This window comes from Camellia sinensis, chromosome 1 (genome assembly GCF_055761805.1).
Source record: "Camellia sinensis isolate YWXY chromosome 1, ASM5576180v1, whole genome shotgun sequence".
Classification (NCBI taxonomy): domain Eukaryota; kingdom Viridiplantae; phylum Streptophyta; class Magnoliopsida; order Ericales; family Theaceae; genus Camellia; species Camellia sinensis.
In genome coordinates, this window is record NC_138961.1 from 171,190,002 (window position 1) to 171,262,090 (window position 72,089).

Here is a 72,089-nt window from a genome sequence, read left to right on the forward strand (position 1 = left end):
GCAGCAGCAAACAGGTAAATTTTTTTTTATTTATTTTTTTTCTATTCAATTAATTAAATATTTATCTTGTCTTTTGCACAATTAATTGCTATTATAATATTGATATTTACATCATTAAGAAGAATTTATTTAAGTTTAATAGCTCACATCACATAATTTAAAAATTTTATGTTTGTTAAGTGGTAGTGCTCTTGCTTTGAATTTTTGAATTTGGATTTAAAAAAATATTTTGATCTTAGCACAACAAGCACATGTAAATTTTTTTTTTCTATTCAATTAATTAAAAAAAAAATTCTAAGTATTTTTTGTGATTTTAATACAAATATTTTGTCCTTTACCTTAATTTTTTTTTTCATTCAATAAAAAAAAATGTGAAGGGCCCTAGAAATTTAGTAGTTGATTATCGGCTTTGGGTTCCAAAAATCTCAAGACTGGGCCTGAGAGGAGGAAGAAGAAAGAAGAGAGAAGAGAGAAGAAAGAAGGAGAAGGAGAATAGAAAAGAGGGGAACAGAGAGAGAGAGAGAGATATACACAGATCTATGTGTATAGCATAGATTTGTGTATACACACAGAGGAGGGTCGCAATGGGTTCGTGACGGTGATTGCAGCACCGGTGGGTGGAGGGATGTGTGACTGTAATGGCGGCACCGGTGGGTGGAGGGAATTCCGGCTCGCTCTCTTCCCCCTCCCTCTTCTCTCATTCTTTTCTCTTCTTCTCTCGCTTCTCTATTTCAGAGAGAAAAGAGAAGGGGGGAAAAAATGGCCAAAACGACGTCATTTTGGAATTCAAGCCAGTCGGGCCAACTCAATTTCGAGCTTCCCAGCAGTGTTGTTTATTTTAGGTTGTGTTTGTTATGGTAGAAAATAAATTCAATTTTTTTATTTATAAAATATGGTTTTTTTTATATTAATTATGTTCTTAAAACTAATATATGAGGTCTCTTTTAGAAAATAATATATAAGTCAATTTATTAATTTTTTAAATTTATTTAAATCAGATCATCTCTCTATTTTTTGCATGTCTTTTTATAATAAGTAAAAAAATTAACTTATTTAGAATTTATTAAAACAACTCTTAATAATTGCATTAGTGGTGGTGGTCGTGCTAGAGTGGAGGTGGAGGTGGAGGTGGAAGTGGTGGCGGTAATGATGGTCAGGCCGTGTTGGTGGTGGTGGAAGTGATAATGTAATTGAATTAGTAAAACTTTAATTCAAAAAACATTTTTCGGCTTTTAAAAATAGCATATATTTTCAACTTAAATAAACTTATTTTCTGTGATTTTTATTTTTTATTGTATCAAATGTCATTTTTTTCGTTCAAACAAACGGAAAATTAGTAATTTGAGGGGGATTTTTTTTTCAATGTTAAAAATAGATATGCAGATAAGCTATTTTAAATATTTGTTAAAAAATATTATCTCTTAACACCTCACAATAATATTTAATCCCCACCAAATGAAGATTTGAACTCAAATATTTAGGCTTCGTTTGGCATGCCAATTTGAGATTAAAATAGTCACAAAAAGTTAAAATAAGTCAAAAAGTCAATAAGATAAAATGTCACATCCAAACTATAATTATTTCACTTTTTTATAATAAAAGTAAAAAAAATCACAACCAAATGAACTTTTTAGTTTCAAGTTAAAAATTAAAAAGTAAAAAAGCTAACACACTAGCACACTTCCCAAACAAAGGCTTAATAATGAAATTCAAATTCATACCACAAAATCAACAGGTGATATAAGTTATTTTGTTTATAAAAATTGTAGAAAAAATTAATTGTTTAAAAAATTAAATGGATCAAACATTCAAGTCGTATGATTGAAACAAGAGTCTTGAAAAAATTTACCATAAATATAACTATGACAAATGATAGAATTATCTATTTTTTAATAAACAAATGTTGATCTATGAATAATGATATCTAATTATGTTAGCTTTTTTTGACTTTTAAAGGTTAAAAAATGAAACTCAAGCATGCTTAATTCTTACATATTCAAATAAAATTAAATATTTATCGAACAATTGTATTGAAGTTTTTTTCGTTTCAATGAAAAGAAATCAAACTTTCAATTGTTAAGTAAGAATTAATTTATAAAGAGAGAGAGAGAGCAAGAGAGAGAGATTGATCAAATAAATAATTCAATTACTAATAAAGACAAGTACATTATCTTTAAACTTCTTTTGAAACAAAATTAGAAGTAATGAATACCTCGATTTTGGGTCCTTGGCTGAGCTTCTTACAAGTTGCCTTCCAGTCGAACTTGAAGAAGATGTCTTTAGTGGCCTTGACTTGCATTGTGTAGCTCTCATCGACCTTTTTGAAGCCGAGATTATTGGCTTTATCCACCGCTCTGTCCTTAGATTTCTTCACCTCCTCGAGCTCGACCTTCAAGGCATCTCTCTTTTACTCTGCTCTACCCTTTACTGAAGCGTTCATTGGGATGGGATTTCCTCGGCACTTCAACTTTAGCTCCCAGGCCAGAACTGGTTCGATCTTGGTTGCCGCGTGCTCGGTTTTGAGTTCAACCTCCAGCTCAATGGAAGGATCGGCCAAACGGGCCCTCTTGTCAGCCCGACGTGATTCGGTGTTCGGTGCTATGGTTGAAGCTAGCACTATCACGGTCCCAGAACTTTGATCGGCAAGCGATGGGTTGCTCGGCATCTCAATGGAGATGTGTGCTCTGTTAAGTTGGACCGGATTAGTCCTCAAAAGATCGGGTTTTACCGGGTAGAAGCTCGGTCGTGGCTGTAGAGCTCGGTTGAGCACGCAATCAAGAATTACCAATGAGACCGAACAAGTAACACAGTCATACGGTGATGGCATGGCACCGCACTAAGAATAGCTCGGTGGGCAATACTACGTGGCGTGACGGGACCGCAGGAAGGAGATCTCACTGTCCGTATGTGTTAATACCGTATAGCGGTTTCGTTATGTGGTGTTTAGCTGTATTAGCACTGACATGTGGGGGAACATGAGAGGAGAGCAGGTCTACACATCTAGAGGGGAATGGACGCAGAAGCACGCGCAGAAACTATATAAATGATGCTACGCCTCCATACACAGGTGTGGAACATCTGGTGATCAGAGCTCATCTACTACTTTGTCTCCTCTCTTTTTTCTCTCTCTAAGTGTGCTAACTTGATCATCGGAGGGGTTTTCCGACAGTAAACCGCCGGGTAGCTCACCATCTTTGTGTTCTCAGGTCAGTCGGAGGGAAGCACAGCTTGGACACAAGGAGTACGGGCGACGACGAATAGTTGCTTCCTGCACAATTGGTGCCGTTTATGGGAAACTTTGATAGACCAAACCTTGTCCTCCAAGCTTTTACGATCACCATTCATGGCTCACAACGATGAAACACCACTGTCTGTCGTCGACGACATCACCCCAGAGTCAGTCCGGAGGAGAGATGGCCCTCCTGCCATTCCGGCCATGGCAGGCTTAGAGACCTCCTCTAGAGGGCTCCCTAGAGATGCGCACAACAAGTGTGCAAGGAGTTTCGACCACTCTTAGAGCCCAGACGCGCACTGACGGCGAAGAGTCACACGCTCAGCATTTGGAGCACAAGCTGAGAGACGAAGACGCCATCACTCGGAGATTGGCGGTGGAGATGGAGGCGCTAAAGTGACAAGTCAAAGGGAAGGGTGTTACTGGAGTGGGTAAGCATAGTGAGCGCACCCAACCTCGTCACTCAGGCAGCCGGAACCAACGAAGGACACCTTCACTTTCCATCACTAGAAACTATGGGGTTGGCGACTCTAACCCGCCGATAGAGAAGTCATGTGCGAGAGATAGTAGTTACCGTCTCTCTCGTCCGTCAACAATGTCGAGATACTCTTACTCCGACCGTTCAAAAGACCTGAGGGACGTCCTAGAGGAAAGAGCACGTCGACATGAGATGCAAAGGGTGTCAGGGCTTCAGCGATTATCTCATGGAGGTCGCGCCAGCGAAGACGTTGTCATGACGCCGCCCTGCCTAGCTGCTCACGTACCATTGGACAGAGACTTGGTGAGGCTGAGCGCCACCCCTTTCTCCCTTGAGATAGAAACTACACCGCTTCCTGCAGGCTTTCACTAGCCCAAGTTCACGCTCTATGACGGAAAATGTAATGGCCCCAAAATGCATGTCACAATTATCCTTATTTAATTATTTGATAATATGAATTAATTGGAGAATATCTGTCTGAATTAGAAAAATATCTGTTGGAGCTACGACTTTGGAACCGAAATTGGTGACCTTCAAGGGTTCAGAAATAGAAATTGAGCACATGGATATGCTATTGGGAATTTTTAGAGTCATTTGGGAAGTTTAATTGAAAACTGATTTCGTCTGATTCGCTAAGTCATGTTTGGCTTCACTTATACACTAATATGTATATATGAGAGTTGAGCTCATCTTTATCAATTAAGGGCTCAAGACATTTGGAGAGGGAGAGAAATTCTGGACAAAGAGAGAAACAAGGGGAAAAAGAAGAACAAAAGGTGATTAAGCTAAATCTTCGCCAATTAAACCATCCAAGGTAAGATTTATCCTCTAATTTCATGCATCTAAGTTGTATTACCTTAAATATTTAGCAAGTTAAGAAGTTTCATGGTGTAAATTCTTGTTTAGAACTCTCATGAGTTCAAAGAGTAAATTGTAAGAAAGAGCTCAAGAGCTTGGCATATTTGGCATGAGTTCATGAAATTCTTGGAGCTCAAGAGCTTGGCATATTTGGCATGAGTTCATGAAATTCTTGTGCATACATATTTCCTTTTCACACGATTCTTTAATTTGAGGGGAAATCTCCATGGATTTTGAGTTTATGTGCATGTATTATGATTTTCCATATATATTCAAGGTTTGATCCTTTGCATGAAACATTGAGTTATGATTTATGTTTCAAGTGAAAGATGTTTAATTCAAGTTGTTTGAATGAGTTTTGGGCCTCGAAATGTATGAATTTGAAGTTGGTTTTGTCAAAGATTGAGTTCTAACACTTGAATAGATTTTTGGGCTGGAATTGTACCTAGACTGCTCGAGTGGCCAAACCCTTTTTGGCTAAAGTTGCATTCTGAAGTTCCACCACTCGTACGACCAGGGCACTGCACGTGCGGCAAGGACCACAGCACGTGCGGCCAAACAAGGCAGATTTTCCAATTTTGTTTTCTTTCTGTTTTCTGACTTCCAGGCCTTCATTTACATGATTTTCACATGTCATTTACATCCATTAGCATCTCATGAGTATGAAATAAATTAAAAAAGAAAAATAAAAATAACTGAATGAATGAATGACGGATAACCAAATAAAGTTAAGAATCAACTTAATGACTCGATGTCAATGTGTATTGAGAAATTGTGCTAAGAATGTTTGTATTTGTAGGTCAAGACTTGAAGACCATGCAACCGGTTTTGGAAGCCCACTGTGAGTAACATTTCTGTAAAGATATGTTAATATAAATTATGTTTTAATTGTTATCAATAAGCTATGGTTTCTTAAAATGCTATCCTGATTATGTGAACGAATATCCTATTTGCGAATCTATTATGGCATCCACGGATAGTCTCAAGTCATGGGGGACGGCACATTAGTGCGAGTCCATGACATACATGTGATACGAGATCTCGTTAGCCACTTCATTGTGGTGATATGTGTTTAATCGGTATCCGGAACTGATTACTCTAGTCGGAAGACGATCTATGGGTTATGTCCTGTGAGATGTACCATTATATTATGTTCTGATATGAGACTGATATGAATGATTGTGACATGATTTGTTTTATGGATATGTTATATGTGGAATGCGTTCACTAACTCCTTTACTTTAATGTTATTCACTGGGCTTTAACTCACTGTTTTTATGTATATTTATAGGTGAGTGTTCTGGAGGGCAAGGGTAGAAGGGTTTTTATCGAGCCACCGTTTTGAAGCCTACCAAGTGTTTTGGGTGCCTCCGAGTTAAGGCTAGGCCTGGAAAGCCGTTAGCAAGCTTTCGGTCATGTTGTACACTTTTGACCCGTGCATATGTTTTGTATAAGATATTATGTTATACGTTATGTAATGTAAGTGGGTAAATTAACATTTTTTTTGCATGTAAACATTTGTTCATATAAATGAACAACTCATTGAACTATTGGTGTTTTTGTCTATTGCTTCCACAAGCCCCGATTATTTTTATTTGTACATGAAGGCCTTTAGTAATCTAAGGATTACTGGCTGGTTACAATGCCAAACTTTTAGGGGTGGGTTTAGATCGTGACAGAAAAACTGACCCATAGATGCACATAAGCCATTTTTGGTAGGTCATGGCCAGCTACAGGCGAAACGACGCACTTATGTGCCTTATATTCCCATCAAGTCTGGGCGAGTTGGGCCTGAAGTTATTCGAGAGGTTTCCGGAGGAAAGTATCGAAAGGTGACAACAACTGGCGAAGGCGTTCGTGACCTGATTCAAAACAAACACCAAAACGCCCAAAGAAGTTGACCATCTTCTGAGCATCAAGATGGAACTGGGCAACTCACTCAAGGGGTACAACGCCAAGTATTAGGAAAATTTCAATGAAATCCTTGACTGCCCGACCAACTTGGCAATCACTCAATACAAGCGCGGTCTCCCAATTGAACATAGACTTCGAGACTCGCTCACCATGAACCAACCGGCGACCATGGAATTATTGATGCAACGCATCAATGAGCACATCTGAGTTGAGGATGATGCTACTGCGGCTACTACGAAGGTGAATCCGGTAGCAGCAGACAAAAGAGTGGCCGGAAAGGTCCACGCGGTCGGACATGAGGCAAACCGTCCGAGCAACAACGATAGAGATTCAGATTGCGGAGCAAACTGCAACAACAGAGGTAAGGGTCATCACAACGACCGAGCTGACTACCCCCGTGATGCCGTAGAAGACACAAGGAGAAAGTAAATGCCCGAACAGGTATCACCACGATTTTCAAGATATCAATTTACCGTATCCTTAGCGAAATTCGCGATGAGGCATACGTCCGGTTTCCAGCTAAGTTGGGTGATGCGCAGAGAGGCTTCAATCTGAGATACCACTGCACCTACCATGACGAGCGCGGCCACTACACAAAAGATTACGTCCCTTTGAAGCAGTATCTAAAGGAGTTAGTGGCTGCTGGCCACCTAGATCGCTATATTGATGGCGGCGCCAAGGCCATGCCACATGCTCAAGCTGAGCCTAACGGTTTGGCCACCTTAGAAGTACCCCCCCAAGGCGTGGCAATGTGATCTATGGTCTCGTAGAGCTAGCGCGGGTATGTGAGCTTTGAGGGATAATAAAAAAAACAGAGCATATGAGGGAAGTTATGTCGGTCCAACCAGCCGTAAAAAAAGGTAAAATCGAGATAACGGATGTACTCAGCTTTTCGAGCAGAGATCTCGAGCGCATTCAAACGATGCACAATGATGCGTTAGTAGTTACGCTCTACGTGAAGGACTTCGACAATAGGTGCATTTTGATCAACCAGGGTAGCTCGGTCGAAATAATGTATTACGACGCCTTCAAGCAACTAAAGCTAAACGACAAGGACTTGGCCCTAGTGACCTCACCACTGGTCGACTTTAACTCGCAGCCAGAGTGGCTTGTAGAAAAGATCATTCTACCAGCCAAAGCAGGGTCCGTCGTCAAGAAAGTGGAATTCTGGGTGCTGAAAGTGACCTCCACGCATAACTTGATTTTGGGCAGAAGATGGCTTCATGCCATGCAGGCGGTGGCATCGACTTACCACCAAGTCATGAGGTTCCCCTCTGCTGTCAAGAAGATAGAATAAGTGTCGGGCGATCAAGTCATGGCCAAGTAGTGTTTTGTGGCCGTGAACGGAAGCTGAGCTGCTAAAGGCTTCGTATAGATGACTGAGGGATCGGAAGATCAAGTGGGCACCAGGGCTGAGGAGAAAGCTGTTGAAGACTTGGTGGAAGTAAGGATTAACGAGAATGATCTTGAAAAGTCCTTTCTGTTAGGATCCAGCCTGACCGCTCAAGAACGGTTGAAGATGGTTAATTTCTTGGTGGCAAACATCAAACTGTTTGCATGGACGCCTTACGACATGCCTGGCGTCGATCCAAACTTCATTTGCCACCAACTCAATATTTTCCCTGACGCTCGACTGATCATTCAACGAATGCAAAGATCAACGCTTCATCACTCCAAAGTAGTGGCGGAAGAGGTAAAGAACCTGCTCGAAGCGAGGGCTATTTCGGAAGTACACTACCCACGATGGGTCTCCAACACGGTAGTAGTGCCAAAGAAAAATGGGAAATGGTGAGTTTGTCTTGACTACGAGACGGTCAACCGAACTTGCCCTAAGGATTATTTCCCCTTGCCCAGAATCGACCAACTGGTGGACCTAATGGCCGGTCACAACCGCCTCAGTTTCTTGGACACTTACGGCGACTACAATCAGATCGCCCTGCATGAGCTCGACCAAGAGATCACTTCTTTCATGACCCCGAGAGGATTGTTTTGTTACAAAGGTATGCCCTTCGGATTAAAGAACTGGAGCAACCTTTCAAAGGATGGTTACGAAGATGTTCGCTCCATTGCTCGGCCAAACGATGGAAGATACATCGACGACATGGTCGTGAAAAGCAAATGTGAGACCGACTACTTGGCTCCTTAGTAGAGATGTTCGCCATCCTCAAACAACACAAGTTGCATCTAAATGCATCGAAGTGTGCCTTCGGCATGGGGTTAGGAAAATTTTTGGGTTTTTAGGTCACCAACTGTGGGATTGAGGCGAATCCCTCTCAAATCAAAGTTATTCAAGAATTGAAGCAGCCTAACTCCGTAAAGGACGTGCAACACCTTGCCGGGATGACAGTTGCGCTTAATCAATTTATAAGCTGGTCCTCAGATCGTTGTCGCCCTTTTTTCCAAGCCTTGAAATCAAAGTTTTCGTGGGATGCAGAATGTGACAAGGCGTTAACCGAACTAAAGACGTACTTATCCTCTACCTCACTTCTCGTCACGCCAAAGTAGGGCGAAGAACTTTATCTCTACTTGGCCGTTTCCCAACATACGGTCAGCACGGTGTTAGTGAGAGCAGAAGGCATACAACACCTGCCGATCTTTTATGTTAGCAAAACCTTACTCCCGGCGGAGTCGAGATACTGCCGCTAGAGAAGCTTACCTTGGCACTAATGATTAGGGGTGTGCGCAGTGTAGGTCGGTGCGGTTTGAGAGAAAAATAGAAACCGTATGGCGAGTGGCGGATTGATAAAAGTGTCACTAGAATTTGCTATTTTCCTTATCAAAAACCGGTGGTTCGGTTAGTAAATAATGACGGATTTGCCTTGGCGGTTCGGGCGGATTGGCGGTTTATAAAAAATATAATTCAAATTACAAAATTTAAATCAAAGAGTAAAAAAAAAGACAAGAGATACCGTGATGTTAAGCATCTTGCGAAGCTTTCTTCTGATGCAGCAAGTGTAACAACAACATGATAATATCAACGACTATGCCATCAGTTCATTACAAGTATCTGTGGAAGCTACAATGATCAAATACAATACATAAAATTAATATCATTCAGGATTACAATATATTAAAAATGTTTACTGTTGAAAAGTATTTAGATTGAAAAGTGAGCTAATGCAAGTTTGCAACATGGCCAAAAAAAAAAAAAAAAGGATTGAAAAGTGAATTGGAAGCCAATTTTATTTTGGATTACTGACATCTTAAATTCCCCTCGAGCAGTAATGTAATACTATATTCTAAGGTATAGAACAACAAGCAAACTTAAGTAAAAAAGAATTTTTAGAATCTTATAAAATATAATTTAATAGCGGTGCGGGTCGGTGCGGTTTGGAAGAAAAATAGAAACCAGCGGATTGATAAAAGTGTCACTAGAATTTGCCATTTTTCTTACCAAAAACCGGCGGTTCGATTGGCAAATAATAACGAATTTGTCTTGGCAGTGTGGTTCGGTGCGGTTTTGGCAGTTTCGGCGGTATTATGCACACCCCTACTAATGATGGCCTCAATGAAATTGGCGCATTACTTTCATGCTCACATGATCGTGGTGTTGATCGAGTTCTCTCTAAAAGCCTTGTTTGAGCGGGCAGACTTCTCCGGCCAAATCCTAAAGTGGGCAGTCGAGTTGGGACAATTCGACGTCAAGTTTCAACCTCGAACCGCTATCAAAGCCCAAGCATTGGCCGACTTCGTTGCAGAATTCTCACATGGAAGTCACCCGGTCTGCTTAGTGGACCTTACCGAGGCAACTGGGCAGAAGGGGGTAGGCACGGCGAAAATTGCACAGCTTCCCATCAAACCGAACGTGGAAAGCGACGCGGAAGTTGCTCATCCGTCTACAAACCCATCACTTGAAAGCCTACTTCAACCTGGCAATGCGTCGTTGGATTTGGAAATAACAGGACAACCTGTTGGATCCAACGTCGCATCGCCAAGGGGGGATGAAGGCATGTTTGTTGTGATCGTTGACAGCGCGCTTGAAAAGGAAATAGCCGAGTAGCCGGGCAACTTAGAACACCTGAACCTTCAAAAATCCCAAGACCTTGTAGAATGTTGGAAGTTTTTTATTTGCAAAATGTGAAAACTTTTTGTCGATGGTGCTTCAAACAGACATGGAGCTGGACTGGGCGTAGTTTTGATCTCACCAGAAGTACTGACCATTGAACATTCCATCACGCTTGGGTTTCCAGCATCCAACAACGAAGTCGAATACGAAGCACTGCTAGCTGGATTGAAAAGCGCACTCCGACTGCAAGCATTCGAGCTAATGGTCTACAGCAACTCCTAACTCATTGTAAACCAAGTGTCTAGGGAATATGAAGTCAAAAATGACCGCATGGCCAAATATCAAACTCTAGTAAGAGAGCAGATCAAAAAATTCCAAGCCATACGCGTTCAACAAATCGGCCGAGAAAACAATGATCAAGCAAATGAATTAGCCGGTTTGGCTTCCATGGCCGACGAATCAACTCCCAGCCCTCTCCTAATTGAGGTCCTCCCAAGACCTAGCATCGAAGGCTCTGAGTAGACAGAAGTTCTCTGCACCGAGCTAGGTCCCTCTTGGATGGATCCCATCGTCCTTTTCTTGAAAGAAAGAATCCTGCTGACTGACAAGAAAGAGGTAAACAAAATTCGGGTGAAATCTAAGCAATTTTGGCTCTCTCTATCTGGAAACCTATATAAGAAGTCCTTCACTGGCCCATATCTAAAGTGCGTCCATCTGAGCAAAGTCGATGCCTTTCTGTTTGAAATCCATAAATGTATGTGTGACAGCCACATTAGGGGAAAATCCCTGGCCTACCGTGCTATTTCACAGAGATATTGATGGCCCTGCATGCAAGCCGACGCACAAAAGTATGTGCAAAAATGCGAGAAGTGCCAAAAGTTTGCCCACCAAATCCATCAGCCGGCCAGAGAACTTCTCCCCCTTACAAGCCCTTGGTCGTTCGCAATGTAGGGCCCAGATATAGTGGGACCATTCCCAACTACACCAAGCAACCGCAAATTCTTCATTACAGCAACCGATTGCTTCACCAAATGGGTCGATGTTGAGTCCCTGGCAACAATCAAAGAAAAGGATGTGAAGAAATTTGTCTAGCAGAATGTAGTAACGCGGTTTGGAGTCCCCAAGGCTTTGATCTCTGACAATGGCACCCAGTTTGATAGAAGACTGTTCAGAGGATTTTGCGAGGAGCTAAGGATAGAGTTCTACAACTCGTCGCTAGCCTATCCACAATCGAATGGCCAAGCGGAGGCATTAAATAAAACCATTCTGGATGGGTTGAAAAAAAGGCTGGAAAAGGCCAAAAGAAAGTGGATCGAGGAACTTCCAAATGTTCTCTGGGCCTACTGAACTACGTCAAGACGCTCAACCGGTGAGACACCATTCGCTTTGGCATATGGCATAGAGGCGGTCATTCCACTGGAGATCGGCATACCTACCATCTGCAATGAAAATTTTGAGCCAGACTTAAACGCCGAAGCCATCACTCTAGAATTGGACCTTGCAGAAGAGCGCCGAGAAAAAGTACTGATCTATGTCACAGCATACCAACAAGAACTGTCCAAAAAGTATAACAAAACAGTTCACTCTAGACAGTTCAAGGTCGGGGATTGGGTTCTGAGCAAGGTGATGGGCAAACACTCTTGTGCCAGGCAAAAGGAAGCTAAGGGCAAACTGGGAAGGGCCTTACAAGATAACCGATCTGGCGGGCAAAGGGGCATACCATCTAGAGGACTTAAACGGCAAAGCTATACCCCGGTTATGGAACGCGGCCAATCCGAAATTGTATTATTTTAAGTTTCAATCTTTTGATGTAATTTTTTGCAAGGGACAAGCATTTCCCCCAATTTACCAATGAGATTCTTTCAGTCACCATGTGAATTTATGAAAGCTATGTAATAGAAATGAATTACTATACATAGAAAATTTATCGTGGTTAATAGATTGCAATGAATAAGGGGCAACTGTCTCCCAGCCAAGGTGATATTACCCGGTTAACAGAGTTGATGAATTGTTCAACTCAAAGCTTTTAACTGAGGTGATCTTGCCCGGTCAAAAGAATTGATGAGTTCAACTCAAAGCTTTTACCGAGGTTATCTTGCCCGGTCAAAAGAGTTAATGAATTGTTCAACTCAAAGCTTTTAACCGAGGTGATCTTGCCTAGTCAAAGGAGTTGATAAATTGTTCAACTCGAAGCTTTTAACTGAGGTGATCTTGCCCAGTCAAACGAGTTGATGAATTATTCAACTCAAAGCTTTTAACCGAGGTGATTTTGCCCGGTCAAAGGAGTTAATGAATTGTTAAACTCAAAGCTTTTAACTAAGGTGATCTTGCCCGGTCAAACAAGTTGATGAATTGTTCAACTCAAAGCTTTTAACCGAGGTGATCTTGCTCAGCCAAAAGAGTTGATGAATTGTTCAACTCAAAGCTTTTAACCGAGGTGATTTTGCCTGGTCAAAAGAGTTGATGAGTTCAACTCAAAGTTTTTACAGAGGTGATCTTGCCAAATCCAATAAGTTGATGAATTGTTCAACTTTAAGCTTTTAACCGAGGTGATTTTGCCTGGGTTAAGAGAGTTGACGAATTATTGAACTCAATGCTTCGCCCGGCTACTAGAGTTGATGGCATGTTCAACTCCAAGTTTAGGCGAGATGTTTTGCACGATTACATGAATGGATGCTTTGTTCAAGTATATAACACAGTTGTAATGAAGAAACACAACACAATTGCAAGTAACAACGATTGTAAAAATTTCATTGATTATAATTCTAAGTACAAAAGTAAGGGGCTAATAGCCCAGTTACAAAAGACTTCTAAAAGAAAACAAGAAAGAGCACAAATCTAAACAATGGGAGAGGGGAAAGATCAACAAATTCGTCCTTGGCTTGTGTGACGGCTTCCTCCATGTCCACTACGGTGGTTGCATCGCTACGTTCCCCTTGGCCGGTCTGGTTTTGACCACCTTCTCCTACAACCTCTTCCTTGGACTCCTCTTGCAGAAAGTTGAAGACATCGTTGGCATAGGACACCATATAACCCGGTAAGAAGGCGGGGGGTAGAGAGGTGAACACCTCGATTTCGGGTCCTTGGCCGAGCTTCTCGCAAGCTGCCTTCCAGCCGGACTTGAAGAAGATGTCCTTAGTAGCCTCGACATACTTTGTGTAGCTCTCTTCGGCCTCTTTGAAGCCGAGATTATTGGCTTCATCCACCACTTTGTCCGTAGATTTTTTCACCTCCTCGAGCTCGGCCTTCAAGGTGTTTCTCTCTTGCTCTTCTCTACCGAGTTGGCCAAGGAGTTGCACATTATCAACATTCGAAATCTCAAGTGAAGCTTTAGCTCGGCCCAATTCAACCTAGACATTCTTCCTAGCAGCATTCAGCTCGGTCAACTTTTACCGCAAGTTGGTAATACGACCAATGACGAGATGTGTTTTTTGGATGGCTTGCAACAAAATAGAGAACGGTTAGCCCAGGCAAGAAATAAACCAAGCAAATACTTAGAAAATCTTTTTAAAACTCTTACCCTAGTCATTGACTTAACCGCGGACTTAACCATCCGGGTGTCTGACACGTGCTTGATCCCCACCATGTCTTCAGGGAGAAATAGGGACTTTGAAAGATCAAAGGCAATGAGGTGTTCTTTGTCTCCCTTCTCCGAAGCGTTCGTCGAGATAGGATTTCTCCTGCACTTCAACTTCAGTCTCCAGGCCGGAACTGGTTCGATCTTAGTTATCGCGTGCTCAGTGTTGAGTTCAACCTCCAACTCAATGGAAGGATTGGCTAAAAAGGCCCTCTTGCCAGCCCGGCGTGATTCAGTGTTCGGCGTTGCGGTTGAAGCCAACGCTATCACGGTCCCAGAACTTTGATCGGCAGTTTGTGCAGGCGGTGGGTTGCTCGGCATCTTGGTGGAGGTAGCGGTGATGAGGTTCTTGATATGGCTCTTTTTTGCCATCTCTTGCTCCTTAGTCAACCAAATTATGGGCATGTCGGGGAAAGTTGGGTCAGGTAAAGGGGAAGGAGCCTGGAGAAGGTCGGTAACTTTGCTCTTGCGGGGAGTCGAGCAATGGTAGCTCGGTACATACTCGAGAAGCTCGTGGCAATCTCGGTGCTTATACCTTAGCACGGCCCCGATCGCCTCTTCGTTTAGGTAATGATAATTGGCTTGTAACTCTTCGATAGCTACAAAAGGAAGACAATTAGCACGACACAATTTATAATGACAAAATAAGTAATCAAAAAGCTCGGCTTATATGAAGTCCTTGCTGATGTACCAGGTAGGCACATTAGCTGTTTCATAATTACCAGTCACCCAGAAAAAATCATCATCGTGCATGTCCTTATCCGGTGTGCCGGTCATTAATCGCTCTCTGCACGGTCTTATTTTTAAGTAATAATTGAAACCATCTTTTGTGCGGCCGAGCGTGTATTGACGCAAGATCTCGACCAGTCCTAACTACAACCCCAGTTGATTATTTAACTCGGCAACCCCATTTATGATTCTGTAAGTATTGGTTGATACTTGTGGGGGGGCCAGCCTCGTGTGCCTTAAGAATTCGCACATTAAAGGCTACACGGGAAATCGCAGCCCCCCTTCTATTATGATGAGCACGGTGAATGGGCAAGATTCCAATTTACCCCATGGGTTTATGTCCTCCTCGCCGAGCTCTAGATGTACATTGGTTGGGACGCCACACTCCTCGCAAAACTCGGCCAGTTCGCTCAGCATGTTAACAAGGAAGTGATAGCGCCCCATGGGAGACCAGTTTAGTTAGTCCGACAAAATTGATTTGGCAAAATGGTGCACGGTGGCTGCTCGGTCTTTGAGAGCCTTGGTGTTGGTGTGTCTGGTCCCTTAGGATTCTGTAGTTAAAAATCAAGTGTAAGTGATAGCGCGGTCGCGCGTGATCACTTTTCAGCTCGGTCATGCGAGCAGGCCAGATTTTAGCCCGGTCGTATGCCCATATTCGCTCGATAGCCTGATTTTCTACTGTGAATAGCAAACTTGTCTGGTCTACTTGTGTTTTCAGATCAAAAGCTGTTTTTAGCTCGGCCAGTCCCAGATCCACACGTATTCATCACAAGAGACGATGAACAGTGTGGGAGACTAAGGGCATAAGGGCTTTTCGATGTCAAAAGCAATGCGAAACCCTAATCCTTTCCATTTTTTGATAGTGTTTAGGTGTGTTAATCTTCCTCGTAAGGGTAGATGCGAGAGTTGGAGTTCAAAAATACAAGGCAAGCATGAGGAACGGACAAAAAAAGAGTGGAAGAGTTGAAGACTTATTGATTGTAGCACGAATCAGAACTTCGATTGGAGAGATGCTTCCCCAGAGGCAGCAACGGAGCCGAATCCACTAGAGAAATGCGTCGATTGAAGTAGAGAATGCAAGAAATCAAGGTTATGGGTCCTGGATCGTCTATGGAGAGGGATGATGAACAGTGAAGAGAGAGATGTGAACAGATGTGCAATATATATGAAAGAGGTAGAGGCGCCAAAAATTTGAATCTGAAAAGACGTCGTAGGACAGTTGGGTTGGCTGTATGAGGCCAATAAACAAATGATGCGTGTTTGCGATGAGACCGGTGTCATTCTTGAAAAGACAGGTTGAAAAGTTGAATCGTCGACCAAGCTTGTCATTAGACTGATCATGAGAGTTAGCGCGGTCGGAGATAATAAGCTGATTTGGGTTGGATGACCAAGATGACCAACCAAGTGAATAAGCCCAGCAGAAGGATAAAATCCCAATCACGCTAGCGCAGACAAAATTAAGGGGCAATTGAGAGGGAGATTTATGACCTAACAGAGGGTCGAGCTAAGTTGGGTCGAAGTTAGGGTCCTTGCTCAGTCGGACATCGGGTGCGCGCTGCACCAAAGGCTCAATCCAGTCAAGTTGGGATAACCTTGGACTGCTAGCCCGTTTGAGATGTTGGCTCTGCTAAGTTAGACGGGATTAGTCCTCAGAAAATCGGGTTCGACCGGGCAGAAGCTCGATCATGGCTGTGGAGCTCGATTGAGCAGGCGATCAAGAATTACCGATGAGACCAGACAAGCAACACAGTCATAAGGTGATGGCGTGGCACCGCACTAAGAATAGCTCAGTGGGCAGTACTACATAGCATGATGGGACTGCAAGGAGGAGATCCCACTGTCCGTACGCGTCAATACTGTTTGGCGGTTTCATTATGTGGTGTTTAGCTGTATTAGCGTTGACACGTGGGGGAACGTGAGAGGAGAGCTAGTCCACGCGTCCAGAGGGAAATGAACGCAGAAGCGCGTGTAGAAACTATATAAACAATGCTATGCCTCCATACACAAGTCTAGAATATCTGGTGATCAAAGCTCACCTACCACTTTATCTCCTTTCTTTTCTCTCTCTCTCTCTTAGTGTGCTAACTTGACCGTCGGAGGGGTTTTCTGGTAGCACATCGTTGGGTAGCTCACCATCTTTGTGTTCTCAAGTCAGTCAGAGGGAAGTGCAGCTTAGACACAAGGAGTACATGCGATGACGATTATTTGCTCCCCGTACAATATATGTTTTTTTAAATGTTGTATAGGCAAAAGCTACAGCTACTAACATGAGTGACGTTGAGACATAGAAATTTGTTGGGTTTGATAATTTGTTCAGGAGTTTCCTTTTCATTTCTTCTGGTATTTATAGGCTTTCTAGCATCTCTAGGTCCTCCAACAACCTGTCCAAAGGTTGCTACTGCTCCGATATCATTCATCTTGCTTATATGATTTCAATATGTGCCTCATTCCTTTTATTTGAATTTGAAATCCTTTGATAACCGTTGAAATGTTAAATACAACACCCACTACAAAAAATGAACTTTTAGCGATGTATAAAATCTGTCGCTAAAATTAACAAAGCCATCACAAAAAATATTAGCGACCGATATGAGGTGTGGTAACAAGTGGCATGACAAAAGTTTTTTGCGAACTAAATTGTTGCTAATTTTTGACGATGGATATGTGCCTATCATTTGTGATGGATAGAGTTCACTAATTGCGATGGCATTGTACAGCCGTTGAAAATATTGAAAAAAATTTAGTGGCACTTTAATGTCCGTAGCTAAAGGTTGAATTGTTGGAAAATAAGTTCTCATTTTATTGATTTTTCTTTTGCGACAGTATTTAACCGTTGCAAAATATTATTTTAAAAAATGTGAAACTATTATATAAAATTACCGGCATAAATTATTAATATTTCCCATGATAAAATACATTCATATTTACAAAATCCTTATACCAACTATTAATATTTGCAAAACAAATATCAATTTACTCACAAAATCAAATGTTCGAATAATAATCCAAAGCAAAAAGGAAGAAAGGCAAAACGGTTATTATCTCAAAGCAAAAAGGAAAAGAGGAACCAATATCTCAACTCAAAAGAAAGGCAAAAAGGAAGGAACTGAATAAGCTCATATTATTGAGCCAACCAATCTGGGGGGAAGAAAGGACTTCTACCAAAAGTCGGGTTATTTGAAAGAGTTTATCAGCAAATTCATTCTAGGAAGAGTGTTAAACTACCAAAATTTAGCAAGGACAAAGGTAAAATTACCCAGAGGGCAATATTTGCATTATGAAGACAAACTATTTTCTCTCTTGAACTTCTACCCTTAGGCATTGCATGTCCAACCAATCCAGTAACAAAGCCTTTCCCACTATAATGAGCAGCAACGCCTCTCTCAGCTATATGATCTATCTCTTCAGTTCTTATCTGTCAACCATCAAAAAAAACCAAAATACAACTGAATATTGCAAGTAATGAAAAAAAAAAGATAACTATTGAACTCATATAGTGACAAATAAGAAGGATTTGACGTAAGACACAGTCAAAAGGAAATAAATGCATAATTGGGAAAGAATAAAGATTCATGAACTTCCAGTCGAAATATGCTCTCATAAAGAAATGGCAATTATTTGACCATGTAAAATCTACCTGCTTTGCAGTACATAAAGGCCCAACTCCAATGCATGGGTTTGGTTTTATAATGATCCGAAGCTGGTAAACCAAACAAATTAAAGTGTGTCATGAAGCAAATAGGTAAGATTATGCCAATCGATTGTTCACAAGGATAAAATTATAGCAAACCTGTGCAATTTGCTTGACTTCATTTATTGAACCTTTAGATTTAAGTACAACTTTTTAAATACTGCAAATAAACAACAAAAATTAGCTTGCAATAGCCTGTCGAGGAAAGTTTGATCACAATAATTGCATGGGTATACAAACCAGTTAGCTGTCTGAACAAGTCATCAGAAATTGTAGTAGTTGTGAGCTCCATAGCTTCAATTTCAAAATACATAAGAAAAAAGAAGGTTCATACTGTTGTTACCTGAAAGGCTCCTTACAAGGAGATTGAACTTCAGTTTTCACAGTCATAAGGTCTAAGAACTGATCATCCTCAATCTTTAACAAAATTTTGTTTGCCTAATAAAATGAGAAGAGCTTGATAAGTAGACCAGACTCTTGAAAACAATATTGGAGTTACTCTAAACCTTGAGAATTTAAATTATTCCAGAATCCAGATATTAAATTTTGGACTGCTCATCATAGTTTAGAGGTGTCATGGGTAAAGGGTAAAAAGGTAATTATCCATTTCTAAAGTTTCATTAAAAAATTTCATGAAAACAAAAAAAAAAGATACCTCTATGAGTTCCTTCTCATGTTTCTTATAGAGTTCTGCAACTCTTCTCTTGACTTTAGAACAAATTTACGCTTAACTTATCGAGCTTCGTAACGGATACAACTGGTTTAGAACACAAGGTTCAAATCTTGAGGGCATCAAAAGTAAGGGCAGTGGTTCTCACATTGAATAAACGCAGCCTGATATGAAGCTATGTGTCCAGGTGTGGCTGATCTAATCTGTAGCAAAATAAGTACAAATTTGTAAGGCATGAACAGTTTGTTTGCTTGGCTTTTTACATTTGACAACAAATAGTGAAACTTATTAAGAACAAACAATAGATGCATAAGAAAATTGAAAATAAGGGACTACAAAGAAAGTAAACACCAACATAAATCAATAAAATAAGCCAAACTAAAAACTACCAAAAGCTAAAAAATCTATTCCAACAATGTGAATAAACTTCCAGCAAAACAGAGCAAAAAAACCAGGGTAACCAAGATAAGATAAGACGAAAGAATCAAAGAATATATATTCTAAATTTAAAGCGGAATTAGTAATGCATGCAAAGTGAAAACAAATCTTAATTTTTTATTTTTTTTTATTTTTTTTATTTTTTATGTTTTATTTTTTTCATAGATATTCCAAGGGTGTCTTACTTCTTCACAAGGAACTGTTCCACTGGGCATGGAAAGAAAAAACTGCACTAGTCATTTTCTAGGTTTTTGTTCCAAGCCTTCAAATCTCCTTCATAAGCCAACGTATATGAATAGAAACAGGACAATTGAAGAAGAGTGGCTAACAATTGCCTTCATGACCTTTGTGATCCTAAATAGAGCATGAGACCATCCATGATGACTATATGGATGGAACTAGCAGAATTATTTTCCCTTTTTTCTCCCCCTGCATTTGTTAGACCTCTTATCTTATTGTTTTTCCAGATGCAATTTGGAAGTTAAACACTCCTGACCTTATGGACAAAACAGGTTGCAGACAAAAGGTACATGCCTAAATTTTGATGATCACCTGTGAAGAATGATAATCCTGAAGGCCATTAGGATGGCAGGGGAGAATATCACTCTTTAGTCCTGGTTATAGATGCAACTAAGGAGCTAAATGCTCATCAACCAAGTTCAGACAAATGCGATACAGGTAACTCTCTCATTTAACTAGTATGTCACTGTAACTATCTCACCCTCTCTTCACCTTCTCTGTTTTTCCCCTCTTTCCTGCTGGTGCATTATCAATTCTGGTATCAGAGCAATGCACACTGATATCGGCAACAGAGTTAGAGGGAGATACAGGCCCTGCCCTGCTCCAACCACCAAGAAAGATGGTCATTCCTTGTAAGCTATACTGTACTCCAACCTGCTCTCTTCCTTACTCCCATTTTCTTCATTATCATTCTCACCTTTTCCGCCTCCTCCCACCTCCCTAGAGAGGTATACAGGTCAGCAATCATTACATAATAGCCATCATTTTCTGGGTCAGCTTCAATAGCATGCTTTGCAATCCTTATACCCATCTCTGTATCATCGTGAATTTTGCAAGCGCTTAACAAAGCACCCCACAGACCCCCATCCGGAGCAATGGGCATTGAGAGAACCAAATCTTCAGCCTCGTGCAGATTGCCTGACCTGCCAAGGAGATCTACCATACAAGCATAGTGCTTCAATGTGGGGGCCAGAGAATAGTCCCTTATTCTATCAAACAGGCACTTCCCTTCCTCAACAAGCCCAGCATGAGTACAAGCTGAGAGAACAGCAAGAAAGGTAAGTTCATTGGGAATAGCATTTGACTGCTCCATCTGCTGGAAGACTTCTAGTGCAGATCCTGCATCTCCATGCGTACCATAACCTGAAATCATCACATTCCAAGAAATAACATCTTTTTCTTTGATTGCATCAAAAATTTCTCTTGATTTCTTTAGTTTCCCGCATTTTGCGTACATATCAACTAATGCAGTAGCAAGAGATATATTAAATTCAAACCCTCCTTCCATGATGTAATTGTGAATCCGTTCTCCTTTCTCTAGAGATGCAATATGAGAACAAGCAGAGAGTACAGTAACCAGTGTTGCTACATTAGGTTTGAAGCCTTCTGAAACCATTTTATCAAAGAGTCCTAAAGCGTCAGCAGAATGACCGCTATGATTATAAGATGAAATCAATGTGTTCCACGTGACAATATCCTTCTGTGTCCTAGAAAATATCTTCCATGCAACGACTGAATTTCCACTTTTACCATACATGTATATTAGTGAATTGGCAATGGAGACGTTCTCATGCATCAAACTTTTAATTACATAACAATGAAGTGACTGGCCTAAATGGGTTGCTCCCAATCGTGAACATGAAGAGATCACAGATAACAAACTGTTTGAATCAAATTCAATGCCTAGATGTTGTATTTCCCTAAACAGCTCTATGCACTTTGATTCCAGTCCTACCTTACCATACTCATAAACCATTATGTTCCAAATCTCTTTGTCCCAGTCATGTACTCTGTAAAAAAACTTCTCTGCAAGAGCCAAAAGTCCAAACCCGCAATACATTGACAACAATGCATTTTTAACCATATGATCAAGTATATAATTTCTCCTCAGGATTATCCCATGAAAGGCCTTTCCTTCAGATACTCTCATGGACTTACCAAAACCAGAAATCAGACAACTGACAACAATCCCATCTGGATATATTCCAGCAGCTAGCATTTGCCAAAACAAACATACGCATTCGGTAATACACCCCAATCTTGCATAAACACCAACAATAGATGTCCACGATATAAGATCCTTATTGTCAACTTCACAAAATGAAAGATAAGCTTCCTCAGGGGTTCCACACTTGGTATACATACACAAAACAGAAGATTGAACAACTTGTGTACACCCAATTCCATTTTTTACTGCTAATCCATGTAAGCACCTACCCTCTAACAAAGCCCCCAAATTCCCACAAGCTTGAAATCCACCTTCCAAGGTTCTAGAATTCGGTCTCTCCCCATCCCCACCAATCTTGTGCATCTCACAAAGACACTCCAAACCCTTCTCACTTTCATCATTCTGCACATACCCAATTACAAGCGCAGTCCAAGCAACCACATCTCTTATAGGAATTTCATCGAACACAAGAGCTGCATCTTCCATACAATTCAACATGGAATACATGTAAACGAACGAAGACCCAACTGCAGAATTACCGGCAAAAAGTCCAATTTTTGAAACCAACCCATGTATTTTCATGCCATTGTTCATCGAAGATAGCTCGGCACAGGCGGCAACAACCATCGGAACAGTGAAATGGTTCGGTAGGACATGAGATAAACGCATTCGGAGATAAAATTCAAGGGCTTGTGAGTAATTGCCATTAGAGAAGTGGGCTTTGATTAGGGAGTTCCAAAGAAAGGTGTCTTTGAAATAAACCGAATCAAACACTCGAGAGGAGGAGTTGGGTTTGTTGATGGAAGCATAAAAAGAAATGAGCTTTGATGCTATGAAGAGGTTGTTCGTGTGGCCAGTTGTGATGATGAAGGCGTGGGATTGGAGGAGAGATTTGGGATCTGTTGTTTGGTTGGAGAGGAACAAGTTGATGTGAGAATCAAGGTAGTTGGTTGCATAAGAAGATGAATATAAACAACGTCTGTAGAAGTGGTTGGGTTTGAACTTGAGCATGGGACCTCCTTCCTTCTAACGGCTACACAAACAGAGCTACTCAGTCACTGGATATTTACTGTATAGCGAAACAATTGAACTCTTTCCTTGTAAATGAATTCCTTAAAATTGTAAGAATGTCTGTATTTTTTACAAGAAATTAGTAATTTATTTATCACAAAACTATCCACAATACCATAAATAAAAAATTATTTTTTTAGATTTTAACCAGTAAAAACAATTAATAATTCAAATTTATTTATTTCACTCATAAGGCCATACTTCATCATCACACATACTCTCTCTCTCTCTGAATAAATTGTGTGACTCCTAATTTTGAGATCCTAAATTTTTCCCAAAACTATTAATAATGTGTGGGGAAAGGCTCTGTGCATATGCACCTTACATCTAAAAAAAAAAAAAAATTAATATAATTTTATATTTTTCAGGTCATAATTAAAAAAAATTATAACTACCAAATATCTCCTGAATAATAACTAAAGATGAAAATTAGTTTGAATAAAAAAAAATTAAGTAGAGATATATATGTACATCGTTATAGTAGCATTTTCCGTATGGGTTCCTGTTCGAGGTGGAGCCCGGAGGTGACTTGTGCGCAGAAAGTAGGACAAAGATAATAATAGAAATTTAGGCTCCGTTTGGTAGAGCTTTGTAACTATGATTTGAGAATATGAGTTGTATTTTGAGTTTGTGTGTTTTAGAATTATCATTTGAGTGTAGAAAATTTGTTTGGTCATGGTTTTTGAATAAAGTGTTGAATTGAGTGTGGAATTGAGTGTAGAATTAAGTTTTGAAAGTTTGATTTGACATGTGAAGTAAGAAAATTTGTTTGGTTATGAGTTTTGAAAAGAGTTTTCAAAACTTAATTCAAATTGCTATAACTCATAACAAAACATATTACTTTCACATTATTGAAAATTTTGATCAATACTCAAAACCAAACTCTTTTTAAAATTCAATTAAAAAAATTTATTATTAACAAAAAATAACATTAATCAATTTTTTAATTGAAAATACTACAAAGGAAATAATTTTTTTTCAAAATAAATATTCAAAAATTTTAAATAATAAATATTTAAATAATTTAAATAATCTAAAAAATTTAATAAGTAAAAAATTAAAATAAATATTCAAAAATTTTAAATCGTAAAAATTTAAATAATTTAAATATTCAAAAAATTAAAATAATTTAAAATTTTAATATTTTAAATTTAAAAATAACTCTACATTCAAATCGTAACCAAACACATAAAACAAAACTCAATTAAAAAATTATTTTTAAAACTCATAACCAAACACATAACTCGAAACTCCATGCTACTTTCACAACTCTACACTCAAATCGTAACCAAATACATAACAAAAAAATTAAAATATTTAAAAATATTTTTATAAAATAGAGTTTGAATTTATTTTTATAAAATATTTTAAAATTTAAAAAATTAAAATCGTAATATTTAAAAATTAAAATATTTAAAAAGATTAAAAAAATTAAAAATATTAAAAATATTAAAAAAATTAAAAAAATTAAAAAATTAAAAAAATCGTAACATATTTAAATATTAAAATATTTAAAATCTTAACAAAATTAAAATATTTTTAAAATATTGATTTGAATGGAGTTTTGAAAAGAGTTTTGAATTATGTGTTTGGTTATGAGTTTTGAAAAGTAATGATTATGTTTTGAATTGAGTTTTGAAAAATGAGTGTAGAATTATGATTTGAAAACCCTAAACAAACATCATACTCAAAAGTGAGTGTGGAACTAGATTTTGAAAACTCCACCAAACGAAGCCTTAAACTTCTCACCTATTTTTCAAAGTCCGTTGTAGTCTAGTTGGTTAGGATACTCGGCTCTCACCCGAGAGACCCGGGTTCAATTCCCGGCAACGGAATATTGTGTTTTTCAAACAACCGGGGAAAATGGTTGACTTCTTGTAAATTTGTGTCATAAAATGGTTTATTTATTTTAACTCCCTCATAAAATCCTTACTAGTATAAGGGCATAAAAATAAAGGGCTGGTGTGTGTTTGGGAAAGTTGTTTTGAAAAAAAATTTGGAAAGAGAGTTTAGAAATTTTTTTAATTTGTTTGGTTGTATATTTTAAAAGTAATTTTGGAGTTTGGAGTGATTTGATATTTTGTTGTAATTGAGTAGATGTGTATGAAAAAGAAGTGAGTTTGGAATTTTTTTGAAAAAAATCACAAATCAAATAAAATTTTGAAAACAAATTTCAAAAACAACTCTCTAAAAAACAAACCAAACAAACCCAAAATTTCTCAGTTCAAGTTCTTTTATTGTACGCTAATTTGTTTCTTGAACAAAGATATTCTCATTACATATACATTTATGTTGTTTTTATGTGGAATGGATTTCGAAACTTAAAAACTTTTGATATAGATATTTATTTTTTGTAAAGTTTTTACTTTTAAATCTACTTGTTGAGGTCTATCAAATTACACTCATGATGAACATAAATTTAAAAAATAAAATAATGACAAAATTTTCACTGAGTTAGCTATTAGCTATTATAATGCAATGAAAATAGTAAAATTTTCTATTGATGGATAAAAATTTTAAAAAAAATGAAGTCTAATTGGAAAATTTGTGTATCTATTATCAAATCTATCAATAAATATTTCAAATTGAGGGTTCCAAAATGATAAGATTGAAAATTTATAAGTTTTGAAACAGGGAAAATTTATTCTTTTTAAATTTGTTTTTCTATAATATATTAATTTCTCTAAAATTGATAGCCAAAGTTGACAATAGTAGTTCAAAATTGTTCCTTTACTATCAGTTTCTTATTTTACTCCCTCCATTTTAAGTTGTTAATGCTTGCATTCTTTTAAATAATTCAATTATTGAAATTTTACTTGTGATAAAGGAGGTCAAGTCAATACCGGATATTGGTCTTCTAAGAGCATCTCTAACGGTTACTCAGATTTTTCACCAAATTTGAGTAAAAAATGACTCATTTTACCAATTTGATACCACTCGCTCCAACGGTGTACTTTCATCAAATTTGTACCAAGGGCAACCGGTTGGTCGACCGGTTAAGCGAATTTTTTTTTTTTTTTTTTTTTTTTTTTGAACTTTTTGAACCTTTTAGTGGTCAACCGGCTGGTCGACCGGTTAGGCAAAAAATATATATATATATATATATTTTTTTTTTACTGTTTGAACCTTTTTCTTCGAACCGTTTGAACCTTTAGGCGGTCAACCGGTTGGTCAACCGGCCGGGCAACCGGCTGGTTGACCGGTTGGTCTCTCCCAACTGTTAGGAACAGTGATTTAGTAAAATGCTTCGCCTGTTCTCATTTTGGTACAAGATTTGCTGAATTCTGGATTTAATATCGATTTGGTGAAACCGTTGGAGCTCAAAAAAGTGATTTTTTCATCAAATTTTGAATTTGATATCAGGTTTGCGGAAGCGTTAGAGATGGTCTAACTGAGTCAAATTTGATGTCTAGTATCATGATAACAAAGAACAAAGACAGCAATTAACAGCATAATAATGTCTCAACTACCCAATTTCTTATTACAACGACAAAAGTGTTTAGGATAGGAAATTATTCAATGCTCCTGAGCATTGTTTCTTTTCACTCACTGGGTAGATATAACATCAGTTGTTTCTGATAACTTTAACATAAAAGTAATAGATCAATAATTATTACTTTTGAGCACCATCCAACAATGTTTCAGGGGTATTAAGTAATTTTTCGTTTAGGATTTAGGAGCGCAAGTTTGGAAACATGTTAAAATAGTTTTAAAAAATAAATTATTCTTTTCTTTTTATAAAAGTTTAAAAAAAAAAAATTAAATAATTGTTTGTAAAACAACCCAAGCAACTGACTTGTTGCTTTTCATCTCAAACACTTTCGTGGAGCATAATTGTTAGGTTTTTGATTTTTCATTTTTGGGAAATTCTATAATACACATTTCACTTGGGTTGTGTGCCATATATCTTAGATATGACATTTATAATATATGGTTATAACTTATTATAGTTGTTAGTTATGATTTGGTTATAATTTGATTATATTTGATTATAATTTAATTTTTTTTAATTATATCTTATTTGATATTTAATTAGGAAAATTTACCTATAAATTCCATTTTGAGGAATGGTGAATCATTTAGTCCTAAGAATTTTCTTATAGACCAATTAGTTTCATTGATTTTAGAAGGGATTTTTATTGATAAATTCCATTTAGAAGTGTTTTAACCCAAGAAGTACATGAAGGAATTTTTTAACCCATTTAATCCCAGGTATGTATAGTTTTATTCCATAAAGTCTTTTTTCTTAATTTACACTATTTTCTTGGACATTTATGCATTTATATTTAATTTTGATACCCTTATAAATATTTTTTTGAACGATTAGCAATTTTATGATGTGAATATTCATATTTTAAAATTCACAGTGGTAGGAATGTAAAATTGGCCCGTGGGCGGCCCGAAATCCGCCCGCGAGCCGGGGCGGGCCCGGCCCGTTAACAATGTGAATATTCACATTGACATGTTAACATTCACATTAATAGGAATGTAAAATTGGCACGCGTCTGGTGGCGGCGCGAAACCCGCCGGCGGCCCGGGGCGGGCCCGGTCCGGCCCGTTAACAATATGAATATTCACATTGACATGTTAACATTCACATTGATAAGAGTATAAAATTGGCCCGCGGCCCATGGGTGCCCAAAAGCCCCCCCGGCAGCCCGTTGACAATGTGAATATTCACATTGACATGCTAACATTCACATTGATAGGAGTGTAAAATTAGCCCACGCCTCGTGGCTGCCCGAAACCTGCCCACGGCCCGTGGGCGGCCTGGGGCAGGCCCGGCCCAGCCTGTTAACAATGTGAATATTCACATTGATAAGAATATAAAATTGGCCAGCGGCCTAAGGCCGGCCCAACCCGGCCCGTTGATAATGTAAATATTCACATTGACATGTTAACATTCACATTAATAAAAGTGTAAAATTGGCCCGCAGCCTGTGGGCGGCCCGAAACCCGACCGCAGCCTGACCTGTGACATTGTGAATATTCACATTGATATGTTAATATTAACATTGATAGGAGTGTAAAATTTGCCCTATGCCTGAAACTTGCCTGCGACCCGAGGTAGGCCCGGCCCGGCCCATTGACAATGTAAATATTCACATTGACATGTTAACATGTACATTGATAGGAATGTAGAATTGGCCCGCGGCTCGTGGGCTGCCCGAAGCCTGCCCACAGCCTGGGGCAGGCTCGTTTGGGTCTGGGCCCGAGCTGGTGGGTTGAGCCTTGGGTCAGGCCGATGGGCCTAGGCTTAGCCTCAGGCTTGGGTCGGGCTTGGGCGGGTCTGACCATTTTTTTTAATTCTTTTTAATTTTTTCTACCAAAATTTTATTATTTTTCACAAAAAAAGACACTAGGCCTCAGCGTGGGCCGGGCCTCGGACCGACCCTTGAATGGGCCTTAACCGGGCCGATGGGCCGGGCCGGGCTTCCAAGTAATGGCCTAAGCCCTAGTCTAGGGTTTCGGACTAGGCTCGAGCCCGAGCCCGAGCCCGAGCCCAAACGAGCCTTTCCCGAGTCGCGGGCGGGCTTCGAGCAGCCTACGTTCTTTTTGACTATTCCATTAAGTTCTATTTGAAGTAAAAAGACCAAAAATACAATTTTCATCTATTTATATTCTATTTAGTCCACATTATTTTTTTATATTTCAATAAGTCCTATGGAAGACATAATTACCAAAACACCCATAATGTGAATGTTCGCATCGTCAATGTGAATGTTCATATCATCAATGCGTAGAGGCTCGAGACGGCCCATATCGAGCCTTGTGGGTGTCCGAAAAAATCCGGCCTGGCCCAGCCCGCCCTATGGGCCAAAAAATTAGGCCCAGGCCCTAGTCCTGGCACAAGGGTATTCGGGCTTTGGACGGGCCAATGGATCGAGCCTTGGGTCGGACCGGTGGGCCTGGGCCTAGCCTCGAGCTTAGGTCCGACTTGGGCGGGCCTGGGCATTTTTTTTTTAATTCTTTTTAGTTTTTTCTACCAAAATTTTATTATTTTTCACAAAAAAAGACATTGCGCCTCGGGCTGGTTGGGCCTCGGACCGAGCCTTGAATGGGCCTTAAGCGGGCTGATAGGCCGAGCCAGGCTTCAAAGTGATGGCCCAGGCCCTAGCCTAGGGTCTCGAACATGCTCGGGCCCGGACCCAAATGAGTTTGCCCCGAGCCGTGGGTGGGCTTCGGGCAGCCCATGGGCCGCGGGCCAATTCTACATTCCTATCAATGTGTATGTTAACATGTCAATGTGAATATTCACATTGTCAACGGGCCGGGCCGGGCCTACCCCGGGCCGCGGACAAGCTTCGGGCAAATTTTACACTCCTATCAATGTTAATGTTAACATGTCAATGTGAATATTCACATTGTCACGGGTTGAGCCAAGCCCGCTTCGGGCTGCGGTTGGGCTTCGGACTGCCCACGGGCTGCGGGCCAATTTTATACTCTTATCAATGTGAATGTTAACATGTCAATGTAAATATTCACATTGTCAACGGGCCGGGTCGGGCCCACCATAGGCCGCTGGCCAATTTTATACTCTTATCAATGTGAATGTTAACATGTCAATGTGATTATCACATTGTCAACAGGCCGGGCCGGGCCCGCCCCGGGTTGCCCACGGGCCGTGGGCGGGTTTCGGGCAGCCACGAGACGTGAGCTAATTTTACACTCCTATCAATGTGAATGTTAACATATCAATGTGAATATTTACATTGTCAACGGGCCGGGCCGAGCTCGCCCCGGGCCGAGGGCGGCTTTGGCCGCCCATGGGCCGCGGGCCAATTTTGTACTCTTATCAATGTGAATGCTAACATGTCAATGTGAATATTCACATTGTCAACGGGTCGGACCGAGCCCGCCCCGGCCCGCCCATGGGCCGCGTGCGGGTTTCGCGCCGCCACGGGATGCGGGCCAATTATACACTCCTATTAATGTGAATGTTAACATGTCAATGCGAATATTCACATTGTCAACGGGCCGGGCCCACCTCGGCCTGACTCGAATTTTTCCGGGCACCCACGAGAATCGACATGGGCCGGGCCCCTACACATTGACGATATGAACATTCACATTGACGGTGTGAACATTCACATTAGAGATATTTTGGTAATTATGTCACCCATAGGACTTATTGAAACACAAGAAAATAATGTGAACTAAATGGAATATAAGTAGATGAAAATGGTATTTTGGTCTTCTTATCTCAAATAGGACCTAATGGAATAGTCAAAAAGAATATGGGTTGGATGGAATAAAGCTCTTAGAAAGTGGATTTATCAAAAAAAGCTCAATTTTGGAAAGGTAGATTTAATATATTATTTGAAAATTAGATTTACGGTTATATCTTATTTATATTATGTTTCATTTTCTTTTTTTCTTTTATGCTAAAAAGGTAAGGTACGCAATCTATGAGAATTAAATTTTGGATAAATTTTTGTATGAGAATCTTTTTTATTTGGAAAACATTTCAAAAAGAGTACAAAAATGACTTGAAGTATGAGAGTTTTCAAATATTCCAAAAGAATGTGAGACTATTCAAACATTTTAAAAGGAGTACAAAAACTCTTTAGTAAACTTTGGATAAATTTATAATTTCAAACTGTAACATTTCTATGTAATACTCAAACGTAACAATACACTAAAAAAAAAAAAAAAAAAAATCCTTAATGTATTTTGTCCAAACATAACACACTCTAATATAACACTCCAAAAAAACTCTTTAGTTGTAACATTCTAATGTAACACATACAAAAACTCTTTAATATATTTTTTCCAAACGTAACACTCAATATAACATTCCAAAAAAACTTCTTAATGTAACATTCTAATGTAACACACACAAAAAATTCCTTAGTGTAACACACTAATGTAATATACAGAAAAAAAAACTATTTAGTGTACTTTTTCCAAACGTAACACTCCAATATAACACTCTAAAAAAACTCCTTAGTGTAACGCCTTAATGTAACATACAAAAAAATTCTTTAATATATTTTTCTCAAGTGTAATATTGCAATTTAACACTCCAAAAAAAATAATGGGATTCTTCAAACCATTCCAACAAGATGAGAGATTCTTCAAACCATTCCAAAATGAGTACAAAGTTTTTTCACTAAATTTGGACAAATATATACTCCAATGTATGTGTTACATTGGAGTATGTTACATTGGAGTGTGTTACATTGGAATGTTACATTTGAAATTACATTAATTGGAGTGTTATGTTTGAAAAAAGTATACTTAAGAGTTTTTTTTTTTTTTTGGTGTTACGTTGTTACATTTTTGGAAAAAGTTTTTTAATGTGTTACATTAAAATGCTATGTTATTAGAATGTTATATTAAAGTGTTACGTTTTTGTTTGTAATGTGAATTATGTTCCAAAAGGAGGAAAAATTCAAAACTTCTATAGTGCAGATTGCACAAATATGTAATCTTACATTTGGAAAAACTCACTTTTATTCCCAAAAAATTAAACCCAAACATATAAGCGACTACCCCTTTATGTAATATCCACTTTAATAGGACCTTTGGGTTCATAAGAAAAAAGGGAGGACTAAATAGTTTATAAGATCACATTTTGAAATTTATTAGTGTTTTACCCTCAATTATAACTCATTATTTTTTTTAATTATGATTGAAAAAAATTTAGTTATAACATTTATAATAATCAACACTACAACTATTATAACTTGTATATGATACATATCAATATATATAACTAGTGGTCATTCGTGCAATGCACTTGGTATATATGATTTAAAATGAATAATTTAAAAATAGGATTGCAAAATATATAATGTGTTATGATTTTGGATTTAATATCATCTGCACTGATTGTCTATTATTATTTATTTTCGATGAGATTTTGATAACCAAAAACATAAAAAGTAATTCAATTAAACAAACAAATAAATAAAAAATGACTTGTATAATTAGGTGACGTTTGGTAGCACTTACGTTTTCAGTTTTCAGTTTATATTTACAAAAATTTAAAAAACTCAAATAAAAACTTGTTTGGTAAATTTTTGATTTATAAATCAGTGATATCAGTTTATAAATTTGGCCAAAAAATGTAAATTCAAAAAATGTGTTTTTGTTTTGAGTTTTGAGTTTTTTTTTTTTTTACCACCCAACACTAGCCACCACCCGCGACCATTTTCCACCACCGTCTTCCGCCACCGCCACTGCCACCGCCATCGCCACCCACCTGCCACCACCACTCATCACCCACCTGCCACTACCACCCACCTGCCACCCATTCGCCACCACCACCACCCACCCACCACCACCACCATCACCACCCACCATCCACCCACTCGCCACCACCATCCACCACCCATCACCCACCCGTCACCGCCACCGCCGCCACCATCACCACCACCACCACCACCACCCACCCCCCACCACTACTACCACCACCACCACCACCATCATCACCCGCCACCACCACCCGCCACCATCACCCACCCACCCACCACCACCACCCGCCACCTACCCGCCACCACCTACCACTACCCGCCATCCACCACCCACCTGCCACCACCATCCATCCATCCACTCGTCACCGCTTTCCACCACCGTCTTTCGCCGCCATCACCCGCCACTTGCCACTACTTTCCACCACCGTCTTGTGCCACCATCACCCACCACCTGCTACCATTTTCCATTACTGTCTTCTACCACCACCAACCGCCATCATTTTCCACCACCGTCTTCCGCCACCACCACTCGTCACCACCCACCACCCACTTACCATTTCTCACTCTTTTTTATATTTTTAAATTTTTTAAAAACATTTTGTCTAAACCAAACGCGTTTGTAGTTTATGTTTTTCTAAAAATAAACAAAAACCAGTTTATAAAATTTTTGTAAATATAAACTGAAAACGTAAACGTTACCAAACATGCCCTTAAGAACTATGTTTTCCTATGATAGAAGTAATATTCTATTGCCAACCCACAAATAAAAAACTCAATTATTTAAGTTTCTTATTAAAAAAAAAATTGATATCAAATATAAAAGAACAAAATTAAATATTAATAAAAATATATAAATCACAAAATTATGTGAACCCATCACCAAAATATCCTTGAAAGATAAAATTTTAAGCAAAAAAATATAGTGGACACTCAATGACCAATTTAAATTACTCTGAAATTCTCAAATAGGAAAGAGTTTTTTAGTTTTGTGGAAAATTCATTATGAGAATGATACACACAAATAATTTTCTTACACAAATTTTTTTTTCTCGCAATTTTGGTACAAAACATTCAACATTGCTGCAATAAAAAGAAATTCAAAAACTCTCTAGCCGTCAAGTTTGATATTATATTTATGATGTCAGCTGCAAAAAAATTAAAATTTAGACAAAAAATACAAATGTGTGGAGTATTTTAGCCATACCTATAATAATATAAAATTATATATATAGAAAAAGAGAGACAATGCAAATGTGTGAAACATTTAAGCCATACCTATAATAATATAATATTATATAGAGAGAGAAAGAGAGAGGGGGAAAGAGAAAGAGTGACATAATAGTTTTGTATGTGTTTGTTTATAATCAATGGAAATATGATTGTTTATATAAGAGGAGAGAGATGTGAAATTAGATAAATAAATATAGATTATCTTTATTATATATTCAAATTTAAATTATTTTTATTTTGAATTTTGTTGATAGATATAGATTATCTTTATATAAAATTTTCATTCAAATATTTTTGAATTTTGTGATAGTTTTTTTTTTTTTTTTTTTATAATAAGTTTGTATTCAGATAACTATTATTCTAAGAGCATATATTATTAAATTATTAAAGAAAATAATTTTTATTTTAAATGGAAGTGATGAAAGATGAGCAAATTTGAAACTCAAGTGTCACATAATTTTTTAATATTTTAAATATTATAACAAATGAAGAATAGAAATTTAAAAATTTAAGTGCATACCCACTACATTTACTTGTATAGATAACATGACGGTTTACGTTTTAGCTTTTAGTTTTTAGGTTTTTTTTGGTAAATTACTTTTGGGATTCTCAAACCATTCACAGCTTAATAATTTGCTAACGACCCAATTTCTCATGACAACGACAATTGGCTATTACCAGTTGGAGTACAGGCCCATAATTGAAAGAGTAATACTATAAATCTACTTTTATTTATTGTGAATTTATTTATAATTATCATTTTGTAATTTAGATATATTCTACAAAAAGATCTCATATCATATAAATTTAATTATAATTACTTAAGATAAATTCAAAATAGATAAAGATGAGCCCCTAAAATTATTATAATTGAATACGTGAAGTCTATAAGATTATGCAACCATCAAGCATACCTCTCTGGTTACTCCACTCAACCTCACCAACTTAACTTGTACTACCAGAAATTACGACGGAAAAAATTATAGCCTACACCATTCAAAAAATATGTATCATATATATTTTATAATTAAAAAATAATAATTTGTATAATTTTATATTTTTTCAGATATAACTAAAAAAAATCATAATCAAACACCATATGAGGTATAACCAAATCTTTCATAAGTTATAACTAAAATATTGTCATAATTAAAGAAAAAAATTATAATAATTAAAGAATAAAATGATATAATTAGGAGTGTATATAATATACCCTATCAAAGGATGTATTATGTATAGTAAAATTTTCCAATTACAACATTATTTCTTTTGATATTAGTCACATCATCAATAAAATAAAAAAGAGAGCATGAGATAAATGAAATTAAAATGAATCCCTATCATAAGTGTCGGTGGTTTGGGTGATTTTGATGGCGACCAATGTGGAAAAATGAGTTATATGAAATGGATTGAGCGATATAACAATATGATTATTGTTATTTTATACGTTTATCTATTTGTTAAGATAAGTAACGATTGAAAAAGAGTTAAGGACAAACTGAATACCTAAAAAAATAAAAATAATGTGGAAAGCTATGAAATACTTTTAGGTAGGACGAAATACTTTTAGGTAGGACCTTAACTCACATAAATTTATGTTTGGGAAGGTATTACTAATTTTTTCAACTTAAAAAGGAAAAAATAATGATAATTAATGAAAATTATCCTAATTCATTTCTTTATATGTGTGGGAGTCAATTACATAGATTTCCTAATCGACAAAAAAAACACATTCAAACCTATCACTGATGGGCCAAATCATATTGGGCCCATTGGGTGTAAGCAATTCTATGCCGAGTGGATCCAAATAGGTTGAAACATATATTGAGTATGGGATGGGTGTTTGGTGTGGATTATAAGGGGTGATTATAGCTTCTTTTAATTTGAAAATCCGTGCCAAATTATTGGTGCAGCTTCTATTTACAGCTTTTAGGCAGAAATAACTTAAATAAGCTGAGAAAAGTTGATTATTTAGAAACTGAGAAAGGGGTGCTTTTGATTTTTGCCTTGTGATTATCAGCATTTAACTTAGAATAAGTTGCACCAAACAACACCGTTGATAACCTATTAGCATTGGCATTGAGTAGTGAAATAAGGTCGGCATGATAGTTCACTTTTAAGAGGGCCCAAGCTGTCCTTTTCCGGAGATGTAGTAGGAGAAGGAGTTCTAACATGGCAAATGAGATAATAAGCTACATGAGAAAATATCTGAGGAATGATCTCTATAAAAGGAAGGTAATGGCAAGTAAGAAGGTATGTTTTAACCAACCAAACCTCCTAAAATATAAACACTCATTATGCTCTTATTCAAAGACTGACTTGCTCGTCGGAGTACTAATTTCAGCACCCCCGACCGGGAGCTAGGATTTTTCAAGGGTTTGTTTGGAATGAAGGAGTATTGCAAAACTAACCCTCACAATATGTTAACTAATTTGATTTAATTTAAAGGGGGAATTATAATATAGTGGGACAGAGAAACAAAATTATAAAAATATGTGAAATGTGAGTGATTCTGTCATGGGTGCAAGTGAAAAACTGTAGGGATCCTCCATATTTGTAAAAAAAATTTAAAAAAAAAAAAAATTCCTATCCCATTTGGATGTAATTTTCCCTAATTTAAAAGATCAAATATTCAATGTAAAGTTATACAATGTTTATCTTTATACCAATAACATTATTGTACATGATTTTTATTTATTTATGGATAAAAATGATACATGATTTTTAAACTAATAAAAATGAATTGGGGAGTTTCAGTGATAATGTTTTGTAATTTATATGTTATTTTAGTAAATACATTTTTTTTTTTTCAAAATTTGGTTTAAAATTTGAAGCGGAGAGCTTAAAAAGAAAAAAAAAATAATGGTAATTAATGACAATTTCCTAATTCATATCTTTATATGATAACTAAATTAAATTAAATTTAGATGGTCAAATCATATCATATATAATGAAAGTTGTGCTTTTCATTAGAAATGTTCTAAAATTGTGCCATGTGTATGTTGAAAAATTTGAATTTAAATTTACTCCAATCATTGTGTCTCTTAAGATCAAAGAGTGTGTCTTTTTGAAAGATCACAACCTTTTTGAAGAGTCACATAGAAGTCTTTATATTCCATGTCCCTCACTTCATTTTGGATGGTGAATTGCCATTCTTCTTCACTTTGCATTTATTCTTCATATTTCCTGAGTCTAATTTTCCTATAAAGAGAGTTCATGCACAGCAAAGTTTGCTAGGCTTGCAATAGTAGTGCTGCTAGTGCAAGACATTGATCATTGTATCCTGGGAGATAGACGTCCATTGAATCCTAAGTACCGGTGGGAGAACGAATCTGTCTTAAGATTGTTAGAAAAATAGTACCAAACTATCGGGAAAATATAATTTAAAAAATATGCAAACGATTTTTGGACAAAACCAAAACTGAAACAAATCGATATAATAACATGATAAACTATAATAGATAAAACCTGATCGAGTCAAATGCGCACTTGGTCAAATAACATTTCTTTAGCCATGATTAATTTCTTTTTCTTTTTTTTGTATACTGCAACCCTTAATTCCAATCTCAACATGGAATATAAATATCGCTGTATAAATACATTTACATCTTATTTGTCTTATCCAGTATTGGTGACTGCGTCGACAATTACCAAAGTGTCTTTCACCCATGAAATATTTTAACTTATAATATTTCATTACGGAGTTATCAGTCACCACACCAATTTTAGTCTTTATTCCAAAGAATAATTAAAAATTCAAACTTGGGGTTGTGTTCTCTCATAAAGGTGCCTTAAGTACTTTTGATTATCTATATATATAATTGCAATGCAGGAAAAGAACTCCAAATTTCTTCTTGTTTTCTTTTGTTATTATTTTGTTAGCAGCAACTCTTTTGAGTGGGGGCTATAATTGCTAAACTTCCTCTTAGTTGGACTAATTATAGAAAGAAACTTATGCATACAACAAAGGATTTCACTATAAAAAAGATTCAAAAACATTTATGAATTGAAGAGGAAACTCGAATTCGTAATAGGAAATTTGTTTCACAATCTAGTTAGAAATTCTAGAGTAAACTTTGTTGATGGAAATGATAAGCTTCAAAAGAATGCTGGAGGCAGCAAGAGGAAGTACAATGAGTATTATTATAATAGCAATCTGATGAAGATGATTGATGATGAGAAAAAGAAGGGAACGCCGTTGAGGCCGAATTGGTATGATGCATGGGGTTTGGGAGATAATTCAAAAAATGCTGCTTAATGGGTTGAATCTAGATGGTGTCATAGAGGAAGGCTTTGAGTTACGGGTAGAGGTGCTTTCATAGGGATTTCAATTGAATGATATCTCTTATAGTGGACTGCTTAGCAGTTTGTGTAAGATGGGGCGGGTTGGTAAAACACTCAAGTACATGAGGCTATTCAACTATACAACAAAATGTGCTTAAAGAGAATCTTCCGAAATGCTCTTGCACATAGTGCCATCTTATTGGGCCTTTCTGAGAAAGGGACATTATTAAAGAAAGCTAGCTGAGGCTAGAACATGGTTGGATGGATTGGTGCCAAGTGCTGTAACATACACCACATTTATGATGTCAATTAATATCAATTTGGTTTGTGGTAGACTTGGTTAATCATGAATCTTAAGAATTGATATGAATTTAGGTATATCAAAATATGGGTTTACAAATTTCAATTTTTGGTTAACCATACAGAAATTTCATCTCTGTTTATGGGTTTAACTTTGTCAAAATGTTTCTGTGCATGTGTGTGTGTATATATATATATGTAATTTGTTATATCTATCATGTGTATGAGAGGAATCAGGGCCTGGTGGGTTGCAAGTGTGGGCATGACTGCATGTTTCCTTCATTAATTCATCCAAATTACTAACTGTAAAGAAACAGTTTCGGAGTTCATCAATGTTTAGACTTGAAAACATCTCTTGGTTTGAATAATCAATTTTAGTGATTTCTTGTTGCTTTGTTTGATCGTTGCAATCGCAGAGCAACAGAATAGAAAAAGAATGGAACTTGAATACTTTCTGGCTTTTTTTAAAAAAAAAAAAAAAAAAAAACTGATGTTTTATTCAGAAATTACAAGTTGATGAGGAACTGTTGTTTTTAATGTATGGATATGATGAAGAGATGTCATTTATATCTCAAGTTCCTATTATGATGAAGAGATGTCATTTATAGACATTTTGATTTTATAATTGTTAAAATTTCAATTATGTATTTTTTATACGTGAGTATCTCAAGTTCCTTTTAAGGAAAGACACAAATATTTGACCAATATTTTGTGGAAGTTTTCCAAAATGTGTTTTTAAAATCTAGATATGATTTTAATTACTAAAATCTGGTATGATTTTTGGCTTGTAAATTCTTGAACATTGAGAAAATATAGAGTATATATTATATACTTGGGAAACTTTTTTGACTATAATTTGATGTCATTTACATGTGCATTTTAATTTGTAGTAATTCTAATTAATTTGCAATGAGCCTTTTGGTGTCATATGTTGCCATGAAATCTTTTCTGAGAAAAGAAAATTAGCTGTTAGCAATGGTTCAGATATGAGGTCTAAGCCTCTGGCACTGAGTTTCCCTGTTACACTCTTCCCCCACATAAAAGATTCTCCAATCATGGTTGGATATTTGATAATTTAGATTCAATGCACAGGATAGGAAATACATATATACTGTCCTATTATAAAATCATGGCATCCAAACATTCTATTCCTGGTATACGTTTCAACAAATACCCTGCACATGAATTTCATTTGTTGCTAGTAGATTCTGATAATGTGTAGGAAAGAATCTTTTATGTTGATTATTAGTTTGTTAATAATCAAGTTGAAAGTTATTTTATTTTTTAAAAGTAACTTTGAGTTTGTGCCATAAATTGTCTTCAATCATTATTTTACTTGTATAGTAGAATTTGTTTAACCATGAACCATAATATTAATGTGGGCGTTTATCTTTTGAATGAGAAAAGATAATTCAATTTTCTTTGTCCCAAATATTCATCAAAAATGAATTATTAGTTGTGGCAGTGACACTTGTCTGGGAATGAATCATGTTGTTTGTGCTAATTTCTGTATTATCACAAATGTGGGGGAAGAGAGATTCCATGTCTACATATGTTGTAGAGTTGACAATCAATTTATGATGTCACTAATATCAATTTGGTATGCGGTGTATTATAAATGGATGTCAATTAGTTATCAAAGTATTGATAAAAATGTGAACTTATGTGTTTTGACATAAGAGAAATTCTAATTATTCTTTGGAATAAAGACTAAAATTGGTGTGGTGACTGATAACTCCGTAATGAAATATTATAAGTTAAAATATTTCATGGGTGAAAGACACTTTGGTAATTGTCGACGCAGTCACCAATACTGGATAAGACAAATAAGATGTAAATGTATTTATACAGCGATATTTATATTCCATGTTGAGATTGGAATTAAGGGTTGCAGTATACAAAAAAAAAAAAGAAAGAAATTAATCATGGCTAAAGAAATGTTATTTGACCAAGTGCTGTGGCCACAACCCGTTTTAGTCATTTCTTCTTTGTATTGCAAAAGCAAGTTATGAAGTCTAATTGTTTTTAGACAAATTAGTATTGTGATTATATTCACAAAACAGTTTACATCTTGTTATTTAGTTTAAGCATGATATATTCTGATTTATCTCAGAATTGTGGGGGTGTATTAATATTTGTATAATTATACATCAACAAGAGGAATTAAGTTTCCTTAGAATGCTTAAAATGTGGGGGTGCTTGGAGGATTGTACCAAAGTAACGGTTCCGATAATAGGTCCACAAAGAATCTCAATTCTTTATATAGGACAAAGTTGGAGTAGAAGCAACAATGGTTTCATTAACTCCTAAGGAACAATTCTATGTTTATTGCTTAAATGGGAGTGACATAGAGTAACGGTAAGTCTCGATGTAATCAAAGACTTAACACCGTATGACATTTGCTTTTAGCTGTGAATATTGTTTAAGGATAATATAATGGATTCACTAACTACTCAATGATATCTAACTAAGAAGGTTAAACGGAAAAATAGCGGCCGCTAAACAAAAAGTTTGACCAGAGAGCAAATGAGGGAAAGTTTATCGAGGGGAATGTGATTAAAGCCTATTACATCAGAGTCATCATAATGGTAACCCTACTTAGATGACTGGAGATCCCAAGAACTAAGTTCAAAGGGACAACTAAGTTATGTGTGGCTCGCCAGAAATCACCAAAGGAGTCTAACTCCTATTCATTCCTATGATAAGAGTGATATCTGCAACATGTGTTGTATGCAGGGAACTTAGGGTAAGCTATGCTTTTAATGATTACTTATATCTTGGAAATCCTAGAAGGGTATCTTTCAAGAGGAGTATTTAAGAGACTCGAAATAAGGATCACCTATATGAGTGTGAAGGGGCCACTTCTATGAGAATTGATAAGGCTAAATTCTCTAAAGCACTCAAGAAACACCAGGACTTGCCCAAGGCCAAAACGGGCACAACCGTGAGAACTAAGCTGTGTTTGAAGATATTCTGTGTGAATTCTATTGTCTTGACTTACCCAAACGGCTGAACAGTTCAAGGCATCACGTCTACTGATTAGCTAGTAAGTCCGATAGGCTTTCACTAGGGAAGGTTCAAAGCCAAAAGCTACCTATCATGATGCAGGATGTTTCCATAAAGTACTCTCTCTTTGTCTGCATGTTGTTGCATGTCCTTTCCGTAAATTTCATTCATGTGGGAGATTGTTGGAAAATTTGAATTTAAATTTACTCCAATCATTGTGTCTCTTAAGATCAAAGAGTGTGTCCTTTTGAAAGATCACAACCTTTTTGAAGAGTCACATAGAAGTCTTTATATTCCATGTCCCTCACTTCATTTTGGATGGTGAATTGCCATTCTTCTTCACTTTGCATTTATTCTTCATATTTCCTGAGTCTAATTTTCCTATAAAGAGAGTTCATGCACAGCAAAGTTTGCTAGGCTTGCAATAGTAGTGCTGCTAGTGCAAGACATTGATCGTTGTATCCTGGGAGATAGACGTCCATTGAATCCTAAGCACCGGTGGGAGAACGAATCTGTCTTAAGGAGAGAGTGTCACACACTCGACTCGATCAGGTTTTATCTATTATAGTTTATCACGTTATTATATCGATTTGTTTCAGTTTTGGTTTTGTCCAAAAATCGTTTGCATATTTTTTAATTATATTTTCCCGATAGTTTGGTACTATTTTTCTAACAGTGTATGTGTAAAAATGTGTCATGTGTCAATTATTAAATGTTTTAAAGAACACTAAATGAATAAAACGGTGGTGTTTTACGCATTAATTAGTATATCAACATATATTATGATATTGTTATCTTAAAATTATGACCTCACCTATTATATAAATTACAAAGATCTAAAATTTTTAAAATTATATTATATTATCTATTAATACACTAATTGATATATTAATTAATACATATAGTATTATTATCAATAAAAATAATGATAAACATTAGAAGGCTAACCATTCTCAAAACTTAATAAATAACAATTAAGCATTAGAAGCCCAATCAAAGTTGTGCTTTTCATTAGAAGTGTTTTAAAAATGTGCCATGTATCAATTAATAATTTAAGGAACACCAAATAAATAAAATAGTGGAAATTTGTGCTTTTCATTATAAATGTTCTAAAATTGTGCCATGTGTATGTATAAATATGTGCCATGTGCCAATTATTAAGTCATTTAAGGAACACCGAATAAATAAATTAGTGGTAAACATTTTTTTGGAAGGCCAATCATTCTCAAACCTTAATAAATAACAATTAAACATTAGAAGCCCAACCAAAGTTATGCTTTTCATTGGAAGTTCTATAAAATTATGATATATTCTCCGTTAGTATAATAATTGATATATTAATTAGTGCGTACAATTTTATTGATAAATAAAATAGTGGTAAACATTAGAAGCCCAACCATTCTCAAATCTTAATAAATAACAATTAATGTATATAAGTATATCCTAAGTATTTCAAAGGTTTTCTGTAAGAATAATGTTATATGTACAAATTTGTGTATTAATAAGTGTATTAACAGATGATGTGGTATAATTATAGAGATTTTGGATATTTGTAATTTGTATAATGAATGAGATCATAATTTTGAAGTAATAATGTCATAACATATATTGATACACTAATTGATATACTAATTGGTGCGTGTAACATTACCATTTCTGTAACCAAATGACTGAAATTGATCACTCCTAGCACCAAAACAATTCAACATTTAATGGAGAATTATATTTGAGGAAATGTGTGAGGCATTAAAAAATTATTTTGAGTATATATGATAGTTATAAGCATAATGCTTTGTAGCTTGAAAACCAAGGCTCTAATGGCCCGAAATCTTACTTATATTCTCTCCCCTCTTCTCAGACTCCAAACCATCTCTCTCCACTGATCCCAAGTCCCTCTCTACTCATACGGTAACGATGATGTCGAAATCCTCTCATCTTAGATCAATCTCATCCTTACGCCGAAGCCCTCTCATCTTTCATAAACCTCTCTCTCTCTTAGCTCTGTTAAACCTAAACCTCCCTCTCTACTCATACAGTAACAGAGCTGAACAGCGAACGACGACGAATAACAAACGCCGAACGACGAAAAAAAACTCCTCACCTATTAGCGCCATGCCTCTTATACGCTAACGACGCCGGAAACTAGTCATTACATACTAGAAGAAAACGAATTTGAAGTAAACCCAAATTTGACAAAACTAGGGTTTATGTTTTGGCTTCAATTTTTGTATGAATTCGTTGATTGTGATTGTTTGGTTTTGGAATTTGCCTTCAATTTGTGTTAGGGTTCCCTTTAATTGTGAGAAAATGTGTTTGGGGCTTATGAATCTATGATAGTTAGGGTTTTGTCATTATGGGTGAGAGGGGTATTTATGATCCCGCAAACGGCCGAGCTAGTTTGGATTGGAATCGGGCCCCTTGCTCGGTTAGACGGTGGGCACACATTCGACTGAGGACTTATTCTGGTCAAGTTTGGAAAAACCTTGGGTCACTAGCTCGGTGATGTTTGATGGAATTTGTCTTCGAAGACCAGATTCGGCCGAGCAGTTGCTCGATCATAAACGTAGAGCTCGGTCCAGTCCACATTTGGGGCTGGCCAACGATGCTAGGAAGATAGTGTGGCCCCAATAGAAAGGAAAGCCGAGGTAGGGAGTATAGCTCGGTTGGAAGGTCGATGTGGCAAGGCGGAGCTGCGAGAAGAAGATCCCCCCATCCGTGCATGTTGTTACTGTTTGGCAGTTTCGTCATTTGGTGCCTAGCTGTATTTGTGCTGATATATGGAAAAAAGTAAGAGGAGAGCACGTCTATGCGCCCAGTGGGGAATTGACACAGAAACGTGCGCAGAAACTATATAAACAGAGTTGCGCCTCCATACACAGGTCTGGAACATCTTCTAATTAGAGCTCACCTACCACTTTGTCTCTTCTCTTTTCTCTCTCTCTAAGTGTACTAACTTGACCGTCGGAGGGTTTTTTCAGCAGCACACCACCGGGTAGCTCACTGTCGTTGTGTTCTCAGGTTGATCGGAGTGAAGTAAAGCTTGGACATGAGGAGTGCGGATAACATCGGATATTTCTCCCCCATAAAATGGGTTTTCCCTTCAATTTATGATTGTTATTTTGATTTTGATTTTGATTTCAAACCAAATTTGTAACTTTTGAACTTTGTGCATTTGGTATGGAATTCTGTTGATGAAATATGTTGAATCTATTCTTTGAAATGTGGGTTTTGCTTTAAATTCAGCATATGCAAAAATCTATTAATAAGTTCATATGCATGTTTTGGGTTTTGGGTTTTGGTTTTGCTTTAAATTTGAAATCTAGGTGTTGCTTTAAGCTCATGAACCACCTCAGTCGATGCATCATTCATGGAATTGTTAACCAAGTTTCCAAACAAAAGCCCTTCTTGCATTGGTTTCAGGCATCTGTATTTTGGGGAAAATATGTTCTGCTTCTACCTCATTTGTGAACTGATCTGCAGGAACAAAATCCAAAAGGGTGTTCTTGGAGATTAGTCCAACTAAAAAAAAAAAAATTTCTAGGTATTCAAGAACACAGAGCTAGCTATGGCATTTGGGTTTTGGTCAGATTATGCATAATGTTTCGCAGTCTATTTTGAGAATCATAAAATAGAAAATTTGACAAAAAATTGAATCATAAAAAGGGTGTTCTTGGAGCTCAGCCAACAAGGGAAAAAAAAATCTAGTTATTCAAGTTGCACGAAATTGCTTCTTAAAACGATACGCCGTTAAGCAATCATACAATTTGTTACAAGACTTAATGTAACAAGCCCGACCCATGATTAACACTAATCCATGATTAATTATGCCTAAACAGAAATTAAGAAGAAGTCCTGAGTCAATTACACGTGCATTGCATCATTTTGTGTTTATATATGTTTGATGTAGAAAGATCTGTTTATGTTTTTAGTTTCGGTTTGCAAATTGTAGACCGTATCGGCATCTGATTTAGAAATTGATTCGATATATATATATGTTATGGGGAATTTATAGAATTTTATGGTAGGTTTAATTGAAATTCGATTTGGAACGATTAAATAAGATTAATTTAATCCCACTTAATTGTCTATGACTTAAACTAATTAAACACCATTTCTTTTATGAGCCCACTCATCTTTTCTCATCCATTTGTATACACCTTTGAGCCTATACTAAAAAAAAATGTGAGTGTGAGCAAGAGGAAATGAGGATTGCAAGGATTGAGGGTGAATTAAAGAGAATTTGAGAGCTACAAGTTCAATGCTTGTGAATTCAAGCCTCTAGGTAAGAATTTTGTCCTTAAGCCTTGAAGTTTAGACTTTAATGCATGAACACAAGAGGGTTAAGCTATTTAGTGCAAGAATTGAGTTAGGAATGTAGAGAATTGGGCCATACCATGCATGCATGTCCATTTCATTACATTTGGAGCATGTTGCTAAGAAATTCCCTCATGCATGTCTTGTATTCACTTTAATTTTGGGAAAACAATGAGTTTTGTGTTGTTTGGTAACACGTGATCATGTTTTGAGAAGCTTTGGTTCAAAGAATTGCATGCATGTCATATTCATGGATTATTCTTGAGTTTCAAGTTGAATTTTGTACGATTGGCATGTCTTTGGGCTTTGATTTCTTGAAATGATCTTTAATTCATGTTGTTTTAAGGGTCTTCATGTATTTTCTCAAGTTTTGGCCCAGAAAAATGAAATTTGATGCTTTGAAGGTTGAGTTTGAACTTGTAGATCAAATCTGGAAATTCCATAAATTTGATCCACGCTCGTGCGGGGGGCTTCACACTCGAATGAGCGCTTTGAGTACGTGCACTTCCGCTCGAGTGACGTGAGTCACGCTCGAGCGTGAAATTCATGTACCCAGAAGTTCATATGTTTTGCAGTCCGCTCGAGCGAGGGACTTCATGCTTGAGCGAAGGTCTGAGTCTCATGCTTGAGCGGGGGTCGAGCATCCGCCGAGCTTGAAATTCAGGCAACCAGTACTTTTGCTAAAATTTGCAGTCTGCTCGAGCAAGAGAAGTCATGCTCGAGCGAACCTACACTTCTTGCATGTCCGCTCGAGCGAGGGAATCCACGCTCGAGTGTGGACCCTGTTTTCAGCAAGTTTTGAAAAATGTTTTCAAGTGTAATTTTTTGCATCCTCATTCCATCTTAGGCATTCTTAGGCCATGATTAAGACTCCATAATGAGGTTAAAGGCTAGAAACATGCTAAAAACAAAGAAAGTAAGTTATGTATAATTCGAATCGGTGTTTCAAGCGTGTTTTTGTTATGTGTTCGTGTAGGTCACGTGCCATAAACCATTTAATTAGTCTGTCTGCACCCGAAGCCAACTGTGAGTAATAACATAGTAAAGCTATGTTCAACTTTATTTATTTTCTGTATGATGAAATAAGATTTGTTTTCCGAAATGCTATGTTCTGTACAATGAATGATTGTCCAATTTCTGACATGTATTCGTGGCATCCTTAGCATCATGTGATATATGTTAGCTGTTACCCGGTATCGGAGGTTCCATTATGGAACTTAATACATCTGCACTCTGTTACCCGTACCGGAGGCTCCATCATAGGGCTCAGCATGTTCATTCTCTGTTACCTGGATCCGGAGGTTCCTTTATGGAACTGGTTATTCATAACCACCACATATTCTGCATATGTTCTGTATCTGCTCTGTTAGCGTTAATGGATATACCACGTATGATTAAGCATGAATTCTGACTGCCGTATTTATTTTGGACAAGAATATGAATATGAATCTGTTTATGAATCCAAATTATCATTTCTGAATCCGTATGGACTTCATTCATTAAAAGCCTTTACTCCGTTATTATTCACTGGGCTTCCGCTTACTGTTTATATTATGTATGTAGGTGAGCCAGCACGTGATCAGGGCCAGAGTTGACGGCCTATGTTTCAGTTTTTGTCAGCCAACCTTTGCAACTCCCGAGGAGGTTCCTGATGAAGTCTGGTTTTGTGGCTGTTTTGTAATATGTATTAGACTATGTTTGTCTGTTAAGTTGTGGGCGAGATTTTTGTCATATACGCCTACGTGTGTTATGTAAATATTGTCTGATGACTTCACTCGTATTTCATAAAAGTTTCAAGCTATTCTGTCTCATGTACGTTACCACAGCTCATTAGACCTCGTATGTCTCGTGTATTTGCTTTTGCAGCCCCTATCTATATGTTAATCTGTCAAGAGGCCTTTGATAATCCAAGAATTACTGCCCGGTTGCGATGCTAAACCCATAGGGGCGGGTTTGGGTCGTGACACTTAAAATCTGTTTTTGTCTCATTCTCTACCTTACTTCTCAAGGCATTGTCATACTGCTCAACAAATTGCTTTAAGGTTGTCTTGGAGTTCACATATCCATCAAAAAATGCATTCATACTCTCACTTCGTTGTGTAGTTGACATGTCACTCCAAAATATGTCTTTAACATAGGCAGGAATCCACTTATGTCGCTCACAATATAATACCTCCAACCACTCGTTCTCGTTCAGATTGAATTTTGCAATAATTGCTTTCTAGTATTCCTCAAATTCATCTTTTGTGAATGAATCATAAACTACATTACTTAAAGCAACCTTTATGGATTTATATTGCGAATGCCCTCTCACTTTCTCCAGAATTTTCTTCATTATATGCCATAAACACCAACGATGTCGAGCCTGTGGGAAGACAATTTCTATGGCATTTTTCATAGCTCTACGCTAATTAGTTATTATAGCTTTTGAGGGAGTATCTACATGCAACTTAACCATTCTTTGAATAGCTAAACAAATGTCTCAATGTTCTCATTACATAACAACCCACAACCAAACAAAATTGACTGTCCATGGTGATTAACTCCTACAAACAGAGTAAACGACATATCATATTTTTTTGTTAAATAGATTGTGTCAAATGAGACAACATCCCCCAAATGCTTTATAAGCTGCCATACTCCTTGCATCTGCCCAAAACAAGTTTCGTATGCGACCATCTTCATCAAGGTCAATTGCTGAATAGAAGTTCGAATTTTGATATTGCATTTTATGAAAATAAAGTGTAATTGATTCGGCGTCTCCTACCCTAAGTCTTAATCTTCTAGCGTTCTAAATATAATGCCTTGAATCTTGTTCATCAAACGTTAGTGCCTTACATCCCCCCGCTTCAACAACTATGGAATGAAAATTCCTAGCCACCCCAATCCCTACTGCATCGTTAACTTCTAGTCTCCTCTTCACCGGAGTAAGAATCCTCTTATTCATTGCAAAATGTCCTGAGTCAGTAAGAATCAAATCATGAGTGTGCTCAAGCATAACTGTAGTTAACTTATATCTTCCATCTTTTTGTAGACTAGCTCTTACCCTTGCTTTACAATTAATTTTCGATGAGAAAGATGGTTCAAGGGGATTTATTTCTGATCTTTTTGTTATATTCCATGCCCGAGTACATTCAATTCCAAAGTACTTTACTTCTCCATCCCTTGTTACATTTTGTGTTCTATAAGCTATAGCAAATCCAAGCTGTTTCGCATATTTTGCATAAAATGCATACAATTCTTGCTTTGAGATAAAATACATCCCCTTCTTCGGTTCCTCAGCTTCACCACTCTCATTAAATTCAAGATTGGTATCTTGTTCTTCAACTTCCTCACTCGTATTGAATGAATTATTGTTTGAATCAATATCCATTGTAGCTTCAAAGTGAAATAGAATAGACATTAAGAGAGTTAGTAGACAAAATATTGATTGCCTCCACCAACATTCTTATCACACAACAACCAACATTATAAGGAAGCAAACAAGAACAATACAAATTGTTCAAAACAACAACAACAACACAAAGAAACTCAAATTTTCATCCCTTTATAGGTTTATTTTTACACTTCTACTTCAAACTGAACAAAAAAAAGTGTTTCTAAGCACAGATATATGGGACAGTGTTCTCTTTGTTTTCCTTACAGTGGATCAAATAGCCACAATTAATGGCCTGGGATCCTTCCCCTACAGTGGATTTTATAAGATACATGGGACAATGTTCTTCTTGTTTTCAATTTATAAAAGACATATCAAATGGAGAACTTATCTGATCCTATGTCACACCTTTGCTTCAATAATAAACATAATTAGAAGAAAACTGTTATTTCAATTATTCCTGTAGCAGCTAAACACCTCTAAAAAGCATGGTAAGACCTTAGAGGAAGAATTCCCTCCCTTTCCATACCTTCATTGTCTAAAAAGTGGCCACATTGTTCCTTAGAAACTAAAAAATAAAATATTACAAAACATAAACAGTGCATAACACAAGAGGAACAGGCTCCCTTCAATTCAAAGGTAAACAACTTTAAACAAGCAAAATTAGCACTACAGCAACAGAAAATTATCATAATCAACATTTTTGCAACAAGAAGTTCTGCTATCTATTTTTACAAACAAGGTCTGTTTCTTTTTATGCTATAAGTAGAGTTCATTTTTTTTTTTCCTGAGTAAACCGAAAGAGATAATCAAGTCATAGCACTAATTCTTAATCACCCAATGCGAAACCCTAAATTAAAAACAAAACCAACTAATTTCAGATCATACAGAGCTTGTTAACTAAAAATTAATCCATTACTTGTAATCACACCCATCTGTAAGAGCAACAACAAAACCTTTCGGTACACACAGTAGCAACGACAGCACCCGTCGACACACACAGAAATAGCAACAGCCTCGTCGGCGGCACACAGGTCGACTCCTCTCTCAACTCTCTGAATAGATCAATCGACGCTAATGGGTCTCCTCTCTCTCACTCTCTATACTCTGTTCTTTTTTTTCTTTTCTTTTTTTATTTGAAATGAAATGTGTGAGCTTTGTGAGTGAAAACATGGGTGAGTTGTACAAAGAAATGGGGGTGTACAAAGAACTCGGGCCATTCGAGCCTTATTATTTTTGAGCTACAAATCGGAACTGTAGTTATAATTGGATATAAAAGTTATCTTTTCTACTTTCGATTGTGAGGTATCTCAATTCGTGTGTATCTTTTTTCAATCATTCATTTGATTTTATTTGTGTTGTCATCGATTAAGTAATTCATCATCGTTATTTTTATTTTGATTTATGACTAATTTATCTCTCTGTTTCTCTAAGATTAAGGTTTTAATGTGGAGTGTTTTGATAAAATTATTTTCATTATGATTTTTTCAAGTTGTTGTCTATTATATTTAAAAGTAAAATTTTAGAGTTTTGAAAATAATTGTATGCATGTTTTAAGCAATTGGAGATTGAGATTTGAAGTCTGTTTTTGGAAATCTAATAGGTGGTTTTACAAGGGCATGCCTATTATCTTTCCTTCATTGTTATTCAATTTGAACCCTTTTTTTTTTTATATTTTATACATAGGCTTTCATTAGTGTTACATTTGATCAACTTTTTTTTTAATTTTTTTTATTGAATTGTTTGATCTCATTAAATTGTATATGCTTTGTTGTAACCACCTCCTCTATTTTGTCATATATTATCGAGAATGATTACATGACAATGTTACAAAAAGACAAAATTACAAATTTTAAAAAATTGAAAGGTTTTTAATATTTTGCAACTGCAACATACAATCTAAATCTTTTTATTTTCGAAATGACTGAATCCACCTAATATTGCATTTTTCTGAAATGCATTTACTTAAAATAAAGAAAAAGTGCCTCCTTTCCAATCTATTCAAAGCAATTTCAATTTTGTTAATTATGCAAAATAAATTTATGTTAATTTTTTGTTTTAAGAAATGGTTCACGTTTTGAATACTTATTATCAAAAAACAATTTATGTTTAATAAAGAAACTGCTTGTAGAATATTTTTATAAAAAAATATTTTTTATTTAAAAGGAGTTTCAAGTTTTATTTATTTATTTATTTTTTTAATGTTATAGTTTCGGTTATGGACAATCACAAATTTTGGTAGTTATATATTGTATGTTTGAAATCATACATGTTAAAGTATACAATACAACACACACCAGCACACACCCACTAGCATCACATGTTCTGTTAATACAACACACACCAGCACACACCCACTAGCATCACATGTTCAGATCACACTGTAAAGCACATACCAGCACACAAGAAAGCTTAGTTTAATGTATTGTAATATACACTTCGGTCACCTTCTCCTCTCTATAAATAGAGAGAGCTCAGTCTCTTGTAATAAAAAAAAATACAACAAATCAATATACATCAATCATAATATATACACAATTTATGCTCTCTATCAATTTATCTTACATGGTATCAGAGCTATAGGTTAGCTCTTGGTGATCTTCACCTTCCGGCGGGCGGCAACCTTGCCTTCACCGCCCGCCGAACCCCAACCGTGCCAATTGAAACCTCCAACACATACCTTCTCTCCTTTCACCTTGGTCTCTGCAACCTCACTCTGTAAAATCACCACCTCCATCGGCGTCGTCCAAGTCGGCAACGGCAGCTTCGGCAGCTACCCTTCTTCCATCATCGTCGCCTAGCAACGGTGGCAGGTCCAATTCCTCCAACCACCCTACATTTCTGCTGCCACCAGTGCGCCACTGTCATCTCCTCCTCCTCACTCACCTCGGTTGCTCCATCTTCTCATCCACTACCAGCACCGCAGAAGCACCGCATCTGCCACCGTGAACATCCTTACCAGTTCAATCATCAACCCCAAGCCTCTCCTATCACTATTGTTCTAACAAACTTTGTTCTACTGCTCAGTCTTCTGATAGATATATATCTATATCTATATTTTTCAAAGCCAAAAAAAAAAAAAAAAAAAAAAAAAAATGAAATCTCAGTCCCAGTTTCAGTCTCAGTGTGGTGGAGTAGCAACTCTTCTCTTCCTCATTCTTCTCTCTCTACCCGTCGGAAAATCAGATCTGATGGCGGACAGGGACGCTCTCTTGGCCCTACGCGCCGCCGTGGGCGGCCGTACTCTCCTCTGGAACACCACCCAACAATCCCCCTTGCATACCTACATACACACCTCTTCAATCCCCCTTGCAAAAAGCAATCTGGACTTGGGTTGCAACTAGCCGGAGAATCGCAGAAATGGGTATTGCTTGTTACGGCTCAGACCCCTTGCCAGTGGGCCGGTGTACAATGCGAGAACAACCGTGTCGCCGTCCTCCGCCTCCCCGGAGTTTCTCTCTCCGGCCAAGTCTCCTCCGGCACCGTCGGCAACATCACGCGCCTCCGTACTCTCAGCCTCCGCTTCAACGCCCTCACTGGCTCTCCATCCATCTCTCTCTCTCTAAAAGGAAACCCACATCATTGATACACACCCACACTGATACAGACAGCCATCACACACCACACCACCACAGCCTTCACACACCACACCACCGACTGTCATCACACACACACGACCTCTCTCTCTTTCTCACACCCCTCTCTTTCTCTTGGCACATGAACACACCCAGAAATACACCAGTTGCATGTGCTCTCTCTCTCTCTCTCTCTCTCTCTCTCGGGTTGGAGGTGAGAGAGAGTTAAGTAAAAAAAAAAAAAAAAAAAAAAAAAAAAAAAAAAAAACAAGAAAGGAAAATAGCCACACTGCTTCTTCCTTTCTCTCCACTAGCCCACTTTAATCACATCTCAGGATTCCCACTCTTTCTTTTGTCAGACTCCACACCCCCACAATGTGACTCCACACCCCCACAATGTGCTGTCGCCAAAACCCACCTTTCATCCTACTAGAGTATCTAGCATATATATATATATATATATATATATTAACAATTGCAGAAACCATCATTCCTCACTTTTGTACCCTCCTCTACTTGTATATTATTTTATTATACATATATTTTATTATTTTAATATTTTAAAATATCTTAGTGTCATATCTCCACCCACTCACTGAGCCATACTTCCGTAGGCACTCCTCCTCATTCCACCCATAATATATATATTTAAAAAAAAAAAAAAAACAAAACAACAATTTACAAATTTGCACAACACCATATTTTATTCATCTCCGGGATCAACCCCGATCACAATTTTACACCAAAAAAAAAAAAAAAAAAAAAAAAAAAAACAAAAAACAACCACAACACAACCACAAACAAACACCCAAAGCTTTGTTTTCTTTTCTGCAGCCGGCCACCCGCCGCCCTCACTTCTCTACTCTGCCGCCGGCCTTTTCTTCTTGCCTCCGTCCTGGGCGGCCCTTGCCGGTGTTGCCTCCGTGTTTCCCACTCCACTGGGCATGATCACTACTCCCTGCTCCTCCACTGCAGCATATGGCGGACCTCCAAATCGGAACATCACGGTGGCCTTCCGCTTCAGCTCCTTGTTTTCTGCCCTTAGCACGCTTATCTCTGCTCGCGCATCCTTATACATGCGTTGGAGCAGAGCCAGTTGGGCGTTTAATTGCTGCACCTCATTTGTCCTACTCTGCAGCCGGTGCGACAAGTTTGTGACCGCCGTCATGGACTCCACACATGCCTTCAAAGTATACTGATTCGCCTCCACATCCGTTTGCACTGCCATTTTTTGCTCCACCGACTGCATCGGAAAGTTCAACGGAGCAAACCCAGTGGTGTTTGGTTGAGGTTCACGGGACACCGCACCTGCTATCTCTCTTGTGGACTCGTTGAGGTCGGGAAAGAGAGTAAGTAGACCACGGGACGACGAAGCCATTTTCTCTCGCAACAGAGTGTTACAGACTCTCTCTCTCAGCACAACAGTGTTACAGCCTCTCTCTCTCAGCACAACGCAGACTTCTTCAGAGGTTTCTCTCAGTTTCTTGTCTGAGCCTCTGCCTCGGCCTCAGCTCCGTCTTGGTTAAATAGCCGAGGTAGCCACGCGCATCGCGCGCCTCTTCTCGCCGACAAACTGGCACGCCTTTTGATGGCACGCCTTTTGATGCATTCGGGCACGCCTTTTGATGGCACGCCTTTTGAGGGTGCGGGCACACCTTTTGAGGGCACGACTTTTGAGGGCTCGATATCTACATCCATGTATATTTTTTGGGCAGCCTATATACACACTCATACAGTGTCTTCTACACCGGTCAGCTTTATCAATCCCTTTGTTTCAACCTCAAATAGGTTTCTATCTTCACACCTATTTGAGTTTGAGGGGGGGTTATACCAGTATCATGTATAAGTCGCTCATGGCGCACTCCCTAAGTCGCCTCCTCGGTGCACCACCACAGCTTCTACAACGGTCCTGCATGACCTCGTAAACTGTCCTGCTACATCGGTCCGACATGACCTCGTAAACTGTCTTCTACATCGGTCCGACATGACCTCGTAAACTGTCTTCTACAACGGTCCGACATGACCCCGTAAACTGTCTTCTACACCGGTCCGGCATGACCTCGTAAACTGTCCTGCTACAACGGTCCAACATGACCCCGTAAACTGTCTGTCTGCTACAACGGTCCGACATGACCCCGTAAACTGTCTTCTACAACGGTCCGACATGACCCCATAAACTGTCTGCTACATCGGTCTGACACGACCACACAGTGTTTGCTACAACGGTCCGACATGACCCCGTAAACTGTCTGCTACAACGATCCGACACGACCATACAGTGTCTCCTATCCCATTTTTTAATTTTATTTGTCAGCTTATTTTTTCTGTTTTGTTACTCTCTCCAAACTCAAGTTGGCTAGTACCTATCCTCCTTGAGTTTGCGGGGGGCTGTTAAAGTATACAATACAACACACACCAGCACACACCCACTAGCATCACATGTTCTGTTAATACAACACACACCAGCACACACCCACTAGCATCACATGTTCAGATCACACTGTAAAGCACATACCAGCACACAAGAAAGCTTAGTTTAATGTATTGTAATATACACTTCGGTCACCTTCTCCTCTCTATAAATAGAGAGAGCTCAGTCTCTTGTAATAAAAAAAAATACAACAAATCAATATACATCAATCATAATATATACACAATTTATGCTCTCTATCAATTTATCTTACAATACACATTATGTATTTTTTATATTTTTAATTGTTATATATTGGCACTAAAGAAAATGTATCACATAACCACCATTCTACGAAATTCAAAATTTCTTTAAACATGTAAAAAAAAATTGCAAAAAACACATTGACTTTATATGAAAATAATCGCATTGACTTATATAGAATACCAGTATTCAGGGGCGTAGCTATGTAGGGCCAGGGGTCACGTGCCCCGGATTGTGGGATTTTTTTTTCTAATATAAAGAAAATATTTTAAATAAAAAAATTTATAAAAATATTATTTAAATTGAAATGTCAATGATATTTTTAAAATTATAAGAATAATAATAATTATTTTGATTGAAAATAAAGAGACTATGATAAGTCGTATTATTATCTATGAAAATTTCAATATAATGGTGATGTCTATCATTATTGACATGTGAAATTTATCCTCCATGTGGAGTTTATCCTCCATGTGTTTCTTTTCATTCATAACTAAAATGACCACTATATAAATTATAATCAAGCAACACATCTTCAATTATAAAAAAAAAAAAAATTACAATAGATCATAATTAATATCAGAATGAGTCATAATTAACTATTACTTGATATATAGTTATAACCAAAATAACAACCACAAGAAGTTATAGCTAAATTATATCTAACACTATAATGTGTTATAACTAAAGACCACGAAAATAATAATTGCTACATATGATAGACACTTTTTTTGCGGTATGTTTTATAGAATTTCTTTACTAAAATATATCTTTGGAGTTTTCTTAAGTGTGCAAGTGCACACCATGTGCCACTTACACAAAAAGTGTAAGTGTAAGGTGTAAGTATAGTATAAGGTGTAAGTGTAAGGTGTAAGTGTAAGGTGTAAGGTGTAAGTGGGTTGCACATGGTGTGCAACCTCAAAAAAGGTGTAAGTGTAAGGTTTAATTTTTTACAAAAGGTGTAAGTGTAAGGTGTAAGTGTAAGGTATAAGGTGTAAGGTGTAAGTTGCACACCATAACCAAACCCTATATCTTTTATCTCAACTTATCTTCTTTTTTAATTTTCTAATCCACCTATAAAATAGTTACTCCTCAATATTTGTATAAAATTTAATCTCAAATCCTTTAATTTAAAATTCACATTTATCTAAATGAACTCTTAATATTTAAATGTAGTAATATCTCATTATTGTTTATTATGAAAGAAAAGATTTAATGTTATCGTTAATTTGTACCCCTCTTCATTGAATTTCTGGTTACGCCACTGCCACTATTCAATGTAAAGCTACACATATTTTTTGTAATCTTTGGACTAATGACATTATGTCATTTTTAATGACATGATTTTTTTTAAAAATCGAGCAAAATGAATATAGAATTTCAACCTCGAAGCCATAACCATAATTTGTAATTTATAATAGTACAAATTTTGAAGAAACTTATATTGAAACACACATATAATGATTAAAAATGAAAAAAAAAATGTGCATAAAATGGGAAGGAGGATAGTGTGAGAGACAAAATTTTAATGTAAGTTTTTTTTTTTTTTTTTTTTTTTCAGTTAATAAAAATTTAAAATTTTGGCTTAAAATTTGAAGGGAATAACTTAAAAAGGAAAAATTAATGGTATTAATGAAAACTTTCATAATTCATTCTTTATATGAAAACTAAATCCTATTTAATTGAAAAGGTTAGATAATCCATTATGTTATACAAATTTTTGGGTATATTATACTTTACCCTTTAGGTCATGTTTGTTTGAACAGACTAGATAAACGAGAGTTGTAATCCATCGAATTATTAATTTTGGGATATATAGTCACTCGCCTAGACTATTTGGTTAGAAATGATGTGTATCCATATTTGTTTTCTCATGGAATTAACTGTTTGGAAATGACTATCCTGTTGAATGTAATGTTTGATTGAAATATTACTTAAAAGAATAAATACTCTATAGACTATTTTATCATTTTCAATTGTTTATTAAATAATAGTAATACTAAATCTGTCTTTAATATTTAATTTCTTTTTGGCTAGATTAAATAAAAATTTATTGGGAAAATAATTAAAAAAAAAAGCCTTAGAGTTTGACCTTTTTAAAAAAAATAAATCCTAAAATTTTAATTTTGTTAATTTAAACCCTGAACTACATTTCATGTATACCTATATTGAGTTTAATAATTAAAATATCATTTTTTTGTTGGTTTTAGTTAATGAAAATAGACAAATGGTTTAGATTAAAAACAAATAAAAAGATTAAGATTTAAATTGATAAAATTGAAAAGTTAGGGTTTATTTTGTTATAAGGGTCAAACTTAGGGTAATTTTGTAATTATCCCTAAATATTTTTTATTTTATTTTTTAAAAATTAAATGTTTTTTAAATTAAATAAAACATCAATAAAAATTTAAATTATTTTTAAAATAAAATTTTAAATAAATTTATTTTAAAAAATAATAACTATTAAATAATGAAATTAAATTAAATTAAATATCAACAAAAAATTAAAATAAAACATCAATAAAAAATGAGTTTTTTATTGATAAATCCCATTTAGAGGTGTTCTAATTCAATAAGTCCACCAAAGAAAATTATAACCTAATTAGTCTTATATATTTATACTTTTATTCTATAATTTCCCCCTCTAATTTATATTGTTTATTGGACTATTATACCCTTATATCTATTGTTGATATGCATTACATAGAAAAATGATATACACATTTCTTTTTTGTTGCTACCTCTATTTTTGTAGTTACCATTATTCACGTTTTTCTTTTTGACTAGTTTCATTCACATTTATGATATTGTTTCATTGTGCTAAGGTTTTGAAACTCTTTATTTGGTAGGATTTATAAACTTTAGTTTACACATGGTGGTGAAATAATATTATCTTTCTCCATTGTTGCAGTGAAACTTTGTGATCCTCTATTGTCACTTTGTGTCCGAAGTTTCGTATTTGTCCATTGTTACTCTGTGTTCGTCCATTATTACTCTCAGTTTGAAACTCTATGTTTCTTCGTTGTTGTAAGTCGAAACTCTGTTTATGTTTAGTCAATTTTGTTACAAACATAATCTTCAAAGGTAGGTTTGGTTTGATTTAGATTTGTGCAATGGTGAAATTGCATAGATTATTAATGATAGTGATAATGATAAAGATGATGATGAAGATGAGGATGTGGATGTGGATCTTTTTTTTTTAGAGTGATTATTTTTTTTTGGATTTTTAATTCCATTGCTGTTATTGTTTCTATTTTTTTGTCAATCAGTGTGAATGTTCATATTTCACATTGTTTGAAAGTCTAAGTAATAAGTGTTGAAACATAGATATGGACATAATTATATATTTTACAAGATGTGAATGTTAATATATTATTGGTTATTTGTTGTTGTACTTGTTGTTTGAACAATCATTTTTTGTTACTATTAAACAATTGAAATAGTTATTTTTTTCTTTCAATTTTGTTTCATGTTCCAGTGTGAATGTTCATATTTGTATGAATTTAGTTTTCTAAGGTTAGTTGTATATTAATTGTAAATTGTGAACATTCATATTGTATTTTGGTATGAGTTTTTTTTTTTTTTGAAAGTTTTTTTCAAAGTTAATTATATTTTGTTATTTTTTTTTACTATACTTGTTAATTGAATAATCATTTTTGTTATCATTGAACAATCGAAATAATCAATTTTTATTTTTTTTAAAATTTAATTTTATATTTTTACATTGCAGTGTGAATGTTCACATTGGAATGAGTTTATTTTTTTAAAAAAATGGTTGCACATTAATTGTAAATTGTGAACATTTACATTGTATTTTGGTATAAGTTTTATTTTTTTGAAAGTTAATTGTATGTTTGTTGTTTTTGTCACTATACTTGTTAGTTGAACAATCATTTTTGTTACCATTAAACAATTGAAATAGTTGATTTTCACTTTTTCAATTTTATTTTATGTTTTCACGTTGCAATTTAAATGTTTACATTGGTATAAGTTATTTTTTTTTTTAAGACTAGTCGTATGTTAATTATAAAAATAATGCTATATGTACTAATTAATTGTGAACATTCAGATTGCATTTTGATATGAACTTTATTTTTTGAAAGTTAGTTATATGTTTGTTATATATTGTGAACATTCACATTGTATTTTAGTATGTGTTTTATTTTTTTAAAATTTAGTTGTATGTTTGTTATTTACTGTGAACATTCACATTGTATTTTGATTTTCATTTAGATTTTTTGTTGCGTTATTTTTAAAATTTTCAAATTATAAAAAGGTTCAAAGTTCATAATTTGAGATTTTCTCCATAGAATGCGGGAGTGATTTTTTCCTTAGAATAATGGAGAGATTTTCTTCATAGAATATGGAAAAGATTTTCTCTTTATAATGAGGGAGAAATTTTTTCTATAAAATGAGAGACTATTGTTATGTATTAGTTTCAAAATAGAAACATATTCAAAAAATTAGAAAGGATGATTTGATCATATTACATTAAACAAGACTTAATGGAATACTAAACAAGAATATGATTTAGATGGAATAAAACACTTCGAAAGAGGATTTATAAAAAAATGATCCATAAAAAATCTATAAAAATTTATTTTAAAAATTAAATAAATAAACATTAATAAAAATTAAATAATTTTATTCTGTTTCATTTTTTAATTGAGATTTTTATGTTTTACTAATTTTACAAAAAAAATCAAATAATTGGAGGGCAAATGTATCATTTTACAATTTAATTTCATGGGATTTGAATCCCACTATTTCAATCCACATCCCCTGGACACAATAGTTCAACGTATATGTGATCTATAATCTATTGGAACTCCTAATTCGACCTGCAAATTCTTAACCAAAACAATGGATTTCATGGTGGATTGGACATGGAGACCAATTTGCTACCTCCAATCTTTTAAAACAAACACCCCTTAATGCTTGGTCTTTTTTTTTTTTGTTTAAATTTTATTTTGATATTTGAAGATTTTATTTTCTCACTTTGCCTTTTTCATATTTTTTTTATTTCCTCTAAAAGCTAATTTATTTTTGAAATTAGACAGAAAATAACATATTGATAATCACATGGTATAAAAAAATATTTTGTTATATAACTCACACTTCTAACACAAATTTATATCTAAATATAACAATATATTTTATATCATGTGACAGTTAACGTGCCATTATCTATAAAATTTTGAATAAAAATGAACTTTAAAAATAACATTGAGAAAAAACTTAAAATATAAAAGTTCAAAATAAAAAATAAAAACTGTAAGAGTCAAAACAAAAAGGTGATCAAAAATAAAAAAAAGAAAAGAAAAAGCAATGCGTAATTTATTCATTTTTTTATTATCATTTGGGGACCAATTTAAAAATAAAAAAATAAAAATAAATGGAGAGCTTCAACCACTACCTCACAATTTTTATTTTTATTTTTATATATTTTTTATCAGCCACAACCTAACAATTTGGGAACAAAAATCATATCCATGATAATGGCAGTTATGTAATTCAGAAGGGTGAAAGGGCCTTCTAAAGTTGACTGCATTGTTGTTTTACTAGAAGAATTTCGCAGTCGTTTCTCTTACCAAAAAGGCGCCAAACCTCCCGTGAGAAACGTAAAAGGGTCGCTTTTGTGCTCAAAGCAATGCAGTGATTGGAGCCTTTGTTTAAGTTGTATTATGATGTTATTTTTATTATTTAAATCGTTTATTTTGTAAGATTTATTAAGTATTTTATTCTTATTAAAAATTAGTTTAATTTAATATTAATAATTATATGATCGATAACTAATAAAATAAATAATAATTTTTTTTTAAAAAAAATAGCATAAACAATATATAATTCAATCAATTAATTATTAATATCTAATTAATATAATTTTTAATAGATACAAAGTACGTAATAAACCTTATAATACGACGATTTACATCATAAAAATAAAACATAATACACCTCCAACAAAAGGCACCGCAGTCACATTTGAAGACAGCAGGACCTCTGTTCCGTGAGAAACGCATGCTTCTTCACTCGTAGAATTGGAGTTGGCCCACCACCACCACTACTCCCATTTTTCCAGTCTAGAGAGAGAGAGAGAGAGAGAGAGAGAGAGAGTAATTATTGCCGAGCTTCCATTCAATTCCATCAAATTTCCACAATAAAGAAGAAAAGAAGCTTCTGTCTAGATTCGTTTCCAGTACATTCACATTTTTCTAAAAGAGACCAATTAAAATCTCACCAAAAGCCCTAGCTTTTTGATACTTCTCCAAGGTTCTTCTTCTCCTTCTTCTTCATCCTCTCCTTAAATTGTTCAATTAAATATATATATATTTTTTATGTATGTCATGTGTGTGTAATTTTGTGATTGTTTGGTAGAAACACGTGGTTTCTGTTTCTGATTCTGTGTGTTCTTTAGATTATGTGTCACTGGAGATTTAAATTGCTGTGCTTTTTAATGATTTGGTTGGTTTTGTATTTCATTTGGTTGTTGGTTTAATGAATTTGAATTTGCGGCACTCATATCTCTGTCTTTTGTACCTCTTGTTGTAGAAATTAATAGTTATAGATGTATTAATTCATGGGCTAAATGGATTCAAGATCTGATCTGTTTCCTTTGGATTTATTGGGTTAACATAGGAAGAATTGTATGTTCCTAAATACATTTGTAGGTTATTGTTATACCCACTCACTCACTCCTGGTCAAAAAATGCTGTTTCCTTCCTGTAGCCAATGAGCTCAGCCAAGATGGTTGTTTTTTGGTCCAGTGACTTCATTGAGCAAAACCCTTTGTCGAATCCTCCCTTAACTTCCTCTGCCAATCGAAGCTGCCACCACCATCATAAGTGTTCTGGGCCTTCTGGTGAAGCATCGGGTTCAGCAGCCTCGAGGTATTGCTTGATTCAGAATTATCATCATGAATGATATGATAATTCTGAAGAAGCCTCCTCTGTATAGGCAGAACTCATTGAAGTTTACGAATAGGTGTTGGTGAATATTCTGGTGATTTTGAAGGAGCTAAGTGATATTCCAAATTGATGACATTGACCTACTTTCAAAATGGATTGATAGTAAAAACATGAAATTGCACTTCTTTACAAGGAAAAGACTATATTTTGTCTGTTCTTACTGTTGGACATGTTTTTTGCTTAAATACTACGGCTGTTGAAAAAGATGAAGATGAACATTAGTGCCAGGAGGCCATAAATCATTTGTGATTATAGGATCAGTAAGTCTAATTAACGTTGCTGACTATTACTGCCAGTCATCTCTAATTCTCTTTTGTTATGTTATGTGAAGAAGAACCCCAAAAAATAACCCAAGCTAGTGCCAAATTTTATAAATTTTGTATGACCTACATCACTTTGGGTTTTTCTTTGATGCTGTTCTAGATTTGTGGGTTTGAGGATTAAATTATGGAAAATAATGAGACAATGAGAGGGCGAGTAGTGGCTGGAAAATGGAGAAGGTTGAAATGGAGGCAATGGTTTGATGTAGTGGTGGCTCTGGTTGTGATTGGTTAAGGGGGTCATAGAAAATGGTGGTTAGGTTAGCAAGAAAAGCTGTTAGTGATTTGGGGTAGAAATAGCCCCATGACTTTGGACACTAAAGAAGAGTGATTGAACATAGAAGTTTTTGGAAAAAAGTATGGAGGTTTAAAGAGGTTTGACTTCAGAAAGATATTGTAGAGAAAGTAGAGATATTTAGGAGAGGAAGTAGAGAAGGAAAGTGGAGAGTTGAGAGAGAATGCGTTTCAAGAGTATAAAGAAGTTTAGGAAGAGAAATTAGAAAGTGAACTAGGAAAAAAGTAAAACATAACAGGGTGTGGCAACCTTTGTGGTTGTGTTAGTGGGGGATGAGAATATGGTTGGAAGGTGGATTAATGTGATTTAGAATGGATTAATAATGGCAGTGGTGACTGGTGAGTTTGATGGTAGTGTTGATGAGTTGGTGAACTAATTATTGATTTGTGGGAGTCATGATGTTCGGCCTGTGGTTATAGGTGGAGAGATGTTCAAGGATTCCACTATTGGTGTATGGTTTGGGGTGGTGCTATAGGGGTGTGCAATGTGGTTGAGATTGTTGCATTGTACATACTGTAGGGTTGTCAATTGGGCTAGTTTGAGTGTGAGATCGTCCTGAAGAAGAAACACTGGTACTAGGCATTGGCTTAGCTTGTCACCAGAACATTCCCACTTCCAAAACTCAGCTCATTATCTTATATAAATTACTAACTAAAAAGTTTTGGGTAACCCAAATCTACGAAACAAGGAGACATCTATGAGAGATTGCTGATTATAATTTTGAACATAAATTTAGAGCAGTATTAAACAAAAATGGTAATCTTGAACTTAGTTTAACGTAACATTTTTATTATACATGATTCATTTTTAATGTGATGATGGAATGTTTTGCAGAGATGGTGCTCACTTGTGTATTCAAAGAAAGCTACACATTTTGTTGCATTGAGAATTGGGAATAAAGTATCAACCTGGACAAAATTATGTCTTTTGGGATGGAGTTAGCTTTTGCTGCTCTTATATTGGCATGCTTGCATTCTTTTGTATCACCTGATGCACAAGGTATGATGTTCATCTAACACTTTAATTCATGATGTTTATTCATTGTTACTTCATTTTAATGGTATCTCCATCATCGTTAATAAGATATTGTAATTTCTCGTACCATAACATGATAATTTGCTTCCTTGCTCTCTCTCTCTCTCCATGAAGGAATTTGATTACACTATGATGCAGAACATGCACGTTCTAAATTTGGCATGAAGATTTTCTGTATTTTATAATTTTATTTTTTAATATTTATGTTTATTTATTTTTATTATAGTTTAATTAGGACCCTAGTAATATTTGGTTTCTTATTTTTGGGATTTTAGTTTCTTTTTCTATTAGGATTTAGTTTCCTATTTTGCGGAACGTGCTCACACCTCTCTTTTGTTCTTTTCCAAGGTGCTGTTGCAAGCTGAGACCTACAATGAAAGTTTTGTCCTCAAAATGGACATACTATCCATTTACTTTGTTGGAATTTGTTATTGAAATTCAATACGTGTAAGAATTAAATAGTGTGTTCTATTTATGTGGTCCTTGTTTGGTGCTATAGTTCCTTCCTTCTATTCTTCTCATAAAATATGAACATAAAGCGGAAGAACCAAGAGTAACTTGCTTTTGAATCTGTAAATTTTATGTTCTTGAATGACTTGTTCCATGTTTTGGGAAATGTGTTTCAAAATACATATTTGTGGGGAATTGGCACCTTTTGGTGATGTGGTAGCACATAATGAGATTGGCTATTAGATGGGATTTATTACTCTTATGTTTCTTATGTTTGCTTGTACCTATGCTTCCAGAATTTAATTTGTAATTCTCATTGGTTTTGGGTGATACATTCATTTGATGGTTCACAATCATGAGGTTTGTTTCAGGGGATGCCCTCTATGCATTGAGGAAATCACTGAATGCTTCAGTTGATCAGCTCAAGGATTGGAATCCAAATCAAGTTAGTCCATGCACTTGGTCCAAAGTTAGTTGTATCAGCAATAATGTTGTTTCTGTGTAAGTAATGCTTTGTTTTTTATTTTTTATTTTTTTTATTTTTACCTTCAGACCTTGATATGTGCGCTACTATAATGTTGCTAGCATTTCAGTGCAGGTCATGGCGTACAAATCAAGTCTTCACTCTTTAGCTGCCAATCTTCGAATTTATATCTGGTATCTAATCATGTCTCTTATTTTTTTGCAGATCATTGACGTCCATGGGATTTTCTGGAATCTTATCTCCTAAAATCGGAGTTCTGAAGACTCTTCAAACACTGTATGTTTAGGGAATTACAGTATGAGTCCAATTAATATGCCTAAATCCATCTGTGTTAGCCTTTAGCAATGAACTAATGTTATTGAGAGGGTTGAAGATTTCATATCTAAATTCTATAGAATAATATGGCATGCTTTAAATGAGGAATATGGAGGTACAACAAAAGGAGAAGAAATAGCCAGTAATACGATAAACCAAGACTGTAGGTTCTATCGCAGGATTAAGAATTTTGAAGTGGAGATTGCACTTAAGAAAATGAAATCAAATAAGGTTTTAAGACCCGATGATATCCTTATTGAAATGTGAAAGTGTTTGGGTAAAAAGGGGTTCTTTGGTTGACTAGGTTGTTTAGCAAAATTTTGTTGACTAAAAGCATGCTAGACGAGTGGAGGAAGAGTATTTTAATGCCAATCTATAAGAACAAAGGAGATGTCCAGAATTGCAACAACTATAGAGGAATCAAACTAATGTGTCATATAATGTAAGTGTGGGAGAGGGTGATGGAACGCCGATTGCGAGATATAACAGAGGTGTCAGAGAATTAATTTGGGTTTATGCCTGGCAGGTCAACAGTGGAAGCGATTTATTTTTTAAGGATAGTAATAGAAAAGAAAAGAGACATTCATATGGTGATTATCGACCTTGAGAAAGCATATGATAGAGTGTCCCGAGATGTAATATGGTGGGTGTTAGAGAAGAAAGGGGTAACAAAAGGTTACATTGATGTGATTAGGGATATATATGAAGGGGTGGTGACCACTATTAGATCGCCTGCTGGAGAGACAAATGAATTCTCTATTACTGTAGGGTTACACCAAGAATCTACCTTAAGTCCTTATCTTTTTGTTTTAGTTATGGATGAGTTGTCAAAAAATATTTAGGATGACGTGCCATGGTGTATACTTTTTGCAGGCGATATTGTGCTAGTGGATGAAACTAGAGAAGGAGTTAACACAAAGTTGGAGATTTGGAGAAAAGTTTTTGAATCTAAAGGATTCCGGATAAACAGAACTAAGACGGAGTACATGGAGTATAAATTTAGTAACAGTAACAATGAAAGCAAAGAAGTGAAGATTGAGAACCAAGAACTGCCTAAGAGTGAACATTTTCGTTGTATAGGGTTGATTATCACAACAGCAGGGGAGATTGATGCGGATGTGGCCCATAGGATTAAGGTGAGATGGTGTAAGTGGAGAAGTGTGTCTAGGGTACTGTGCGATAAACGAATACCCATTAGACTAAAAGGTAAGTTCTATAGAATAACTATTAGACCAGCGATGTTGTATGGGACAGAGTGTTGGGCAACCAAGAAACAACATATAAATAAGATGAGTGTAGTTGAGATGAGGATGCTCAGGTAGATGTGTGGCAAGACTAGACAAGACAAAATTAGGAATGAGTGTATTTGGGAATGGGTAGGAGTAGCACCGATAGAAGATAAGTTGAGAGAGAATCGATTGAGATAGTTTGGTCCCATTCAACGGAGATCAATAAAGGCAGTAGTGAAGAGCTGCGATACTGTAACGGTAGATGAAAGTGTTAGGAGACGGGTAGGCATAGATTAATGTTGGCTAGCTTGGTAAATAGAGATATGGATCTACTTAATTTGACTAATGAAATAGCCTTTGATAAGGTCGCATGGAGAAGAATGATTCATGTAGTCGACCCCATTTGATGGGACTTAAGGTTTGGATTGGTTTGGTTTGGACTGTCCGAGATAACATTGTCGGACACATCAAGCCACTAATTCTAGTGAAAGTTAAGTCACAACTGAAGTTAAATGAAATAATAATTCAATTGATTTGACTCTTCGAGAATAGCAATCTTGGTGGTTATTGCACCCTCATTTTAATCCTTGTTATTATTAGTATCTCCATTGCTTTCTCATATGGTTTTGTCTGCATTTTGTGTGTTACGCATTTTGGAGGTGGCTCTGTGAGACTCTGTTAAAGTATATGTCACCAGTGCATGGAATTTGTCTAGTAGAGTTGCCTCAGTGAAATTGCTTTTGCACTTTTCCCTTGTATTCTACTTTGAAGACCTTTTTTCTTGGCATCCATTACTCTGATATAGACTATTATAAACATCTGTAATACTTCAATACCATCACATTATTGTAATTTATAAATTGAAACTTTTTACAAAATTTGTGAATACTGTGAGCCACGATGTTTGTCAAATAGTGCATATATATGTTTCACTAACCATCTAGGGAGCATGGATATGGATATGAAACAATACGGTCACGTTGACACGACAATTGTAAAAAAAATCGGGAGGCAACATGGCAAGGACACAACAACAAATAAATAAATATTTTTAGATGAGGCCAAACTTGATTGGAAACCAAGTTTATGATGTGCACATTTATACAACTAATGTATTGGCTCAATCCTCTAATAATCAGCGAGTTTGCTAACAGTTGGGAATCAACAATCAACTTTCAACATCGAATCATTGCTTGACCTACAAATTGACATGTATGAAAACAACCATCATCAACTTTGTAGAGGGCTGACCTACATTTTATGTTTATAGTTGTATCATTCGAGCTCTTGAGACATAACTTAGTCTTCCTTATTTATATTCCTCTTTTAATCAATGAAGTGCTCTACCTAGAAATTTAGGGAAATTTGTCTAAGTTACCCTCAAAAAGTAAATTCCCACCCAAATAATCCATGGACTGAAGTATGAATAGATTAATTCTAAATAAAGACAACCAGTGTTGTAAAAGGCGCTCACTTAAGTGCAAGGCGGAGCGAAAAACAGCTTGTAGAGTAGCAACCCATTCGAAGAAGCGCTCGAGGTGCAAAAGTAGTGCGCTTCATTTATGTTCTGCCTTTTGGTTTTTGTTTTAATACTAGACATTGATTTTACTCTTTTTTTTTTGTTTTTTTGTTTTGGGTACCATGATACACTTATATATGCTGCTACAGGTTTTAAAGCTCTCAAATACACACACACACACACACACACACACACACACACACAAAAAAAAACACTTTGCTTGATATTTGTGTTTGTTTTGATACCCCTTTTTTTTAAAATTTTTTTATTATTAGTGTTTGGTGGATATTTATGTTTGATGTTTGGTTCTTTAATTTGCTTTTGATGTTTTGAGATGTTTAAACTTAAATTTTTGGTTGAAACTTGAATGTTGATTATTTTGCATTTGGAATGATATATACTTTTATAGGGTTGGGAATTCTTCTACAAGTTGCCTTAGTAGTTTTATTTATTTTTTTAATTCTTTGATTTAGTGCATATTATAAGTTGTGAATTCTTTTATTTTGCTTATGTTGAAGTTTGAGTTCGTAGTCTATGTTAATTTATCTATTTTTTATTAAGAAGGTGGGCCTCATTTCAGTGAAGCGAGTACCTCACCTTGCGCTTAAGCCTCATTAGACCTTCGGCTTCTTGGTGTGCCTTGAGCCTTTAAAAACACTAATGACAACGTCATAACGAAAAAAATGCATGAGTACACTTTTATAATGTAATGTCTAATTCTAAGATTTCCAAACAAACATATCCTTACTATTTTGGTTTGATGTGAAGGTTAAAATGCCCCTGATTTGGATGATCTTAAAAACTAAAATATAGCATTTCATGTATAAAATAGAAGTCTCGTGCACAGTCCTATGATAATTTAACTATTTTTATACAGTTGTTGGGTGCATCTCCAACTAGGCTTATTGGACACATATCCCATACCCTTATCCAAGTATTATAGTGTTTGATAATGGTACTTCGCAAATTTACAAGAGTATATCGAACATAGATATGGTTTTAGAGATGGTTTGTTAGTGGGTTTGTGATTTGGGCTTGTGAAGAGTTTTGGTAGCCATGGTAGTTCTAGTGTGCTAGTAGTCATGGTGACGGTAGTTGCAAAGAGTTTGGTTGGAAAAAGGGAAAAGAAGAGGAGGGGTTAAAGTTTGGTCATTCTTGAGGTTAAAATTAGTATTTTGAAAATTTTGATTGCTGACATCAGCACAACTTATTAGTTGACCTAACAATCGACTAACAAAAGGAAAAATTGTAATGCGACTCGTAACCTTAGGGAGCGGGTTGTAATTTCCAGAATTACCGGGGTCAGTGTATTAGTCAAAAACGTCAATGGAGGTCATCGTAATTTACCTTTTTTTTATTTGTTTAGTTTTTACTTTTATTTTTTTATCTTTTTGATTCTTCATTGACTAGACACGGCATGGATGTAAATTTTTTCAAAAAATGTAGGACATGACACATGGGGGATGCAAGCAAAATTTATAGTTTTATATATTTAATATGTGACATATATAAATATAAATATAAATATAAATATAAATATTATATGTCATATATAAGAATATTCAATTTAAAGATAATAATTGTTAAATGATGAGGTAGCTATAAATTTGTGTTATTTTCTTTTATTGGATTCAAACTTATTTTATTCAAAATTGTAATGTTTTTCATTTGTGTTTTAAGTGATAGATACATGTTCCCGAAGTGTCTGAAGTGTGTCCAAGTTTAGAAATTTTTTGAAAATCGTTGGACATTTTTGGACGTGTGTCCGATAGTTGTTGGGAAGTGTCCAGCCAATGTTGTGTTGGTGTCTGACACGACACACCACCTTCTTAGAAGTGTCTGTGCTTCTTAGGGCAAGACTAATAGTGGCTGATGGGCTTTATTTTTTGACATTTAGGGTTGATCTATACATGAAAATCAATTAGTTTTTGAGAAATAGCATATTTTAGGGTGCTGTAAATGAATTTTCAGTTAAAATTACGAGGGACTGGAGATATTCTGTCGCTGAATTAAATTTCTCTTTCTGACTTGCACACTGATCTTTGGTTTGATTGTTTGTGAGTTCGCAACAACTCCATATTTGCTAGGCAAAAACCTTCTTGGTACTAGGCTAGTACTGGCATATGTCCCCCTGAGGTTCAAAATACTTATTGTTATGTACTTTTGAATGAATCCCTTTCCTATGTCTAGCGACAATATGCAAATTAGTAATTCTTATGTCCTCCATATGCATGTTTAATTATGATTAGTTGATACATGTCAATGGATTCATCATGCAGTTCTTTGCAAGGAAATTCCATAACTGGCTCAATTCCGATAGAGTTTGGAAATTTGACAAGCTTGACAATGTTGGATTTGGAAAATAACCGTTTAACTGGTGAAATACCATCTTCTCTTGGCAATCTCAAGAAGCTTCAGTTTCTGTACGTAACACTGTATGCATTACATCAGTATTTCCATAGAACTTTATTTGTTAGCACGTTTATCAGTAGAAGTTCAATTTAATTGATTATGTGAGCAGGTATTTGAATCAAAACAATCTCACAGGTGCTATTCCTGATTCACTCTCTCTTCTTCCAAACTTAATCAATCTGTAAGTGATTGGGATTAAATCTCATTGTTCACATCAAATTTATGATTTATTTGAGTTAAATTGTTTCTACAATTAGAGTTATGGTAAATTATCCCATGTGAAGTTCTACAATCAGACACCTTTTGCAAGCTTCTGATGGCATAATTGAAACTTCCTTTACAGTCAGCTTGCTTCAAATGGACTAAGTGGTCAAATACCTGAACAATTATTCCAAGTTTCAAAATACAAGTATGAGCAACATTTTTTCCCCCAATGATATCAGCTTCTATTTCAGACAGTCGGCACCAATCTTTCCACTGAATTGCTACTTAACTCTCTTTCTCTGACATGTTCATCTGCATTGAAATTGATTGGTCTTTTGTTGCTTATTTCAGTTTTACAATGACCCATTTGAATTGTGGGATAAATTTTTCCCATTCTTGTGCATCTGACAATGGTGGTAATGGAATATTCTTTTTCACTCAACTTTGCTTTATGATATTGGAAAAATGTGCATCTGCACAATTTTCCCCTTCATGGGCATGCTTATTTTTGACTTGGTTGTGTTAGCAGGTTCTTCTCATAATCCAAAGATTGGAACTATAGTTGGAATTGTTATTGGACTTCTAGGTCTTCTTCTTCTTGGAAGCATGCTGTTACTTTGGTGGATGAGCAGGCATAAGCGATTCAAACGTGAAGTTTTTGTAGATGTTGCAGGTTAGTTTAGGATTAGGAATAGATTAAATGCCAATGCTACTAAATGTTCAACTGGCTGGATTATAGGTGGTCATATCTGATAAAATGCAAAACTATTTTCTAACCCCAAATAATCATCACTGCATGAGATGGTACTCAAATGTTTTTACAGCCTGGTTTCTCTGTGCCTTTATCTAGTTTAAACCTGTTCTGTTCACAAACCTACTTTTCTTTTCTTTTTTCTTTTTTTTTCTTGCTTTTGGTTTCATGATGGATGCTTTAGGGACCAAAACTAGAATTTCAGCCTTAATTTCATATTTTAGGTGTCAGATTTATGGATCAAATTTGTGATCCAGTGAATCAAATTTGAGATTATTTGGTGACTGGTTTTCTGCTTGATAACATCTCTAGATTAATTGTTGCCAAAATCCTGAGATGACTATTAGTTGTGGGAGAGGGAACCTGCCACAAACCTTGGCCAATACTGGTTAGCAGTTAGTGAAAACTGTCCAGTTGGTTGTGAAGTTTAAACTGACACTATGGAGTAACCACTAATTTTTATTTGGGAAAGAGTTTGAGGCCCAGGTGGTTTTGCTGGCAGCTTTCAAGAAATACCATTAACCTTATATTTATTTTCAGGTCAACTAGCATGTGGAATGATTAGTGAGTTACAACTTTATGTACTGCATTTTATCTTCCTTCTTTGCATTAATTCTTTGCGTGGGCTGCCTAAAAGCTTGAAAAATCATAAATTTATTTTGTATAAATCAGGTACGAGTGAATGCAAAATAGTTTGCTGTTTATTAGGTTTATTTAATATTTTTCCCTAATCAATTATTGAAGCATCTTTGATATCTAGAGGCAGATTGGATTCTTTGGAGAAAAGCAGAAAATACTTATTAGTATATAAATATTGGATTTAATGAAACAATGCCAAAGAAATATTATCAGTTAAATTTTGAAATTTTATTAGCATAGTTTATAGTTCATAATTTCCTTTTCTTGGTGCATTATATTTTCGTTAGTTCTTCAGTGTTTGATATATTATCTTGTCAATGTGTATAACCTCTAGCTTTCTCATTAATTCTAAATCTCTGGTAGATATATAATTGAGGTATTGATTTTGTTGTGACTTGGATTTTCTGGTAATTTACGGTGGATTCTTTTTACTTGTATGCTCAGGTGAAGTTGACAGAAGAATTGCATTTGGCCAATTGAGAAGATTTGCTTGGCGAGAATTACAGCTAGCTACAGACAACTTTAATGAGAAAAATGTTCTTGGAAAGGGGGGTTTTGGAAAGGTTTATAAAGGAGTGCTTTCAGATAATACTAAAGTGGCTGTGAAACGACTAAATGACTATGAGAGTCCTGGTGGAGATGCAGCATTCCAGCGTG

The 72,089-nt window shown here is 36.0% G+C and overlaps 5 protein-coding genes and 1 non-coding gene across 12 annotated transcripts in view; 4 read left to right on the top strand and 2 right to left on the bottom strand.

The window, feature by feature from the left end:
- Positions 1-7,404: 7,404 nt before the first annotated feature.
- Positions 7,405-7,779, top strand: LOC145820705 (uncharacterized). The gene has a single exon (XM_082917300.1). The coding sequence runs from the start codon at positions 7,405-7,407 to the stop codon at positions 7,777-7,779; it is 375 nt and encodes a 124-aa protein (XP_082773426.1).
- A 2,202-nt stretch (positions 7,780-9,981) lies between these two features.
- On the top strand, positions 9,982-10,770 carry LOC145820707 (uncharacterized). The gene is made up of 2 exons (XM_082917302.1): positions 9,982-10,433; positions 10,593-10,770. The coding sequence occupies exons 1-2, from the start codon at positions 9,982-9,984 to the stop codon at positions 10,768-10,770; spliced, it is 630 nt and encodes a 209-aa protein (XP_082773428.1).
- A 7,032-nt stretch (positions 10,771-17,802) lies between these two features.
- On the bottom strand, positions 17,803-22,929 carry LOC114287321 (Pentatricopeptide repeat (PPR) superfamily protein). Of its 2 annotated transcripts, none has more exons than XM_028230635.2 (6): positions 20,146-22,929; positions 19,141-19,358; positions 18,829-18,923; positions 18,585-18,645; positions 18,432-18,494; positions 17,803-18,209 (listed from the first exon to the last, which is right to left on the bottom strand). In XM_028230635.2, exon 1 carries the CDS (start codon positions 22,790-22,792, stop codon positions 20,471-20,473), a length of 2,322 nt encoding a protein of 773 aa, XP_028086436.2. In that variant the 5' UTR covers positions 22,793-22,929; the 3' UTR covers positions 17,803-18,209; positions 18,432-18,494; positions 18,585-18,645; positions 18,829-18,923; positions 19,141-19,358; positions 20,146-20,470. The 2 variants fall into 2 exon arrangements, with proteins under 2 accessions (XP_028086436.2, XP_028086443.2); XM_028230642.2 differs by having other exon boundaries at positions 19,779-22,929.
- A 1,685-nt stretch (positions 22,930-24,614) lies between these two features.
- TRNAE-CUC (transfer RNA glutamic acid (anticodon CUC)) lies at positions 24,615-24,687 on the top strand. Its single transcript has one exon. It is a non-coding gene; the product is annotated as a tRNA-Glu (tRNA).
- A 23,290-nt stretch (positions 24,688-47,977) lies between these two features.
- On the bottom strand, positions 47,978-48,559 carry LOC145820709 (protein FAR1-RELATED SEQUENCE 5-like). Its single transcript, XM_082917306.1, has one exon. It carries the CDS (start codon positions 48,557-48,559, stop codon positions 47,978-47,980), a length of 582 nt encoding a protein of 193 aa, XP_082773432.1.
- An 11,904-nt stretch (positions 48,560-60,463) lies between these two features.
- Positions 60,464-72,089, top strand: part of LOC114287336 (putative LRR receptor-like serine/threonine-protein kinase At5g10290) — an 18,490-nt gene continuing 6,864 nt past the window's right edge. For 2 of the 6 annotated variants that reach the window (XM_082889013.1, XM_082889017.1), the window contains exons 1-10: positions 60,464-61,084; positions 63,229-63,393; positions 64,251-64,380; positions 64,568-64,639; positions 69,706-69,849; positions 69,948-70,019; positions 70,182-70,247; positions 70,394-70,458; positions 70,572-70,715; positions 71,877-72,089. The exon at positions 71,877-72,089 is cut by the window's right edge and continues 129 nt beyond it. In XM_082889013.1, the coding sequence (XP_082745139.1) occupies positions 63,315-63,393; positions 64,251-64,380; positions 64,568-64,639; positions 69,706-69,849; positions 69,948-70,019; positions 70,182-70,247; positions 70,394-70,458; positions 70,572-70,715; positions 71,877-72,089 (985 nt within the window). In that variant the 5' untranslated portion in view covers positions 60,464-61,084; positions 63,229-63,314. Of the gene's footprint in view, positions 61,702-63,228; positions 63,394-64,250; positions 64,381-64,567; positions 64,640-69,705; positions 69,850-69,947; positions 70,020-70,181; positions 70,248-70,393; positions 70,459-70,571; positions 70,716-71,876 lie in introns of all 6 variants that reach the window. The other 4 variants (XM_082889033.1, XM_082889038.1, XM_082889022.1 and 1 more) reach the window with 2 other exon arrangements.

What these genes read in the sequence shown, in the direction of transcription:
- LOC114287321 (XM_028230635.2), bottom strand. Translation starts at nt 22,792, where the DNA reads ATGCTCAAGTTCAAACCCAACCACTTCTACAGACGTTGTTTATATTCA.
- LOC145820709 (XM_082917306.1), bottom strand. Translation starts at nt 48,559, where the DNA reads ATGGATATTGATTCAAACAATAATTCATTCAATACGAGTGAGGAAGTT.
- LOC145820707 (XM_082917302.1), top strand. Translation starts at nt 9,982, where the DNA reads ATGGCCTCAATGAAATTGGCGCATTACTTTCATGCTCACATGATCGTG. An exon ending in CCAAGGGGGGATGAAGGCAT is followed by an intron (nt 10,434 to 10,592) that starts GTTTGTTGTGAT and finishes TGCTTCAAACAG; the next exon opens with ACATGGAGCTGGACTGGGCG.
- LOC145820705 (XM_082917300.1), top strand. Translation starts at nt 7,405, where the DNA reads ATGCACAATGATGCGTTAGTAGTTACGCTCTACGTGAAGGACTTCGAC.